This window comes from Ceratotherium simum, chromosome 13 (genome assembly GCF_057802395.1).
Source record: "Ceratotherium simum simum isolate JZ-2026a chromosome 13, ASM5780239v1, whole genome shotgun sequence".
NCBI lineage: Eukaryota > Metazoa > Chordata > Mammalia > Perissodactyla > Rhinocerotidae > Ceratotherium > Ceratotherium simum.
The window spans coordinates 16,179,664-16,251,752 of record NC_141912.1 but is presented as its reverse complement, the minus strand read 5'-3'; the positions used below and the strand labels follow the sequence as shown (position 1 = coordinate 16,251,752).

Sequence of the window (72,089 nt, the reverse complement as noted above, 5' to 3'; positions counted from 1 at the left end):
GAAAGGGTTCATGTATGATAAAATAATGGTATATATTGAATCTTATGTGAATATATTTTAAAACCTATATTTTTGTGTTATGTTTTCTTCTCAAAGAAAAGCTCTTCAAGGTCTATCTTTAAAGGCTGTTTAAACATCGTGTATCTGAATTAGAGGCTTACTTGCACTGAAACGTGACTGTAATATGTTCTTTGTTGTTGAAGGAAGCCTCTGTGGCATATTAATTTCTTTTAGTAACTGATATTTACTTTGAGCAGGGACTGTGGAAGCGCTGTGATAATGATGCAGAAGACAAGCCAGTGAAGCAACAAAATAGAGCAATATAGCAGTTGCTCAGGTTACGCTGAGGCCAGGTGTCTATGAATGGAATTAAGAGAGGAAATGATTTTGGATCAGACTGGGGAAACTTTGGACTTGGAGCCAAATCCATTCTTCAAATTAAATTTAATCCTATGCACAAGACAAATAGCAAGAGACTATGTTTTCACCTATGCCTATGGTTACCCCCAAAACAATGGAATCACACAAGTGACCACTGGCAACTTCTTTACAAGCCACAAGATGAGGAATGGCACTTGAGCCTAGCCTATGCCCTTTGTAAATTTTTATTTACATAATGCCATACTGTCACTGTTCTCACATGATTTCCTAAGCTGCCAAGTGAAAAAGTAGCAGGGTGAGGTAGTATGAGGTAGTGGAAAGTACACTGGCTTTGGAGTCACAGACCTGGTTTAAAGCCTTGAGTGCCATTTAGTAGCTATTTCCTGGCTCTGAGCTTCAGTTAAGATTTCCTTATATGCAAAACAGCAATAAAGATATTAATCTTCCAGGGTTCTTGGGAGGATTAAGTGAGATCATTTATGGAAAGCATTTTGTACACAGTAAACAGCAGTTGATGTTATTATGGTAACCCAACAGTGTTGACATCATATGTTTTGGTATCTAAATCATCCCTCTCAAAATATTCACCAGCAATTTCCGGGAATAGGTACAGGTCTCTCAGGTCTTACCCCCCAGCATCTTGTTACCCAATACTGCTGTAGCTCTTTACACTGTCTGGGAGAATGTTTATCCTCCCAGGCCCAGCTCTCCTCTGCTGCTATTGATACTTTCAGGTCGTTTTGGCCTCAAGGGAGAAGGTGCTGCTTTTCCTTGTTTATCTTGTTCCCAACTTGGGAAAGGTCCTTTCTCTTAATTCCCCACTGCAGGGCCAACATCAGCCTGTGCCTTAATGAGAGTTTTCTGGAAGTTCAGAAATAATGGGTGGGAAGAATAACTCAGAGAGAAATTTACTGACACAGCACAGATCCTGAGCCATCCCCCAGGTGCCTTGCCAGGCTTGTACAAGTAGAGCACCAGATTCCTCCAGATCTCAGAGCTTGGGCCAAAGCTACTCCGGGCCTCAGAGAGAGGAAGAACTTTTCAATCACTCCAATTTAAAGCCTGCCTCTGAGTCCTCTTTTCCTGCCCCATCCTTAACTCTTGTTAGTGTGATTCTTGTAGGAGGAAACCCACTCCACCTGGAGGAACATGCTCTGGCCATAGTAAAATGATAGCACCAACAATAACCGGGTGGGGAGGAGAGCCTCAGCTCAGGCACACCACGGAGACCTAGGATTGTGCCCCCCCCGGCTTCCAGATTTCCTGGGGAGTCCCAGAGACTTGTTGAGCCATCAGGGCTGCCGAGCAGATGAGGCTGGGCAACTGGAACCCATGCCTGAGTCCTGAGATTCAATTCCAAGATCCACCAGTTGGTAGCAATAAGGCTTTGGCTATCCTATCTTCCATTTCACAACTGGGTCAGGGGCTGGGCCAAATAAAGTCTATAGGAGGCGGGGGGGGGGGGCGGGGGAGGCATCAGTGGACAGCTAAAGGAGCTCAAGAGAGGAGAAATAAAGCAAAGTGGGGCCAGAGGAATGGGCATCTCCTTTGACCTCTCATTCTCTTTCTCTCTCTCATTCTCTCTCTCTCTATATATATATATACACACACACACATAAGCATATATATATGTGAATGTATAGTATGTATATACATACTAAATATTGTAGTCAATTGAATATATATTCGAGTATATGTATTGAGTATATACAATTGAATTTATGTATTTGTGTTGGTCAGAGTTCTCCAGAGAACCAGAATCAATAGAATATATATAGATATACATAAGAGGAGATTTTTTTTTATGGGAATTGGCTTATGCCGTTATGGAGGCCAAAATGTCCCACAATCTGCCATCTGTAAGCTGGAGAACCAGGAAAGCCAGTGGCATAATTCAGTCTGAGTCTGAAGAGTTGAGAATTGGAGGGCCAATGATGTAAGTCCCAGTCTAAATCTAAGTGTCTGAGAACCAAGAGCACTGATGTCCAAGAGCAGGAGAAGATGGGTGTCTCAGCTCAAACAGAGAGAGCAAATTTGCCCTTCCTCCACCTTTTGTTCTATTCAGGCCCTCAACAGATTGGATGATGCTCACCTGCATCGATGAGGGTAACCTCACCTTTACTCACTCACTTTAGTTACTTTACCTTCTTTACTCAGTCTACTGATTCAAATGCTAATCTCTTCTGGAGATATCCCCACAGATGCAACCAGAAATAATGTTTTACCAGCTGTTTGGGCATCCCTTTGCCCAGTCAAATTGACACATAAAATGAACCATCACATGTGATGTCACTCCTGTGGTTATGTTACATTATATAAGATTCCATGTTCCTAGCAGGCCTGCTGTAGTGCCTTTCTCTCTCTCTCTCTCTCTCTCTCTCTCTCTGGCTTTGAGGAAGCAAGCTGCCATGAATCCTACAGTTGCAAGGAAATAAATTCTGCCAACAACCTGAGGGAGCTTAGAAGCAGGTCCTTCTCCAGTTAAGCCTCCAGATGGGAATGCAGCCCTAGCCAACACCTTGATTGCCAACTTAGCAGACCCAGCTGAGCTGTTCCTAGACTCCTGACCCAAAGAAACCTTGAAATTCTTTAAGGTGTTTAGTTTGTGGTAATTTGTTATACACCACAGAAAATTAATACATTCGCTATTTCTACAGAATATCTTTTTCAGTCTTTTTTTTTTGTGTGTGTGAGGAAGATCAGCCCTGAGCTAACGTCCATGCTAATCCTTCTCTTTTTGCTGAGGAAGACTGGCTCTGAGCTAACATCTATTGCCAATCCTCCTCCTTTTTTTTTTTCCCCAAAGCCCCAGTAGATAGTTGTATGTCATAGGTGCACATCCTTCTAGTTGTTGTATGTGGGGTGCGGCCTCAGCATGGCCAGAGAAGTGGTGCATTGGTGCGCGCCCAGGATCCAAACCCGGGCTGCCAGTAGCCAGGCGCGTGCACTTAACCGCTAAGCCACGGGGCCGGCCCTCAATCTTTTAATTTCAACCTTTCTGTTTTGAATGTGTTTCTTATAAGCAGCACATAAATAGAAAAAAATTAACCACCACATTATTCCGTTGAATATATGTATATATATATGTATGTATATGCCTATATATGTATTTGCGTGTGTGTGTGTGTGTGTGTGTATATATATATATATATATTCAATTGTTCTCTTTAAATCTTTGGGTTTTACTCCATTCGTCAGTATCTCTCTCTTTTTTTATTTTCAACACTATTTTCTTTCTTCCTTCTACTGGTCTCCTAATGTCTCTTTTAAATACATCGGCAATATGAAACTTAATCATTGTTATTATTTGTTTTCTTCTGATTTGTTTTCCTGTTAACAATTTTTACTATACAAAGTGGCTGAGCCTTATATTTGATATTTATCTGCATTTTACTTATGCAGCCTCCAAGCAAGTTTTTCCCATGGTTAGTGACCTTCTGCAGATAATTGTCCCCACCCTTGTTCTAAGTAAACACTGGAGCATAGCACCAAACAATGCTGCCTGACTACAGAATGCTGAGTAGCAACATTTGCAGCCCAGCCAACCTGGCAAGGAAAACATTCAAGCGGGCTCTTTATGTTGGAGCAAAGCAGCAGGATACGACTAAGGGCAGCAGTGGTAACACAGGCAAAAGCTTGCTAGAATCTGCGGGATTGATTCCTACAGGTTTAACACAGCTCGTGTTAATAGAGTACATGTTGTTGGCAAAGTCAAGCACCACTAGAACTGACTATTAAAATTGGTAAGGGAGAAGTGAAGGCAAAGTGCTTGGAGCCAATGTATGGTTTTTCTCCAAGACAGGCTGGGAAGACATGCCCGGTCAAGCTACTGCAGTTCTGATGTGTGTGTGCCTCAACTATGTGAAGGCAGCTAAGTAGAACAGAATGCTGAGGATTTTGTCATCAGAGTGAGAAAGATTCAGATCCCAGCTGTGTGTCTGCTACCTGAGCTACCCTTGGCAAGGTCATGGGGAGATTTCAGAGATTGGGTCATTGGTGAGAGAGATATAATGGGGCAGATAGAATGTTCAGCACCTCATATAGACATAATCAATTCTAATTTCCAACTATATCTAAACAGCACCAGCCCTATCTGGGGTAATGAGGCAAAACATTTTACCCATGAAGATTCTACTTTGTTCCAGGTTTCTAAGGATTATAGTTAATTAAAATGATTCTAGTACCAATTCCAGTGTGTATGTGTGGGGGCGAGGTGGTTTTCCCATACCACTGAGCAATTCTTGGATATTACCTGTGTGTCCTACAATTCAACTCAATTTTAACACTATCTACCCAGAGATAGCATCAGTTCCCACAGGTTAAGGGCTCTGTCCCACAAGACTGCTGCACCCCCCTACTCCCTACTTCAGAGGCCAATCACAAGTTCAGGCTGTCACCTGGGCTTCTGATCCATAGGCTATAGATCAGAGGTTCAAACAACCCCTACCTTGGATTTAATTAATTTTCTATAGCAGCTCATAGAACTCTTAGAAACATTTTACTTACTAAATTACCAGTTTATTATAAAAGGATATAACTCAGGAACAGCCAGATGTAAGAGATGCATAGGGCAAGGTATGGGAGAAAGGGCAGAACTTCCATGCCCTCTCTGGGCCTGTCACTCTCCCCAAATCTCTTCACTAACCCGGAACCCCATCCTCTTAGGTTTTTATGGAGGCTGTATTACATAGTCATGATTGATTTAATCATTGGCAGCTGGCAATTAATTCAACCTCCAGCCCCTCTCCTCTCCCCGGAGGTGGGGGGCGGGGGACGGTCAGGAAGACAAAGTTCCACCCCTCTAATCTTAAGGATGGTTCCCATGGCAACCCGCCCCCATCCTTACCTAGGGGCTTTCCAAAACGCATCTCATTAACATAACAAAAGACACCTTAAGGGCTCTCCTCACTTAGGAAACTCCAAGGATTTTAGGAGTTCTGTTCCAGAAACAGGACCAAGATCACATTTTTTTTCTAATTATAAATCACAATAATACACTAATTTACAGGGGATTTCTGGCTCCAAAGCTCAAAAATCACAGCAGAGTCCTCCTTACTACTGTGTATGCATGGAGGATATTAGCTCTTGACAGCCTATGGTGAACATAACCAGTTCACCACTACCATCCCTCTCTCCATCAAACAATATATTCAGATTCTTAGGAATCTGAAGCTGAAAATGGTCCTTCATCTCTCCTGGGGGTAGGAGGCAGGATGACATCCTGAATTTTGATATTTAAATTACAGCAAATATTAATTGAGTACTAATATATGTAAGGCAATGTGTTAAGCAGTTTATATGTTTTAAATACTTCTCAAATCCTATAATTCAAGATAACCTTTTTGAAATAAAATAATATTTTGAAACTACATTTTGAAAAGCCGTACTGCGTACCTGAGAATATCAACCTAGAATGACCAGCATTGAGACCTAGTCTAATAAAATTACTGGACCTTAAAGAAAAAGAAAGAAATCCTTTGGATATCTAACCCAAAAGAGCATACAATTTATACAGGACAAAAATTGTATTTTTTATCAGACTTTCTAACAACAGCACATGAAAACAGATAATTTAATATAGTAAAGAGAGGAAAAAATGACCCAAGGATTATATATCCAGCAAAACTGACTTTCAAGTCAACTGGAACAAAACAAAACATGACTTTCAAGGAGACATGCAAGAATGCAGGGAATATTGTTCATATGAACTCCTCCTGAGGAATCTACTAAAGAAGGATCTTCAGTAAACCAAAAAAACTAGAGAGACATTGACATAAGAACAGTTGGTGAATATTAAATGTATTGTTACTTTTAGAACTAGGACTGAGGCTCAAAAACAAGAGAATACAGTATGTAGTGGATATACACTCTGACAGTGTAGATACTGGACAACTGTTAAAAATGAGGAGAGTGTGTGGAAATTTTAAAAAATGTTTGCAGTAATTACACTGATGGTGGTAGTATTAGCTTGCTTTTCTGAGACTGTTGTGTATGCTATGTGGTTTAAACAAATAATTATGGTATACTCTAATTCTATCATCCCCTGTACCCTTTATAACAGGATTCTTAGCGTGGAAGAAAGGGGATACAGATGTAATATAGAAAAATTTAAGTAAAAACTCTGTAATCTTGAATTTAAATAGAAGGTATCAGTATGACCTAATTAGGTGTTTTATCTTATGTACATTTTTTCTATCTCTATCCACTAAAAATACCTTTAAAACAATGACCAACCCAGTAGCAATAAGCACCTCTGGCATCTAGATGATCGTATTGAAACATCTTTTGATTTCCCACTGAAGGATATCAAGATTTCTTGGAGAAATGTCTGATTCTAGGTTTGGAGTAGGAAACATGCAAAATGCTCCTGAAATATCCTGTCATATCAGATAGCAAGGAAGTTATCAAAAACTACTAGAACCATGTCAAAAGGATGCAGTAGCCAACTTGAAGAGGCTCACATTGGTAAAAGGCGAAACAATTTGAGCTCTAATAGACATAATAATTGCAAGGGAAAAGAAGCCTTTGTCCTAACTTGCCTATAAGCACCATACCACTGAGAAACCAAATAAAAGATGGAGGGATGTGTCTCTTTCTAAAAGTGTTTCAATGAATAAATAAAAAAGAAATTATAGAAGTCAACATTGTCATTTTGCACCTACTAATGAATTAATGGATCTAAACGTTTGGCATAATGGCTGCGAAGATTATAGAAAAATAGACAACAAAACATTATTTGCCTCCCATTGAAAGAACACACTATCACCTATAGTGTTGCAAAAGTGATCAAACCTGAGTCTTAATCTGTAAAATCTAGATTATGGGAAATGCACTACACTCAAATGGCCCAGGTCAGTTAACAAATAAATTGTAAGGAAAAGAAGAGGATGGAGAGGAACGTGTAGATTAAAAGAGACTGAATATACACGTCAAATTTTGTTTAAAAGGGAAAGACCAGACTTCTGGTTTCAGTTGATGGAGTAAGTACGCTATACTCTATCTCTTCCACAAATTACAACTAACAACCCTGGACAGAATATCCAGAGCAACTATTTGAGAACTCTGAAATTAAGTAATAGCAGGTGGTTTGGAGAGGGAATTAAAAATTTGAAGAATGATGAATATGGCTACAACTTTCCTGGTTTTTTTTCCTCCTATATTTCCTAGATTAGTCCTATGGCAGCCCAAACCCTGGAACTGTGCAATAGAAATGGGCAGAAAAAGCTCCAGGAGAAAACCCTTCTAGGCAGAGGAGGAGGATGTGGTGTAGGGTTGGGGAAGGGGCACTGCAGGATGGAGAGAGTAGGGGAAATCACCTGTTTTTCCCTCTCCTGGCCATTCCATGAGGCAAGACCTAGTCCTGAAGATGAATTACTGCTGCCCACAATGCTACAGCAGTGCACAGGCACCTGAAACTCTGAGAGAGAAAAAAATCCTTCTATCTGAGGAAAGGAATGGGGTAAAGGAGTCCCAGCTACCTGACAGCGTGTGGGGAATCCTGTCACTGTGGTTTCTTTTTCTCTTACCGCTTCACCCTAGAAGTGGACCTAGCCATAGAAAATGAGCGACAGAATGAGGAGGATAAAATCCTACATTTCTGGCCAAGGATTCAGAAAAAGAGGACTTTGGGAGCTGGAAGCATGGAGGAAATCTTGAGGAGAGAGAGAGTGAGAAAAGAATCCCGTAAAGTTCTGCATGACGTCCCAAGCTGAGCATGCATGCAGCCAATCTGAAACAGAACAGAAGAGGAGAGAACAATTCCCAACTCATTTGAGCACACAAGCATCCCCTTTATCTTAAAATGGGACAATGACAATACAAAAAAGAAAACTACAGAATATTCCTCATAAAAGTAGATTCCAAAATTCTCAACAAAATATTAGCAAATCAAATCCAACAATGTGTAAAAAGAATAAGATCCAGCCCTGATGGTCTAGTGGTTAAAGTTCAGTGCTCTCACTTCTTCGGCAGCCTGGGTTTGTTTCCTGGATGCGGAACCACACCACCCGTCTGTCAGTAGCCATGCTGTGGCAGCTCACATAGAAGAACTAGAAGGACTCGCAACTAGGATATACAACTATGTACTGAGGGACTTTGGGGAGAAGAAAAAAGAGGGGCAGATTGGCAACAGATGTTAGCTCAGAGTGAATCCTTTCCTGCAAAAAAAAATAGTAATCATAATATATCACATCTACATGGATTTTATCTCAGAATGCAAGGCTGGTTCAACATTTGAGAATCAATGTAATCCACCATATTAACAGACTAAAGAACAAAAACGCATGATTATCTCAATAGAAGCAGAAAAAGCATTTGACAAAATCCAAAACATCTTCATGATAAAAACACTCAGCAAACTAGGAGTAGTAAGGAACTTCCCTGACCTGATAAAGGACGGCAATAACCTACAGGTAATTTCAGATTTAATGATGAAAGACTGAATGAGATCAGAAGATAGGCAAGGGTATCCATTTTTTTACACTAATTTTATTCCACATCATGCGAGAAGCATTAACTTGTGCAATTAAGCAAGAAAAGTAAATAAAAGGCATGCATATTAGAGAGGAAGAAAGAAAACTGTCTTCCTTCAGAGACACGATTATCTATGTAGAAAATATGAAGGAATTTATTTAAAAAGTTCCTAGAACTAATAGGTGAATTTAGCACCGTTGCAGGACACAAGGTCACCATACAAAAATCAATCTTGCTTCTGCATACTAGCAATGAACAATGGGAAACTGTGATTTTAAGAAACAGTACCACTCATAATAGCTCCAAAAATTAGATATTTAGGTATAAATATGAGAAAAGATGTATAGGATCCATATACTAAAAAATACAAAACGTGATTTAAAGAAGTCAAAGAATACCCAAGTAAACGGACATGCTTTGTTGATGCATTGGAAGACTCAATATAGTTAAGATATCAGTACTTCTCAAATTGATCTGTAGATTCAATGTGAAGCTAATAAAAAATACCAGAAGATTTTTTTTGTAGAAATAGACAAACTGATTCTAAAATTTGCATGGAACATCAAAGGAAGTACAATAGCCAAAACAATTTTGTAAAAGAACAGCCAGAGAACTCATGTTACCAATTTTATGACTTACAGTTACAAGGTAGTGTGATTTTTGCATAAAGATATACACATAGTTCAGTGGAATAGAAAATACAATCGAGAAATAGACCCACACAAATACGGTCAATTTATTTATTTATTTATTTTTCTTGTGAGGAAGATCAGCCCTGAGCTAACATCCGTGCTAATCATCCTCTTTTTGCTGAGGAAGACTGGCTCTGAGCTAACATCTATTGCCAATCCTCCTCCTTTTTTTTTTTTTTTCCCCAAAGCCCCAGTAGATGCTTGTATGTCATAGTTGCACAATCTTCTAGTTGCTGTATGTGGGATGCGGCCTCAGCATGGCCAGAGAAGCAGTGCATCGGTGCGCGCCAGGGATGCCGGCCACTGGGGCCGGCCCCGGTCAATTTATTTTTGACAAAGGTAAAAAGTAATTCAACAGAGAAAAGAGAGTCTTTTCAACAAATGGTCCTGAAACAATTGGACAGCTATATACCTCACACCTTATACGAAATTTAATTTAGACTTTATATTTAAGTCTAAAATATTTTGGTTCCAAAACTTTGAGAAGAAAATAAGAGAAAAATCTTTATAATCTTAGGTTAGGCAGAGTTCTTTGATATGATACCAAAAACATAATCCATAAAAAAAAATGATAAAGTGGACATCATCAAAATTAAAAATTAAAACATTTTGCTCTCTGAAATATGATAATAAGAGAATGAAGAAATGAGCTACAGACCCCAATAAAATATTTGCAAATCTTATATGCCTCAAAGGACTTATATCCAGGATATATAAAGAACTCTCAAAACTCAACAAATAACCCAATTTAAAAATGGGATCTGGGCCGGCCCCGTGGCTTAGCGATTAAGTGCGTGCACTCCACCGCTGGCGGCCTGGGTTCTGATCCCAGATGCGCACCGACGCACCATTTCTCCGGCCATGCTGAGGCTGCGTTCCACATACAGCAACTAGAAGGATGTGCAGCTGTGACATACAACTATCTACTGGGGCTTTGGTGGAAAAATAAATAAATAAAATTATAAAAAAAAATAAAATAAAATAAAAATGGGATCTGACTAGACACTTCCCTAAGTAAGATATAAGGATGTAAAATAAGTACATGAAAAGATGCTTAACACCATTACTCAATAGAGAAATGTAAATTAAAATCAACAGTGAAATACTACTGCATGTCTATTAGAATGGCTAAAACAAAAATAATAATATAAAACTCGCAATTCCAAGCGATGGCGAGGAAACAAAGAAACTAGAACTTTCAAACCTTACTGGTGGGAATGTGAACCAGTGCAGTCATTCTAGGAAAGAGTTTGACAGTTTCTTATAAAGTAAAACCCACCCTTACAATCTGATCTAGCAATCTCACTCCTAAGTATTTAACCTAGACAGATGAAAACATATGTTCACACACAAACCTGTACATGAACGCTTATGGAAGAATTCTTCATAATTACTCAAACCAGGAAACAACCTAAATGTCCTTCAGTGGGTGAATGGATGAACAAAACTGTGGTGATCCACACAGCAATAAAAAGATACCAGCTACATGGATGAATCTCAAATGCATTATGCTGAGTAAAAGAAGCCAGTCTCAGGGCTACATGCCATATTGTTCCATTTCTATTGTATTCTGGAATAGGCAAACTATAGGGAGAGAGAAGAGACCAGTGATTGACAAGGGTTAGAGGTGGGGGAAGATTTGACTACAAAGGAGTAGCCTGGGGGAATTTTGGGGATGATGGAACTGTTCTGTATCCTGATTGTGGTGGTGGTTACATAAATTTATGCATCTGTTAAAACTCAATAAACAGTACAACCAAAAGTCAATTTTACAGTATATAAAATTTTTAAAAATAGACGACTATACTTAGATTATAAAGAACCTCAAGAAAATGATTACTGTAAAATTTAAGATGGTGGTTGCTTTTGGGGCAGGGGGAAGTTGTGTTTGGGATAAGGAACGTAGAAGGGATTTTAGGATGACTGGCGAAGTTCTGTTTCTTTACCTTATAACTATTCATTAGACTATACACGTGTGTGAGTTTTTTGTATCTATATTATGGTTAACAATAAAAAGGTATGTAGATATTGAGTCAATAAAATTTCAACAAAATTCCATTACGGTTTTACATGGAATTTGTCAAGCAGAGAAGTTCTAAGGTACTGGTAATATTCTATCTCTTAAGCTGGATGATAGGTATTTGAGCATTCATATTATTAGTATAGGTTAAACTCTGCACATATTATTAGCATGGTTTACATGCTACACATATATTTTATACACTCTTTTGTATGTATAATCTATTTCACAGTGAAAAAGAAACCTTAAATTGAACATTACCTGGATCATTTTCAAATATGCTGAATGAATCTATGTATATTATTTATTAAACTTACATTTTCCCAAACACCTGTTTTATGCCCAGTATGTGCAAGATCTTTTGAGGTACAGAAGAAGAGTGCAAAGTATTTTTGAATATTTTACATTTAGAATGTATTCATGTATTATTTGTATAAAAAGATAAGTTGAAATAAAAGGAAGAAAACTGTAGAACTTGTTTCCTGCTTCAGACTTAGAATCACATTCAGGAGATGAGAACACAGATGAAAGGACTTGGAGAATATTAGACTGATCTGGACCTCCTGTATGAGCAGTGAGTGTGTAAATCAGTATGCAGTGTGTCAAGGATGTGCACTTTGGGGAAGAATTGATACATATTATTTATATCCCAAACTGCATATGTATTCACCCCAGTCATACTTAAGTGAAAGTGTATTAGACTTTCAAGTCCATTTGTTCCAGAAGAATATATAAACACTGAACAACATATTTTACATTGAAATTCAACAAGAATAAACTATCAGAAGCAGAAAATTATTTTATTTTACAGGCAGCTTTTCAGCGTTGTACCTAATCTAAGGCAAAGTACACCTACTTGTGTATTTAGCATAAAAGTTGAAGGGAGTAAGATGCCAATTTCTCTATTTTGTTATAGTTATTACATTTTATTATAGGTCATTTGCATTCTGACTTTTTTCCATAACCTTGATACCTTAACATTCTTCTATATCTTTGCCCTCCTTTTAGAAATGGAACAACCAAAGATTATTAGCTTACTATTGATTTAGAAGACCGGGTGGATTGTTCTCGGGCACTCTTTTGGGGAGCACTAGAAATGACCCCCACTGGGATTTCTACATCTTCTTCTGAGTCTCACATTTGAAGCTGAGCATAATTAGGGGACCATATAATTTAATGTTGAAACTGGGACACTTATAAAAAGGGGTGCCACTGGTAATCACTTGAAGATAATGTGGCGAACTGAGGCTGTCCTGGACAAACAGGGACATATGTCATCCTAGTCATAACCAAACTGTAACGTACAGAGACAGCAACCAGGAGGGCACAGGTAACTGAAATGGTGATGAGTGAGGCATGGTGACAGGCGTTTGGCCAGGTAAAGAGATGGACGCAAAGTGCGATGACCACCTGGCAGGGCTTCGTGCATTGGATGAGTAATTGAATTGGACAACCTCTATGAGCCTGAACAGATTCCTGTCACTGATAAAAACGCACAGCACATCAAGGTTGTGAGTGTGCGCTGTATATGAGAGAGTGTCTGTTTTGCAATGCGGGAGTGTGTATATATGTGAGGGTGTGTGGCAGAAACAGCTTTTGTCAAGGCCCCCTCCTTTTTGCTCACTTTCTGGACACTGCTCTATTTTTATGGTGACGCTGATTTTTTATAGAGTCAGCCCACTGCTTGCCTTTCTTGAGTAGGTATAAAATCTGCTATTATTTCTAGAGGGTTCAACGTGACTTTTTCTTCCTGAGTTGTAATAGTTTATGAAGTTACACGCGTGGGTCACAAGCACACAGATGAAGGTGCTAGTTGGACGAGATCTTTGCTTGAGTGCACAGAGATAAAATCAGAGGGGAACACAGGGCTTTGGAAAGCAATGGGAAAATGATGCATCATATACAGTGAACTAGAAACAGAAAGTCCCCAGAAACTATCTTACCTAAATATATGGCAGCTCTGTCCTCACCTCTTTCCCATCACATCTTTGTCAATGGTCTCTAATATACACATACCTAATTTTTTTTTAAATTCATTAACAAAGTGTGTTTATCAGGTCCTTACTCTGTGCCATTCTAGATGCTAAGGGCAGAGTGGTGAACAAGACAGGCAGGCTCCACGCCTTCATTGCAGTGGGGACAACAATAAGCAAATAAACAGTTGCAATATCATCAGAAAGTGAGGTGTGCCACGTAACCGTAAAAGCTTAATCAACATTTATTGAGTGTTGACTCTGTATCAGACACTGATTTACATGCTCTGCATGCATTAATTGGTTTAATCCCCCCAGCACTTTTATGCTGCCAATGACATTATCATCCCCATTTTATAGACGAGGAAACTGAGGCACAATAAGAAAGATTAAGTCACTTTCCAAGGTCACCCTGCCACTAAGTGGTAAAACTAAAATTCAAATACAGACCATCTAATTCTTGAGCCCACATTCATACCCATTATGCCACATGGACTCCTGCACATCAGAGTATAAAGTGCTGGGGCAAGGACGAAGGCTGTGGCTGGCATGAGGACCCTGCGTTAAATAGGGTGTTCAAGGAAGACCTCTCTGAGGAGGGGTCATTTCTTTTGTAACTTAAATAATGAGAAGTAGTCAGATATGTAAAATCTGAGGGTAGAATTTTCCAGGCAGAGAAATCAGCTAGCACAGGGATCCTAAGGCAGAAATAAGCTTGAATTGTTTAAGGGACAGAAAGAGGGCTATGGAGTGGTCATGATCTTCATGAAAAGGGAATCCAAATTCAAAGCCGAAAAATCTGGCTTACTATTAGAGTATCAGTCTCTTCATCTACAAAAAGGAAATGACAGAGCTGACCATACCCACTCGTTATAGAATTAAAGGAAATCATGGTAGCCATTATTATAATCACTGTTACTAATAACATGTCCACAGTAAATATGGCCTCGCTATCTTGTCTTTTTTTATAGCAGTTCTGTGTTACTATTTACTACTTAATTGAGCAGGTACTGTATACCTAGCACAACAAATATGTAATTTAAAGTCATCACATCTGTCTTGTAAGGTACCTATTATCCTCATATTGTAGATGAGAAAATTGAGGCTCTCAGAGGCCAAATAATATTACCGAAGTCAAAAATTTAATGGACGTGATAAGACTGCAATTCTAACCCAGTTTTGTTTTACTTCAAAGCACAAGGTGTTTCTTCTGCACCATACTCCTTTGTAAATTGCCAACTCATCCGTAGCATGTGGGGAGCAATTGTCTTGTCTGTATCATAGTACTGCCTACAGATGCAGACGCTGTGTAATAAATCTTTAGATGGAGGTTATGATGAAGATGATGATAATATTGGAGTGATGGTGATAAAGTAGAACACAGTGAATTGGAGAAACGGATTGCTTCAGCCGTGTTCCTGTCCTCAGATATCCAAACGCTTCTGACAAAAGCACACTCTTTCTCTGCTCTTAAGCTGTGCGGGCTTGGCCTAAGAGAATCAAGAATAAAGCTGATTGCAAACTTGGTGCATAACAGAGAAAATAAAGACATCATTTACTGACTGATTTGGACTAAGAAAAGATGTATTTACTTGCAGTTTATTATGTTGAATGTGACAGGCATACATTTGTGCTTTTTATTGAATGATGACTTACTACATACAGGAATTGGTGCAATTTGTAATGCAGATTATGTTTTTAAACAAAAAAGGGTGCAAATACACTGATGACTGTCACATGACTCGCTCTGCACTTCTCAAAAAGTGGCTTGAGCGTGGGCGGTATGACAAATATACCCTAGATGCACAAATGTAATTTCCAAAGAAGATGATTCTGGGCAGCTTCCAATTCAGTCGGGCAGATTTAGACAGAAGAAATCCGTGGCTAAGAAAAGCTAAGTATCTTAAAATAGCAGGAATTGGAGTAGGATCATTTGAATCACTCCCATTAACTGCTGAAATGTGTCCAGACAGAGCAAGAAGAGCCACAACTAAAATCAGGTTGTGGGATGAAAGAGCATGTGTCACGTCTCTGTAAGATTACAAAAGTTAAACACCTAGGAATCACATTTGACTTCCTATCACGGGAAGTGGGGCAGGAGAAAAGATGAAGATGTGGGGGATCAGAATTTGCCACCTCAAAATATGTCTCTTTACTTTGATTATTTTCTCTGAAGGACATTTCACCTTCCCCCAAACTGCCTAAAAGCGATAGACTGGGAGGGTCCTTGCTAAGCCCATTCTTATCCAAGTTCTGTTTAAGGGAAATCTCCATTTGTAAAGGTATCTCCCTTTCTGTACCAGGAAGAAGAAGGGATGACCTTATCTCTAGAAACTCTTCCCAGTGCAGAAGGCGAGGACTTAAATCTGCATACTCTTGATTACTGTGCTTTCTGTTAATCTCCCATAGCTGACTCCCCCACCCCCAACATCCTCCTTTGTCTACCTGAATATGCTATTTAAGGTGAAAACCTCCACCATTTATCGAGAAACCCAGTTTCTCTGGTTTCTCCCATGTATACATGTTATAAAGCTTTGTTTGATTTTCTCCTGCTATTCAGTCTCATGTCAATTTAATTTGTAGCCCAGCCAGAAAGGACCCAGAGTGGGTAGAGGATAGTCTTCCCCCGCTTCAAAGGGATCTCCAATCTACACTGAAATGCAATAGAATGAGAGCCTGGCCTACCACTTATTTTCTGAGTAATGAGTTTTGTGACCTCATCAGCTTCTAGGCATTGGGCCAAATCTTGTCTTGTGATACATTGGTGCAATTCCCCGAGGTTCCAGACTTGGGTTTCCCACTGGAAGCGCATTGTGAATTCACCCGTGGGCAGGATTCAGTCTATTTTTCCTGATAACCAACCACCATATTCATTTCCCTCAACACACAGTTGCACAAACAATCCAAGTTTCTTTTAGATGAAGGCAAATTCTATTAATTGCTTTTCTTCATCTGACTGCATTTTACAACTGACTTCATCCAGGATCCAGCCATTAAGAAAGAGTGTTCATTCATGCTAATAACTTCCATTTAAGCTGCTTGTGAGTAAGATTAGAGAAAATGTATGACTAAGGGTGCGACTCATGCAAAAATTTGAAAAAAAGTGGAAATATTTTTATTTCAAGTCTTTTATTTGCCTTGGGGGAAGGTAAAGCAGGGCGTGACATAGTTTTCAAATCTTGTTTCACAGGCTTTCTCATCATTTAAAACTGGAGCTCTTTTATTTAACAGAGATGTAGCATGTGCAGCATGACATGTCAAAATGGTTTCTTCTCTCAAAATCTTGGCGGTTCACAGTAAATTCTGCTACGGAGATTTTGACTCCTATCTCCCCTACTTGGTATCTATGATGGGCAATTTTCCCTCCTAATAATGGGCAAACCATGTAGCTCACACTTTCGGGAAAGCCCTGCCTCTGTGTGAGAGCAAATGCTACGCCCCTGTCTACATTTCAAAGAAAAGCTCAACTTGCCAGCTCTTGACAAAAGTTACCACAGACAGTGATTCCATTTAGGGCCTGGGTACAGCGTTGGAGGCAGGAACAATTCAGGTCTACACTGCAAATCCCGGCTCCCCGCAAATGTGTGTGGCACAGGCTCACAGCAGGGGGCTGGCGCCTTGTTTTCCTAAGTGGTGAAGCCTCAGGTCTAATTACAGGCAGCCAATCACGGATTTCCTTGCCTTGCCTTCCACAGACCAGCTTTTCCCTCCTCTGATTACCAAAAGCAGGACTGCATTTGGGTAAATGAAAGTCACCGGATGAGTGAAGGAGTAAGAGGGCGCTTTCGGAGCCCTGTTTGTGGCTCAAAGACGCCAAGCTATGTGAGCACCTATGCTGCACCTAGCTTTAGAAGCTGGTATTTTGATGCAAAGGTAGTTTGATCAAGGGCATTCGGCCTTTTGTTTAGTTTCAAATTCCTGGTGCAACATGGCCGAGGGAAAAGGGAAGAGCGATATCCCCCCCCAACTTACCAGACCAGTCCACAACCTCACCCTATCCCATAGACCCCTCCACGATAAACCTTGGGGGCTGAAGCGGCAGGGGCAATAGTGAGGAGAAAGAGGAGAGGAAGGAGAAGGTACCCTTAAAGAAGTGGTGTCAGGGGCCGGCTCCGTGGCTTAGCGGTTAAGTGCGCGCACTCTGATGCTGGCGGCCCGGGTTCGGATCCCGGGAGCGCCCCGAGGCACCACTTCTCTGTCCAACGCGAGGCCGAGTCCCACGTACAGCAACTAGAAGGATGTGAACCTATGACATACAACTATCTACTGGGGCTTTGGGGGAAAAAACTGAATAAATAAAATCTTTAAAAAAAAAAAAAAAAAAAAAAAAAAAAAAAAAGTGGTGTCAGTGTTACCACACAAAATTGGGGTTCTCTTGCTGGACGCACATAAACAGCCAATTAATCATGGCATCAGCCTTTGGGAAAAGAGATCAGCTTTATTCTGTGAGATCAATCTGCAAGGAGAACAGGGGCATGTGCCCTCAGATCTGTCTCCCAGATTCAGGATTTGGGGAGAAATTTAAGAGGTAAGGGAGAACAGGCTCGCACACGGAAACGCTGGTGGGACAGGTTTTGATAGGTGGGCTTCAAGCATTTATGGTAAGGTTTTAAACATTTATGACAGGATTCTAAACACTTATGATGAGGTTCTAAACTTTTATGATACGGTTCTAAACATTTTTGCTGAGGCAGGGAAGGAATTTTAACACCAGATCTTCCTGAATGAGGGACCCCCTTGCTTCTTTTTTTTTTTTGTGAGGAAGATCAGCCCTGAGCTAACATCTGCCAATCCTCCTCTTTTTGCTGAGGAAGACTGGCCCTGGGCTAACATCCATGCCCATCTTCCTCCACTTTATGTGGGATGCCGCCACAGCATGGCTTGACAAGCAGTGCATCAGTGCGTGCCCGGGATCCAAACTGGCAAACCCTGGGCCACCGCAGTGGAGCGTGTGCACTTAACTGCTTGTGCCACCCGGCTGGCCCCAAGAGTCGGACTTTCAAGTTCTAGTCATGTCCCGGTCCTTGGGTTCCGTGGGAAGGAGGATCTTTGGTTCTGTGGTCATTTCAGGTCAAGATTTCTTCTTTTGCACGTGCTCTGGCTATTTTCAGATAGTTACTTTGCAGATTTTCTGAAAGGCAATTCTTAATCATTCTGTTGATAGGAGATGGGGTCAGTTGAACTGGTCCTGGAAGGCTCGTGGTTACATTAGGACAAGATCCATCCCCGTCCTGCACAAATGCCAGTGAACTCTTGAGTGAACTCGTGTAGAACCTGTATAAGTTTGCTATGGCATCCGTAACAAAGAACCACGATGTGAATGGCTTCAACAGTAGAAATGTGTTGCCTCACAGTTCTGCAGGCTGCAAGTCCACGATGAGGTGTCAGCAGATTGGTTCCTTCTGAGGGCTGTGAGGGCGAATCTGTCCCATGCCTCTCTCCTAGCTTCTGGTGGTGTGTGGCAATCTTTGACATTCCTTGGCTTCACCCCAATCTCTGCCTTCATCTTTGAATGCTGTTCTCCCTGTGTGCATGTGTCTGTGTGCAAATTTCCTCTTTTTATAAAGACATCAGTCATATTGGATTAGGGCCCACCGAAATGACCTCATTTTAACTTATTACCTCTGTAAAGACTCTATTTCCAAATAAGGTCACATTCTGAGATACTGGGGGTTAGGACACCAACATACCTTTTTTGGAGGGTACACAATTCAACCGATAACAGAACTCGTTGTTTAATTTCTTTTCTAATTCTAGTACCTTTGCATGTGCAACCTCTATCACATTGGTCATGCTTTTTCCCAATTTGGTGCCTCTGCTGGTGTTCCTGGAGTGAGATTATGGGTGCTTTTGGCATTCTTTGAAACTGGTATTACACAGAAGAGTAAGAAGTTTTCCTTGCCCTTGGTTTTGACTTTCCCATGCTTTCTATGAAGAGAAGGGCCAGTTCTGTGACTATTTACTTGACACTAGTCTTGAGGGCCAGGACCCATAAGGGAAGGGGAAGGTTATTCAGCAAATGCTTGCTGTGAGGGCCCACAGTAGCTCCGACATAGACAGAAGCAAGTTGTACTGGCAGCCTCCTTCTCTCCTCACACCTGTGTGCCCCCTTTCCACCTGCACATGAGGAGGATGAGGGAGTCCATTAGCCAATCAGTGTCTGTCCCAAGATTAGAACTCACTCCCTGTGTCTCAGGTTTGCAGGTGATACTCTTACCTGTGACCTGCTGGACTCTGGACCTGGCCAGCCTGCTCTCAGGTTGAGTGGATGCTCTGGGCCAGCTCTCACATCTACCTGGATCATCAGGTCTTGCCTGATCCTTTCTACATATTTTTCTTTTCAGGAATTTGATTCCTCACCTGCCATGGTTTTAACCAGGTCCTACCTGGCAAGTGGACTCTGAGTCTTGTCCCCTTCTGTATTCAGAATCCCAATGTCTTCTCCTCCAGAGCCATTCTCAGGGAGCCAATAGGGCAGTGAATGTGGAAAGGAATTGTCTTGCCTTCGTCACAGGATCATTGGCTGGAACAAAGCTTACTGTGACCTGGGAGACGTTTCACAATCGTCAGGTGTTATTATAATTAGATTGAGCTCATGAAATCACAGGCAGTGTAGACAGAATGCTGAATACTCTTGCCGACGTGTTGTCCTCACAATAACCCGCTAAGCTATTGGTCACTCTCATTTTACAAATGAAGGGGCGAAGATGAGTTTTAGTGAAGATGCAGAGTTGTTGAGGGTTAACTTGAGATCCAAAAGTAGGATTGCTGATTCTGAATCCAGTGTTCTTTCCAATATCCTGGGAGCAATGGCCACAAAAACGTGCCACTCAGATCTCCTGTTGCAGGACGCATGATTGACTGATGTTCACAACTGATGGTGCTCCAAATCTACCTCCACGTTCATGCCCAGGCCACTCTTCCTCTGGGCTCCAGGCAATGACCTGGCTCAGCAGAGTCCTGATGCAGCCTATTGCTATGAGATGTGGGACTCTTGCTGGTCACTTTACCTGGAGGACTGCATAGTTGCCAGACCAAGATTTTCTTGTAACAGTGCTGCAGTCTGAGATTCTCTCTAGCCAACCCTCCTTTCTTTCCCTTCTCCTTCATAGGGGTCAGCCCTGCATTGTCCCCACACCCACTGGCTCTCTCTTATTTGTCCCTCACAGACTTTTAGCACAATAAATCTCTTGCATGTCTAATTCTGTCCTGTTATCTACTTCTCAGAGGATCTGAGTGAATGTGTCAGGCTTCCCCACAGTATCTACAAAATGATGAATTCTAATGTCAATTCATTATTTGTGGAGTATCTTTCATATACTCAATATTTTCAAGGGTTGGCTGGGGGGTGGGAGAGGAGGAATAAAAAGGGCAAAGAAGGAAAGAAGTGAGGGAGAGGAATGCAGAACAATTATATGCTGTGGTTCTTGCCTCCAATACATGAAACGTTAGGGAAATGTTAGACAACTGTGTCATTAGGTGCCAATTTACATATGGAAGACTGTGAGTGTTATAGGAATCAAGCGAGATAAATATTAAGAGACCTGCAGCTTTAAAGAAAGACAAGTTGTCAAGGAAAAGGGAGAATGCTAGAAATTGGACTTTGAAGGATGAATAGGATCTTTATAACTACCAGCTAGATGGGGTGGCATTCCAGGTGAGGGAAACATGGCAGATGGAATAAACATGACACTCCTGGGAAATATGTAAGATGAGCTTCATGAATTTGGGTATTCTTTGGGTTAATATACCTCTCTGTGCCTCAGTTTTCTCATATGTAAAATGGGAGGTAATAATATTATCTACTTCACAGGGCTTTTATGTGGGTTAAACATTTAATATTTATAAAGCATTTAGAACAGTTCTTGGGAAGAGTAAGTACAATTTAAGTATTTGTTAAATAAATAGGTGGAGACTAGTCTACATTTTGGAAGCAGAGGGAAGGAGTTTGAGGTGAAGAGGGGAAACAGCCAGAAAATGATTCAAGGAAATGCCTCATAGCAGGAAATGAGAGTCACATGTTCAGTAGGAGAAATAGCGTGATTACAAATTACTTCAGGGAAGATTTTCTTGACAGTGATATGAGGCAGAAATTGGAAATGAGGAACCTAGGACAGAAAAGACCACATCTCAACAAATATTTATTCTGTTCTGTGAGTATATGTACCTGCATATGCAGAATGCAGAAAAGAGGAGAATTAAACATGATTCCAAACTTTGAAATGTGAGTGATTGAAAGGGTGTTGGTGCCATTAATAAAGACAGAAAAGTCAGCAGGTGAAGCTTGTTTGGGGAAAGAAGATACCATTTTTGGACCCCTCATTGGATGGGGAAAGGAAATCTAAAGTGAAAATATCTAGTGAGTCTTTGAAGATGTGGGACTGGATACAAAAGAAGGTTTCGCGATCCAGATTTTGGATTCATTGGCATTAGCTGCTGCAATAAGCCAAGAGGTGAGAACCTCATGACTCAGTCACACAAGGGCGCTGCCATCCTGGCCAGAGGGAAATCCTCAAAGCTGGTCCTAGTTCATGGCCTCATGGAGGCAGAACAACTCAATGGTTCCCAAGCTAGTGAGCCGTGTGATGCCTTTGTTAACATGTAAAGGGGTCTGGCAGGTATGGAAACAACCCACAGCTCATTTAGCTTTAAAAGCTCTCCATCTTTATTCCCCAATTTCCTTTCTCAAGCAGGGCTGCAAGTGGAAAATCTCCGTGAAGGAAGCTGTACTCCTTAATTCATTCATATCTAGCCACACCACAGTCTGGATTGGTTTATTATATTAGCTCACAGTCATTTGACAAAAGCAGAAAATATTTTAAACATAATGTCTAACCTGGCTTCCTACCCTATATCCTCCAGTTTCAAATCAGAAGTTTCCAAACTTCTTTTGACTATAATGTTAAGAAATATATCTTACATCACAACACATGTATACCTAAAACTGAAACCCTCACTGTATGCAATGCACCTCATTATCTTCTTTTCTCTTCTGTTCCATTCTAGTCTATTTTATTTATTTTAAAGAGTGGTCTTTACCACCCACTAAACTGATTTCATGACCACTGATGGGTCATGACCTGCAGTCTGAAAAACAGTAGCTCAGTCTGTATGACCATCAGCTGCAGGAACTTAGAGTCTTAGATGAGTAGTTCAAGGTCAAGGCAAACTTGCTGCTTAGCTGACTTTCACCTTGAGTCCTGTTCTAGCAATCAGGCTCTTGCTTTGTTTCTTGTACTCCAGTTCTAATATCAGATCACTATTTTAGGAGCCCAGCACAATGTCCTCTTTTGTGCTTTATTCCTCCTACACTAAAGTCTTGCTTCTAAACTCCCAGCCATGCGGTTGTGTCTCCACTGCATGCTGTCAGACTTCCCCAACTCTGACTGAATTGTCCAGCACCTACCACAGCACCCTGTGAAGAGTAAGCCTTCATTGGCCATTAAATAAATGCATGTATGGTAATGGCCTGCCGCTTACCACTATATCAGTGTGGTGCTAACTTTCTGCCACCTTGGACTTCATGCTAAGCCCGTGATAGTCCTTTCAGGAGTATCTCGGTTCCCTCTGCAACCCACCTAGAGTTAAACAAACCCCAGCTTTTCTACTCAGGGAAGGAGTAGGATAGGAGTATGAAGCCCATCAGAATGAGGGCTCTGGAATGAGAGACCTTGAATGACATAGGAGAGCACAGAGCATCTGAGATGCAAAGTCAGGGAGCAGTGGAGGAAGAGGCTGGTGCCAAATAGAAGCTTTGTGGGAGGAATGACGGCAGCGTAATGAGTCCCACAGATCTGGCACTTAGTCTCGTCTCTTTCACTTCTAGCTCTATACCTCACTTACTACACCTGTAAATTTGGAATTATGTCACCACCTAATAAACAACGCTGTTGCAGGGATAAAGTGATAGTGCAGTTAATGCAGTTAGCAATTATTATTTTGCAATTTTGCTTGCAGCTATGTTTGGTAACAATTTGAGTGCAGAGTTCTTAGACTGTGGCTATGGCCAGCCTTAGGCAGATTCTCGTATCTTTCCTCCTTTTTGAGTATTCCCCTTCTTGCTCACCACCTACTCCCCTAAAAAGGAATCTACGTTAATTATTCCTGCTAAGGTCACTGGTGACAACCATCTGGAAAGCTTCCGTATCCTATGGCTGTTGGCATCTTAAAAGCAGACTAAGGCTAAAGGTCTTGCTAACATAATTGAACAAATTGCTACTAACTGAATTTCAGGCATTTTGGTGAAGGTGGAGAGTATTATTTTGGCTAGAAGGGTCTTATTGGTAGCTCTCAAAACACTGTAATTGGGGTGGAATTTAGGTTTAGAATTTGGCACCACAACTCATGGCCTCCATGTATACACTTAGCCTTGACCCTAGTGATACATAAAGCAGAAGTAAAATGCTTTATGGCTTTGCTCAAAGATCAGGATTTTTCATATTCTTAGAGAAAGCCCAATAAAGTCGATAGCTGCTCCACCATGAAACACTGGTACGTCTTTGTATTATTTAATTTAACTAATTCTAATTATTAATTCATTTACCTCCCAAGAATTCTATCTCCTCCCTCCCAAACTAATTCTTACAACACTTTATTTTTCAAGTAAAGTACAGTACTATATGTGGAAAATCTGGGTAAGGCGTGTGTAATTTAAAAATGGATTAGGTACTCTTATATCACACTCTTCTGTTTACACCTCTCCCAAGATGGTGTATATGTGTGTATTTGTGTGTGATATGTGTGTGTGTATATATATGTATATATATATAATCTGGATATGTTTATAATATTCAGACATATGCTTATAAATATTCATAAGGCAATTCATACATAAATGAATAATTTAAGTTCCTTAACATCACTGAATCTGTTTATAGAATTCCCTTTCTGTCCTAGTTGAGCATCACCTCATAAAGTTCTCGTCAAACACCTTCTCTCAGTGAGCATTCTGAATATGCCTAATGCAACTGATAAAGTTTATAGAACTGTACTATTTTCCTATCGTTGTGTAATAATTGACCCAAAACTTAGTGGTTTAAAACAACACAAATTTATTATCTTACAATTCTGGAGGTCAGAAGTCTTAAAATCTAAGTGTGAGCATGGCTGTGTTCCTTCTGGAAGTTTTGGGGGAGAATTCATTTCCTTGATTTTTCTAGCTTTTGCATTCCTTCGTCTATGGCTTCTTCCTCCACCTTCAAAATCAGCAATAGAGCATCTCTAAATCTCTCTCGGATTGTGTTTCCCTCATCACATCTTCTCTGACTTTGACTCTCCTGCTTCTCTTTTATAAGGACTTCTGTGATTACATTGGGCCCACTTGGAGAATCCAGGATAATCTCTTCATCTCAAGATCCTGAACTTAATCACATTTGCAATGTCCCTTCTGCCATATAAAGCAACAGGTTCTAAGGATTAGAATATGGATATTTTTGGAGGGCCATTATTCACTTTACCACAAATACAAAAGAAAAAGGTGTTATATAATACTTTTCTGTGTATCAAAATATTCCTTGCAAATGGAAGGAATGGAGTTTGCTCATGATGACATGTATGCATGTTCTAACTCTCTGGGTGTCACACTTTCTATTACTTTCCCATTCAAAATGCCAAATACATACAAGACTCCAAAGGATGAATATAGGAGACTGTAAACAGGCCTCTAAGGTTGGAAAGTCTTAATAACAGAACAGGAAAATTTTAAATTACTTAAATATTATTAATAGTTTGGTTCCTTAACTTAATTTTTAAAAGTGTTAGGTCTTATATGCTTAGGATAAAAAGGTATTACCGAGCCAGCCCCGATGGCCTAGTGTTCAAGTTTGGTGCCCTCTGCTTGGGCAGCCCGGGTTTGGTTCCCAGGCACGGAACCACACCATTCGTTTGTCAGTAGACATGCTGTGGCAGCAGCTCACATAGAAGAGCTAGAAGGACTTACAACTACTATATACAACTATGTACTGGGGCTTTGGGGAGAGGGAAAAAAAAGAGAGGAAGATTGGCAACAGATGTCAGCTCAAGACGAATCTTTCCCAGCAAAAAAAAAGGTATTATCATCTTGATATTTAAAAAAATCAATCACTATTCAAAGAAACCACTAAAATGAATGAATTTAAAATCACTCATTCTTTATTAAATCATTTATTTAACCAATCAATGTTTACCGAGCACCTACAACATACCAGGCACTGCACTGGGCACTGGGGCCTAATGTTGACCAACATTGACATGGTCAGGGCCTTCATAAGCTTACAGTCTAGGGGAGGATAGGAAAAATAAAGAAGTTATTATAATACTGTGTAGTAAGTGTGTGATAGGAATGCTCTTTGCTGTTGTCCAGTTACACCCAAGTCTTAGTGCTGGGCCTGTCCCTTCCCTACCACCATCCCATTTCGGCATGTCAGGGCCCCATCACCCTCTGTTGGAAGAAGAATTTGTGAGTGTCTTAAGCTCTTATTAAGTGAAGGGGAGCAGTGATTACCCATACATTTCAGATGGAAAGAAACAAACAGTTGAACTATTATCATAGAAGATGTCAAGGACAAGATGAACTGCTGACATGAGTTCCCCACTTGGGTAGTGTGTGGTATGCCCTAGAATGGCAACAAATTGTCTGCAGGCATTGGTTCGGCTTCAACCCCAACAGGAACTGTTCACTATGGTTAACAATTCTCCCGGTGCTGACCCTGCTATATTTGTCCTGCTCAATCAGGCCTCTCATTCCCAGTCCCCACTTCCTGTAAGGCCATGCCCACCCTCCACGCCATCACACCCCTGCTGCTCAGCCCAAAAGACCCTCCCTTTATATGTAGTAGTGGGGAGGTGATGCTCCATTTTTCTTTTATGTTCTTTCTACTTCTATTTTTATGGTCTAAACTCTGTTCTCTGATTCCCTCAAAATTTCTCATCAGATATTCAAAAGCATGTTTAGAGGTCAAAACAAAACAAAAAAAAGAAATACCGAACATTGACTGTTTCCGGCTTTTTAAATTCTTGCTTTGACAATTCTACTTTTCCTCCAGGCAGAGTAGATGCCTCTGACAAATAGAAAAGTCACGCAAGCATAAGGACGCTGAGAAAAGAAAAGGACAAAGGCTGATATTTCAAGATATTATCATGTAATTAGTGTTATGATAGGGGAAGTTCAGGATGCTGAGGGGCCCATCACCAATCAGATTATACAGGGCCCAGAGGAATGTTAAGACAGTTGGACTCCATTGTGAGAGCAGTGCAGAGCCATCTAACGGTCTTAAGCAGGAGAATGTCATGATAAGATTTCAGTTTTAAATTCCAGTTTGGCTGTAATGTGGAGAACAGATAGGAGGGAGAAAAGACTGAGAGCAAGAAGAGTTGGAAGGTGAATGTAGAATCAAAGTGAGAATTGATGGTGGGTTGCACCAGAATAATATAGTGGGGTTGGAAGGGATTGGATGGTTTTGTGAGATACTTAGTAGTTCCAGCTGGCAAAACATAGCGGCTGACTCAATGTGAGGGATCCAAGAAGAAGAGGCATCAAGGATGACTCCCAGATTCCAATGAGAACAGCTGAACTTCCCATTCCTGTGAGATAAGGAACACAGGAGGATGAGGTGAGGTAGAGGTGGGGAGCCAATATAATGAGTTCATCTTGAGGCATATTAAGCTTGAACACTCAAGTAGAGAAGTTAATATAGCATTGGAAATAAGATCTGGGGCTCAAGAACAAGTTTGGGCTGGAAATAGAGATTTGGAATTCATCAGGGTGGAGGTAACAATCGAAACTAAGGAAAAGACTGGGAATATCTGGGAGACTTTTTTGAAAATGTGGGAACAAAAGAGATTCAATTTCTTTAATAAATATAGAGTAATTCAGATTTTCCATTTCTTTTAGTTTCAGTTTTAGTAAGTTACATTTATCAAGGAATTTGTCCATTTTATCTAAGTTGTGAAATATTGGTATTCATAATATTCTCTTATTATCCTTTTAATATCTGTAGGATATGCAGTGATCTTCTCTCTTTTATTCCCAATATTTGCCTCTAGCCAAGGCAGTAAGAAGAGTAAAAGAAATAAGGGCATTTATATGGGGAGGAGTAGAGAGGAGGGAGTACATAAGGCACAAGGAAACTTGAGTGTAATGGATATATTCACTGTCTTGATTGTGGCAATGGCTTCATGAGTTTCCATATATGTCAAAATGTTATCAAATTGTATACATTAAAGATGTTTAGCTTCTTGTATGATGATTTTACCTTAAAGCTGTAAGAAAAAATGGCATACAGATTGCAAATGAAGACATAAAATGGTCTTTACTTGCAGGTAACATGATGGTCTATATGAAAAATGCTACATAGTCTACAAAACAACTACTAGAATAAGTAAATTTTGCAAGATCACAGGATACGTGATCCATATGCATAAATCAGTTGCATTTCTATAAACTAAAAGAATACGAGAATAAAAAATTTTTTAATCCTTTTAAAACAATTTAAAAACCATAAAATGCTAAAGAATGAATTTAATGAAAGACACATGAGAACTCCACATTGAGAACTATAAAACATTCCTGAGAGAAAATAAAGAAGACCCAAATAAAAGGAAGGACATACCACGATCATGGAAAAGATGATTCAATATTCCTAATACGTCTATCCTCTTATTTGTCTTTAGATTCATACACTCTTAATCAAAATCACAACAGCCATTTTGTAGAAACTGAAGAGCTCATTCTAAAGTTTATCTGGAAATGCAAAGGACCAAATAAACAACACAATCTTGAAAAAGAAAGAAAGAACGAATGAAGAACCGAACCAAGTTGGAAGGCCTACAATACAAATTAAAGACTCACTATAAATTTCATTAATCAAGACTCTGTGACATTGGTATAAGAATACACAAATAGAGCGGTGGAATACAATAGAGTCTGGTCATAAACCCACATATCTATTGTCGGGGTAAGAGGGAGAATCTCCCTCTGCCCTTTTCCTTAAGGTTCTTCTGGCTGGCCAAATCATTAACAAGACAGGTTAGCAGGAGAAAATAATACCAAGTTTAATAACATGTATACATGGGAGAAAGCAGGGACACTGTGTTTCTCAACACAATAGCAGAAATTCTCGTCTTAAATATCATTTTCAGCCAATGACAAAGGAGGATTTTGGGGGTGGGGGAAGTCAGTTACAGGAGATTACCACTAAAGCACAGTAAACAAGAGTAAGGTTATTATGTAGATTTAAGGCCTCACCTTCCACATTGATAAGTCACTAGAAATGAGCTCATCCCCCTCTCTTCTCAAAACAGAGAGGGAGATACCTTTACAAATGGAGATTTCCCTTATAAATGTAAATGATTGTCTGGCAACTCCTCGCAGGGTCATCCAGAGAATGTGGCCAGAGAGACAGAACTTCTGATAAGAGGGGCTTGTTGGTGCCTTTCCTATTGTAACATTTACCCTACGTTATCTTTATAGCTATCATGATAGATCTGTTCCAGGAAAGAGCTACCATGTCAAATTCTTTAGGCAGTTAGTAAGAGAGGTCAAATGTCCCTAAAAAAAAACAACCAAGGTAAAGAGATAGATTTCAGGGTGGCCAAATCTTGATCTCCCACACTATGGTCAATTGATTTTTAACAAATGTGTCAAAAGAATTCAACAAGGAGAGTGAAGTTTTTATTAATGAAATAGTTCTGGAACAATTGAACAAAGGCATGGGGAAAATAAGCTTTGAACCCTATCTTATGACTCATAAAAATTAATTTGAGATGGATCATAGACGTATACTTAAAAGCTAAAACTATAAAGATTCTAGAAGAAAACATTGAAAACTATCTTTGTGACTGAAGGGGAGGAAGACTATCCTCTACCAACTCTGGGTCCTTCCTGGCTGGGCTACAAATTAAATTGAAATGAGACGTAATAGCAGGAGAAAATCTAACAAAGCTTTATAACATTAATACATGAGAGAAACTGAGTTTCTTAACAAATGGCGGAGGTTTTTCACCTTAAATAGATTTAGATAAAGACAAAGGAGGATGTTGGGGGTGGGGCAGGAGACAGATTACGGGAAAGCATGGCAATCAGGGGTATGCAGATTTAAGTCCTTTCCTTCCGTCCTGATAAGGGTTTCCAGAGATAAGGTCATCCCCCCCTCCTCCCAGTACAGAGAGGGAGATATTTTTACAAATGTAAATGTTTGGTAAACAGAACTTTGATAAGAATGGGCTTAGTAGGGACCCTGCCAGTCTGTCCATACCCAGAGTTAAATTCCTTTAGGCAGTTAGTGGGGGAGGTCCAATGTCCGTTAGAGAAAATAATCAAGGTAAAGAGATATATTTTGGGGTGGCCAAATTTTGATCTCCCACATGACCTTGAGGTAGGCAAATATTTCTTAGAAAGGACATAAATACACTAAAACTAACAGAAAAATATAACAAATTGGACTTCATCAAAAATTTTAAAAGTCATTATTAAGAAAATGAATCTGTAAGCCACAGACTAGGAGAAAATATTCCCAGCACATACATATGACAAATATGGGTATCCAGAATATACAAATCAAAAACAAGAAATTATCAAACCAACAGGTTCTGAGAGAGCCTACTAAATTTAGATGGATATAGGCACTGTTGATAGTCCTATGGTACCTGAAGCCAGCCCTAGGGCCCAGGGGAGTTTCTAAGCAAGAGTATCCTTTCCCAGACAAAGACCTCTCAGAATATGATTCAGTCACTCTCCTAGGTCCATTTATTCTCCAAAATGTGGTTACTAAAATCTTACCAGAGAACTTTTGTAAGCCAGCTTGTAACACTATATTTTCATGCAATATTGAGTTTAGCTAAACTCTCTGAATTTTGCAACTACAGAAAACCCTGGAGGGTTTGGGAAGCTGCTCCAAAAGATTTCTGAAAATCCTATGTGTGAGTGGGTCATCGGGGCTGTGGTTATTTTAATTCAATAAAGGATAAATATAGAAAGTTATCAGAGAGTCTAAGACTCTCAAAAGGAAACATTTACACAGTTTCTTTTCTCAAGGAGCCATACTTTAGAGAATTAGTTGATGAGTCCAGTCAGAAGATTTACATGAATGTTTGAATTTCTGCCTTCAAGTCTACAATTTTCTGAGGATGAAAGTAGAATGCATTATGGTGAACTAAGAGGATTATTTTGATGCTACAAATGAACACTTTAGCTAATCAAGCATTGTGCACTGGTGAGAAGAGTTTAAATTCTAAGGTCTCAATCAAAGTATTGGAAAGCTGTTACCTCTCAGATTACAGCCAAAAGAACGCCATTTTTTCCCTCATCGTTAAAGTAGTATTTGCATATTGTAGAGATTTTGGAAGGTCTTAAAATAACAGAAGGAAAAAAATTACATATAATTCTACATTCAGTTTTTCTTACTCATGTCATAGTTTAGATCGTTTCATATCTTGCTCTTTTTCTCCTAACATTTTATTGTAAGCATTCCTCTATATTTAAAATTCTCTGCAAACTATTTTCCTTAACTGTTTCCTTAGTGGCGGATATTCAAATTGTTTCTAGTTTTTCTTTCTTTATGCAATGATGAATAATGCTGTTATGAAGATCTCTGTGCTTTTTTTTTTTTTTTGAGGAAGACTGGCCCTAAGCTAACGTCTGTTGCCAATCTTCCCCTTTTTGCTTGAGGATGATTGTCCCTGAGCTAACATCTGTGCCAATCTTCCTCTATTTTGTATATAGGATGCCACCACGGCATGGTTTGATGAGCAGCGTGTAGGTCCGCATCCAGGATCCAAATGTGCGAACCCTGGACAGCTGAAGCAGAGCATGTGAACTTAACCACTACGCCATCGGGCCAGACCCTGCATTATTTTTTTAATCTATTTCAGAATGTATTCTTAGAATTCTACCCCAAATTCTATATTACTGTGTCAATGAATATGAAAAATTTAAAGCATCTTGACATTCCATCAGACTGATTTCCAAAACCTTTGCATCCTTTTATGAGTACTCTAAGAGTGCTTTTTCCACCATACCTTTAACAGCACTGGGTATTCTGAGTTTAGAATCTATGCCAATTTAGTATGTGAAAAACGCTCTCTTTGGATCTAGTCTTTAGAAATCAGTAACTTTAGTTAATTTTTATTTATTTTAGTGGCTCATTTCCCAACTTGGAATATATTTATTCCAAGTTTAAAAAGTGCATTTCTACAGTGTTGTTGTTCACTCTGATTATCCTTCCTTCTCTTTCTTACTAACACTCCACTTTCCTCCTCCCAGTTATGAAGGTTGGTTAAGATTCCACTCAGAATGTCCACCAGATGTTGATGTAGTTGCTGGATAGGATTGTGGGGGAGGGATGGCTACAAGAGATTGCTTTTAGTTCTATTCATCAGAAATTTGTAGAAGGCTGATTTGAAATATTTCTATAGCAGGGACTGAATACTATCCATTTTCTAAAATCATCAAAGTAGCCTTAATCTGAATCCTGATGGCATGTGACTCAGGCTTCAGCTCCATATTACTTCTCATGAAGTTATCAAATTCCTGATGATTGCCTGGGCGTGGTTAGAAGGTGGGGCATTCCCTATTCCCAGAGGCGTGCTTCTTCTCTCTATATCTTTTAGCAGACTACCAGACCATTCTTAAGCATCCAAATTTTGAGAACACAAAAACATCAATTTCTTCTTCCCTGGAAAAGCTTTATCATCTCAGGTGTCTCTAGTACAAGAAGAATAACCTAGGAATAGGGTAGGTCACCCTGGCTCATGTGACCAATTACTGGCAGCCATTTGACAATACGATTTTCTTGTTTTAATGAAAAGGATACACTGGGGAAAGAAACATGGGAGAAGTAGATGGATAAAGAGAGACAGAGTCACAGAGAGAGAAAAAGAAAGAAAGAGTGGAAAGTCACAGAAAAAAGACAGACAGACACAGAAAGAGACAATCAGACACAGTAAGAAACTAACACGTTGTATCTATTTGTCTCAATGTGTGTGTTTGTGTGTGTGTGTGTGAGAGAGAGAGAGAAACACTAATATGTAATAGCGGATTTGACTTTAAATATGCAGTGCTGATGTCCCAAAATATACCTTTGCCTGCAAGCCTCCTGCAGGTTGATTTCAGCACTTGGTAGGGCTAGCCTGATTTGCATGGTCTCTCAGAGGCTTCCCGAGGTCCCTGTCTGTGAGGTTGTCCCCTTGTAGATGATTGCCTCCAGGCAGAGAGCTGCATCTGGGCAACAGGAGAGGACATGAAGCATCTGACTATTGAGCCAATGATTCCATTAGATGATTCTAGAATAAGTAAATAACTAGCACAATAGAATTCAAAGTGAGGGAACAAAATCCACAGATAAGATATAAAAGACAGCATTTACATTTTTTTTAGATAACTACAAAGCCTTAGAGAATCCTAGGAAACAATGACTAATTACTAATGAAGAATTAGGATCTTTCAGACAATGAGAGAGACCAGCAGGCTTGAACGTTGTTTCTTGGCAGACTGTGTCCCTAAGGTCCTCTGAGAAGGAAGTCCTACTTGCCAGACTCTTCAGATTTCAAGATGAGACACGTGCTATAAAAGGACCCCAAGGAAGAAAATGACTTCAGATATTGTTGCTGAGCGCGTGGGTTGCTGCTTCCGGGAGAGCAGGTGGGCAGCAAACTCTGTGAAGCGCTGATGGTCCGTTCTCGAGGGAAACACCTGGAAAATGTAGCAGTGGTTTTGGAGAATAGAGAGAAAGCAAGCTTTTCTGGGATGATATCATCAGTTATTTATAGTTGGATATATTTGTCTTGGTTCAATATAGGATTAGGAGCTGAAGGTCCCCGTGTACAGCAGAAGGAAGATAGGCAAGCTTGGGAATTGCCCTAAATTCCTCCAACTTCCTAATTATCCCCAGGGGAGTAGACTATGCAAAGTAACAATACAACCTTTGGTTATTGATGTTTAATGAAGTTAAATGAGCTTGGCTGAAGGTTGACACGCTCGGGGCTCCTGAAAAGGAGCTCTTGTAAGAATAAGTGTGTGATTGTTTCTTTGTCATCACAGGTTTGATCCAATCCTTGAGATTTCCCGACTTCAGGGTGCATTGTCCGTGCCTTCTTCAGCAGGTGGAGCTCTATAACTACGCAGGAAATGATGTGTCTAGGCCTGGAGATTTTTCTTTTTTGATTGGAAAGAGGTCAGACTTTTTGGAGAGTGCTGAACACCGTGGACTATGGTGATAGAATTATTCTTGTGGCATTTTTTTTAGAAGAGAGTATTCCTTGATGTGTTGCTTCTGATAGTGTTCAACCATAGAAAGAGTCCACGGTAAGCATTTTCCCTTTTATTATGACTGGTATTCTTTGCAGTTGTTCCAGGTCGATCAAGTATGGTTTGGGAGATTGGATTTATTAATGTTATTAGCACACTTGGCACTGGTAATGATTACAATATGCCAAGTGAGCACTAGGGAATTTATTGTTTGACTTAGAACCACATGATCATCTCTCTCCCTTTGTTCATTAGACTTTGAGGTTCTAGCTCTATTAAATTCTTAGGACTTTCACCTGTTCACTCATGTTTGACTTCTCAAAGCAACTTAAAAAAATATTTTGCTTTCTTAAAAAGGTAACTTTTCCCAAAACATGGCATATTTTTCATTAACTCTGATAAAAGTGCTTATGATTAGATTAAAATGCCAATAATAAATGTGTTAAGGAGAAATTAGACATCCATACCATCTTCTCTTTTACTCCTACTTTTAATGCAGAAAATTCTATGAGAAATACTGAAATACACAGGACTTCAATTCCTTGACACCATTTTGGTCATAGAGTTTAAGCTTACTTGGTATTAGTTGGTGAATAAATGGGTGGATAGATGGATGGATGGATGGATGGATGGTTGGATGGTTGGATGGATGGATGGATGGATAGACAGAAAGAGGGCTGGACAGGTGGATTTAAGTTTAAATGATCCTTGTTGAAATTTGTTCATAGTACAGGACTGTTATTAATGCTTCAGAGAAGTATACAGTGATTATTTTTATGGAGCTTCCTAAGAAAAGTTAGCCAAAATAAATGTTGTTTCACATCCATCCATAACTTATAACAGGCTATAGCATATTTTGTCTAAAGTTTGGATACTTCTGAAATCAACAGAAATAATAGATAAACAGTACAGTAGCATTTTTATTTTCTTAAGCACAGCAGAAATAAGAAAGGAAATTTTAGAACCGGTATAAACTGAGTTTTTATGAATTTGAGACTTGCTTGCAGAATATTTGCCAAGAGTTGTGTAAGACTAGAATGATGAAATGTGGTATTTATTTAGTCCAACAAACATTAATTGAGGACGTACTATGTGCCAGGAAGTGCACTAGGCACTGGGGGATCAAGAGCGAATACCTCCATTTCTGCCTCTGAGGATCATACAACCTCATGGAGAAGGGGACACATGAACAGATGATGAGATTGGTTCATTATGGTAAAGTGGTACGATTACCGCTAGTGACATGGGAGGATTAGACTATGATATTTTTGAAAGCAGATGACTATCTTATTCATCTTTATTTCTTAGTGTCTAGAGAGTCTCTGGAAGATGATAGTGGTTTAAAAAATATTACTGAGTGAATGAATGAAACCTGGAGGTTGAGCAAAAATTTCTTGAGGGAGGTGATGTCTAGACCATCAATAACAATAAGGATACTAATGATGATGGCTAATATTGATTGAAAGTTTATTATGTTCACTATTTAAAATATTCATGTCATCTTCACAAAATTTTCATGTCATTTCTGAGATAGATGCTATGATTGTTCCTGTTGTGCTGAGGATAAAACTAACACAGAGATGGGTTAAAAATTTGCCCAAGGGGCCGGCTTGGTGGTGTAGTGGTTGAGTTCACACTCTCCACTTCAGCAGCCCAGGATTTGTGGGGTCAGATCCCTGGCACAGACCTATACACTGCTCGTCAAGTCACACCGTGGCGGCATCCCACATACAAAATAGTGGAAGATGGGCACAAATGTTAGCTCAGGGACAATCTTCCTCAAGCAAAATGAGGAAGATTGGCAACAGATGTTAGCTCAGGGACAATCTTCCTCACCAAAAAAAAAATTGCCCAAGATCCTCCACTAATAAATGTTAGAACCAAGATTCAAATCTAGCACCCCCCAAAAATATGGAAGGGCATTCCAGGCAGAGATCTATTAAGGAGCTTGGATTTTATGCTGTAGGAGATCAGGAATCACTGAATTGTTTAATCAAAGAAATGACATGGTGAGATTTGTGTTTTAGCTAGGTCTTTGCAGTTGCTGGATAGAGGCTAGTTATAAGCCTTGGGGGTAAAACTGAAAGGGTGCTGAAGGATAAAGAAGAGTTCACCATGTGAAAGATGTGAGGGAAGAGAAGGGTTTCAGGCTCCAGGCAAAGCATGTGCAAAGGCTGCATGATGAGAGAGAGATGATGTTGCAGAGGTAAATGAGGACCAGATTGAGAAGCTTGAACTTTTTTCTCAAAAAAATATGAGACCACTGGAGAGTTTTTAAGCATGGGGTAAGACGATTAAATGTACGTTTTAGAAAGATCTTTCTGTTAGGTGGAAAACAGATTGGAAACTTACAAGACTGTGAGCAGGGAAATGTGTTTGGAAACCTTCACAATATTCTAAGCAAGATATGATGGCAACGTGAAACAGGGGCAGCAGGGCCTGGGAGATTTAGGAGATGGAATCGACAGGACTTGGCAATTGATTGATCAACACGGAAGCAAGTGATGAGAGAAAGTAAGAAATAGAGTCACCATAGGTCTTGATTTGTCCAGAACAATCCCAATTGTGCCAAAGTAATTACTATTGTCACCTCTGTTCACTCTCAAGAGGGCAACAGTTTGCATGGTAGATTTCATGGTTACTCTAGTTAGAAGTGAACGATGTCTCACAGGGTTTTGGCTTGAGCAACAGAATGGATGCAATTCCTTCAGATAGGGAAGGAAAAGAGAAGGAGCAGGTATCCAGGTGAGGTGGTGAGGACAAATTCCGGACATATGAAGTGCCAGGGGTTAGAGACCAATGAGAGTCTTGAAGATCCTGACGTGTCAGGGCTCAAGATGTAGCTTGAGGAATCCTTTGCATAAAAGTAGTGGTGTTGGAGTCAATGAATACTTTAGAGCTGCTGTCTCAGGCTAGGCAATGCTCTGAGACATTTTGTCTTTAGGATCAGTTGGTTGGTGAAAATTTGGAGAAAATCAATGAATCAAATATTTTTTATGTGCCTGCAATTGAATGGATGGATGTTTCCAGTACAGGGCTGGTTATTGGGAAGCTTCGAAGTAGGGCAATCATGTAATTAATGTGACTGGGACTGCTATGGGATCCTCAGGGCATAGGGTCGTGCTACTTATAGAAGAATATGAGAGTTGATTGTTGTCACGAAGGAGCTTATTGTCTAGTTAGTGAGATACAACTTGCTATACAACTAACTATTGTCTAGTTAGTGACACACAAGAAACAATAAAAATGATGAATTTATTTTTAAATGCTACATTTATATATCCTGAGTTGGCAGGGCAAACTTAGAGTGTTTTAGAATTTCGAAGCAGGGAGAGAACACTGTGGGCTGGAGTAATGGCAGCCATTTGCAAACTCGGCATCACATTTTTGGGAACAGGACTAGAAGGACCCCAATGAGCAATTCTTTTGTATGAATTTATACCAGGCTTTACACTGTTATACACTGTCTTGCCTCATCTCTGGACGTCTCAGATGTATCAGCATTGATATCATTTCTCCAACTAACTACAGTTGGGGAGACCACATGGAGAGCTTCAAGGAGGTGCTGAGCCTTGATATTTAGGAATAGGCATCTCAGCCTTGGCACACACAATGGGTAATGAGCAGAAATAGTGGGCTGAAAATGAGTCTGGCATATATGAGAAACATCAAGGAAATTAGAAGTACTTGAGGGTTCGTATTGTACAATAACAGGAGGCAAGGTTTAGAGAGACCCTCTTCTCTTGGCTGGAGCTCTGTTCTGCCTTACTCAGCAAGCTCCTGCTTATCTTCAAGACCCAGTCCAAATGTCGTCACCTCCATGAAGGTTTCTGTGACTTCTCTGGGCAATCCTGCAGTGTTTTCTGTGTGCTTCCAAGGCATTTGCTTACACTTCTTACCATAGTATTGATCATATTGCTCTGAGCTTGTTTACAAGTCTGATTCCTCCACTAGACTGTGAGTTGTTTGAGGACATAAACATTTTTTTCTACCTCCCTAGGCCCCTAGTACAGTGCTTAGTATATAGAAGGAAATTGATTAACGTTAGCAGATAAAAGATTTCAATGACAGAGATGGTAGGACTTAGCTCTCCTACCAAATTGGTTTACTAACCGTCCTTGAGACATGCTTCCCCCTTTTCTGTCTCTGCCCTCTGCACATCAATGTCCCTTTCAGGACAGCATTCTCCCCCTCTCCCAACCTCTAAATCTTGTGCATTCTTCCAGGTACTGCTCAAAGCCCATAGCTTCTGTGCAGCCTTCTGTGATGTGTGCTATTTCCTCTTGTCAGCAATCTTTGTTTCTTCTGAACCAAAGACTCAAACTCTCCTAGACCTGAATTTCCCTATTTTACAGATGAGGAAATGGAAAACTGCCAGTGGAGGATTGGCTTCACCCTAAAGCTGGGCAACATGCATTCTATAGAATGAGAGCACAGCTCAACGAAGCTCCTTTCCATTGTCCAGGCAAAGACGGAGACAGTTGAACAATCCAAGGGAGCCAACACAGAGGTCTTCTCTGTGCGATGGCAGCCCCCTTCTTCCTAGGTTCCAGTTGTGTTTCAAGGTGATTGTGCATCAAAAGTCTTCCAGCTTAGCCCTACAGCTGCCTTTGTTTTCTGTGTGCTGCTTTGTGATTGCAGTGGTAAACCTCTTTCCAAGGGAGATATACTGACATCTTCTTTCTAGATCTTGCTGACCTTCTCACCTAGACTTCTAAGCACAGCCAAATGTTAATAACACCACTTTTTCATTAGCAAGTTCTTAGCAGAGCACTATATCAGGTAAAGCAAAATAAAAGTGCCACGACAAATAGTTCAAACACTCCAGTGTCTCCGAGTGGCTGTCCTACCTGTAGTTAAACTAAAAGGAATGATCATTGCTTTTCCCCTCTGGAGAGTTTTCACCAGTTTCAAAGTGGGCCAGTAACTCCCTGAACAGAAGAGGAAGCAAACTATATTTAAAGCAGTGCCTGCCTGTTTCTGTTTTAGCCATTTTGGCAAACCACTTGAAAAATGAAATCTTTTGGCCTAAATTCAAATCTCGGATGCAGTTACTGTGCCAAGATAATTCCAATTTAACATCACCTTACATTATTTAAAGCTGTGACTGAAGAAGTATCCATGGGGGCCATGGAACAGAACTGGCTTGAAATTTTGGACCTTGTTTGTTTTTTTGTTTGTTTGCAAATGGGGTTGGGGAGTTGGATATCAAAATATATGGCAAATGGGGGTGGGAGACACAAGTAATTCATTGGCTTATCCATTCAATGGATATCTTATTGAGCACTCTGTGCCAGATACTATAGTAGGTGCTAGAAATAAAGAGATAAATAAGATACAATCTCTGGTCTTGAGAGGCTCATGGGAGTTCAAATATTTATAAGTGAAATGAGAAGTCCTGAGTATAAAGTGCTAAGTGCTGTATGTGGGGGCACTGTTAATGGAGTGCCTACACTTACAGAGGAAGATTCATTTGAGTCGGAGCTTCAAAAACAAGTGAAGCTTGCCTGGGGAGAAGAGCAGTCTAGACAGAGGGAAGAGCTTGTGAGAAGACAGAGAGGCATGAAAAGGCAGGGAATGTTCTGGAAGCAAGACGTAATTGTAGGAAATAGAATGTTGGAGAGGTGTAAGGGACATAAATTGAGGCAGATTCAAAAGGGTCTGATAAACCATAGGAAGGACTTGAGATTTATTCTGTAAGCACACGGAGTTGTCAGTGATATTTAACAGGAAAGAAAGTCAGCAATATCTGGAAAGGAAATATCAGTATACTTCCTCTCAAACAGAGATTTACCCACAGCGATCATGTCCCCTTTATTAGAAAGAGAACACTGACTGCAGTATGGAAGATACTTTTCACGCGGAACCCTTGGGCAAATTTAGCAGACTATTACAAATATCAGACAAGAGATGATGAAGTCTGAACTAATGCAGTTGGCAGTGGTGAGGAGAGAAAAGACCCTATTAAGAGATATTTTGATGATAAAATGAATAGGACCCAGTGTGTTAAATTTAGTTGTGAAGGTGAAGAAGGAGTCAAGGATGACTCTGATTTCCAACTTAGTTGCCCGTGCACTGCCAATTTCAGCAATAGGATACAAAAGGAGCCATTCGGGTGAGATGCAGGGAAATGAGATGGATTGACTCCATAAAGGAAGCCATAGGCATGAGTCTATAGAAGCTGAGTAGAGCTATTGAGGACAGGACATTGTGGACACCACTCATTCATAGGGTCGCCAGGAGTCAGAGTTGACTTGACAGCACATAACCACAGGGGAAATGAAAGGTGAGTGAGGGGAAGAAGATGAGTTTGGTTTTGAACATGTCAAGTTGGACGTGTTTATGTGTCTGACGAGCATCTTGGTCAATGGTTTACCAAATGTGGCCTGGCCTGCCCAGAATGTCTGGCAAGCAAGCGTGTTTTAAAAATAGCTCTTCAGGTGATTTTGATAAGATCCTCCCATCACTCTGATTGAAAACCACTTATGTAGGTGACTTCCAATTGCCCTTAGAATAAAATCCATGTGGCTTGCCATAGCCTACAAAGCCCTGTGGTTCCTGACCCCTACTTACATCTTTGACCTCCTCTTGATCCCTTCTTTATTCATTCCACTCGAGCCCACTGGCCTTGTTTCTGTTCCTGAAACTCCCAAGAGCCCTTCTTTGTCTTAGAACCTTTTCATATACTGTTGCCACTGACCTTCCAGATCTCTCTATTTACAGCTTTTTGTATCATCAGAGTCTCAGCTTAAAATTACCTCATCAGAGAGGCCTTCACTGTCTACTCAATCTAAAGTAAATAACCCTCCTCGGGTCACTACATAGGATCCTTTTGGTTGTCATCACAGACCTTTTATTATCAAAAATTATATTGTTTATAATTTGGGGTGTTTTTTGGGAGGAGGGGCTGTGTTTTCTTTCTCACCACCACCCCTCCCCATGTACACTCCATGAAAACAGTGGTGCTGCTATTGCAGCTCTAGTGCTTAGAACAGTCATTGGTACACTGTAGGTGCTCAGTAAATACTTGCTGAAGTATCTAATAAGGGAGGTAAGGAGGGAGGGAGGGAGGCAGAGAGAAGGAAGAGGGCCCTATGGGAGCCCAGATCGTTGGATCTGACTCAAAACACAGGAACCAGGGAAGTCTTCTGAAAGAAGTGAGGTTGGACTGAGTCTTGAAAAACAGAGGTACCAACTAGGCTGAGAGAATGGACTATTTGAGCTGGAGTGGTCAGACATGAGGCTGAAAGATAGCCAAGGGCCAGAGGCTGGACCCTTCTATAGGAGACCACAGAGCATCCCTTTTTGGCTGAAATGTGATGTCGCAGGCCTTTATTCTGGTGGATCTGGCTACTGGCTCCTACTTCAGCAATCTTTGCAGAAATGACATGACATGTCTCTGTGTCACCTCTTCTCTTACATTTCTCAGTCTGGTTTCTTCTGTTAAATTACTATCAATGACAGGCATGCAATTAGAAGAGGTAATTTGAAAAAAGAAAAAAAAAGGAACTTGAAAAAAATCCTTTATATTTTTTTAGTTGACACCACCAGGAGCCTTGCCTCTACTGAGAGAGCTCGGCTCTGAGTGCTCAGTGTTGTTAGATTGAGCCGCTGCTGTGTGCTGTTTGTGAGAGATGTTGGCAAGGAGGATGCCGAGTGACTGCTGTTTCTCTGGGCCCCTCCAGAAAGTGAGATGCCTGTCTCCCCAGGGCACTCGAGAGAGCCAAATTCTAAATAAAATAGAGCAACATCTTCACGAAGACCGTTTTGTACACTGTATTCAAAGGACTTATTTCTGCTAGTTTTCTTGAGCTGGTTTTTAGAACTTGCATGTAAGGCTTTCGCTATTTGCTTCCTTTTTCCTCACATCCTCCTCCTTTTCTATCCTTTTTCCTTTAACTCCTCAACAGAAATAAAAATTTTACAAATTTATAATCATTTAGTTACAGACATGCAGAATAAACAGGCACACATTTAAAACAATAACAGTGAGCATTGCTCTTGCTCAGCATTTCCCAAAACTTCAGTTGTTCATGTAACACCATTGGCACATGATGTGAGTATTATTGCTATTTTTCTTTGAATAGACTTATCTTTTAATTTTTTAACTCGTTTTAAGCATTGTAAAATCACAAGATGCTGTATTTATAAGTTGTCCAAAGGCACATTAAAATAATCGACTATTAAAATTAAAAATTTCTGTCTTTCTCAATAAAGCTAGAAAAAAAAGTCCATCCTTTACCAACTAAATTCATCTCATGAAGGTTCCAGAACTTGCAAAACACTGGCCCAAGCCTGAGACTTGACCAATTTACATCTGCAATGGCTGACCTCATTGCTACTGAGGATTCCAGCCCAACCACAGGATTTTACGTGGTTTCTCCAGGTGTGTTTTCTCCTCTTTAATTGGGATCCAGTATTACTGAATTCTAAAGAGTGTTTTGCAGGTTGATCAACTAGTTAATATTCACAATCACGTTTTGCAAATCAAGAGAGTCAAAGGCATGCTAAATACCATGATTTTGAAAGCACTGTATAAGCAGCAGTCTCCTTTTATGTCTAAAAGAAGAAAGTTCCCTTTCAGGCCTCTAGAACTCTGTCCCTCCCACAGCACCATATCTCCCTTCCTTTCTCCTGCTGAATGTTTTATAGTCTCCCCAGTTTTGTAGCTTTTATCCACCGTCTTTCTAGTTTTTCCTTTGGGGCTCAACGGTACGGATCACACCAATGGAGTTTGTCATCTTGCATTGGCTCTGAAGGTGTTGCTGCATGTTTTGTAATCTTTGTATATATCCATTTATCTAGCTTTGTAAGGCAATGAGGTGTTCCATACCAATGAGTCTTCAGATAATTAACGCTTATCTTTTGTAAGCTCCCAAATATTTTTTAAAATCTGAACCGTTTTGATAGAAATCTTTCTAAATACATTACACACTTGATTGCCTTCTTATATAAACATGATATAATTTCACCCAGGGAGACAGCAATAGTGTAGAGTAGAAAGACCATTTCATATCAGTCTGTATTTGTTTGTACTTGTGGTTTTCTCTTTGACCCAAGAGTGACACCATCACATGCTAATTAGGTTGATTTTTTTGTTCTGACTCCCAGGCCCTGTCTTCAAGAAGCTCAATTTGATTGGGGAAATGGACATGTAAATATGTCAAAGAGATAATTAATGGCAAACATTGTGAGAGTCTAAGAACATGGAGGATCAAGGACAAGTCATGGCCCTATTTGGTCAGAAAGGATGAATGGGAGAAATAAAAAGAAGATGCCTAAACTGAATCTTAAAAGATGAGTAGAAGTCCATCTTGAGGACCAGCAAGGTCAATGTATTTCAGAGGACAAATCTGTCCAGTCAAAGACATGGAAGCTTGAGAGAGTGATATGCCTGCTGATAAAACCTGCAGAGACTGGCATGTAAAGGGTTTTGTTTGCCAAGTCAATTTTCTATTTTACTTAGATTCCAGTGAGGAGACCTGAAGATTTGTAAAGAGTAAAGTGGCATGATCAGATCTTTAGGAATATCACTCTGGAACATTCTTGCTTTCAACAGCTATTTATTAAGCATCCACTATGTGCAGAAATCTGATTATGCATGATTGAAAAGTGAACAAGGTAGACAAAATCCTTGCTCTCATGGAGGTAGAATTCAGGATAAAATGGGAGTTAAGCCAATTGGGAGATAAATTGAACTGTCCAAGAGATAAGTTTTGAGAGATTTTTGCATAAAAACCAATAGGAATTTATTAGATGTGGAAGATGACTCTAGGAAAACTCCCAGGATTCAGGCTTGAGTGGTGGATTGGTGGTGGTGGGCATTAACTGAGACACACCAGTGGCTCTTTGAGAGAAGAGACTATCTCCTCTATCTCTGGGAGCGTTCCCTGGCACTGCTGACCTAATCTCACTCCTACTCTGATCCAGATAACTGTCTTCTCTTCCAGGCTACCTCTACATCTTGTACATACTTCTAATTTTGCTTCTATTCAACTATAACATATATTTGTCTGTCTCTCCTTCTGTCCTCTGAGATCTCATTTATGTCTGCAAACTCAGGACCAAGCACCTAGTATTTTGCTTTTTGTTTTTAAATTAGGAGCATTTTTTTTTAATTTATTTATTTTTTCCCCCAAAGCCCCAATAGACAGCTGTATGTCACAGCTGCACATCCTTCTAGTTGCTGTATGTGGGACGCGGCCTCAGCATGGCTGGATAAGCGGTGCGTCGGTGCGCACCTGGGATCCGAACCCGGGCCGCCAGCAACGGAGCTCGGGCCCTTAACTGCTAAGCCACGGGCCGGCCCGCACCTAGTATTTTGCACTTCAAGAAACCTTAGGTGAATTATCAGTAGTGAATGAAAGAAGCTATGGAGAAGAGGGTTTTTGATTGGCAGAGGAAGAAGGAGTAATAGAGCAAGACGATTAGTTTAACTTTGAACGTGTTGAATTGGGAAGGCCTGTGGGATATGAATTTAAAGAGAAAGAACAGAGCTTTAGATCTATATTTGGAATTCATCAGCATGTATTAAGATATGGATGTGGATGATATCCTTTGAGCAGAATGTTCCCAAGCATTCTCCTCTCAGAATAAAAAAGAAAGGGCTCAGAATACGAAAAGGGGGGCCGGCCTGGTGGCACAAGCTGTTAAGTGCGTGCGCTCTGCTGCGGCGGCCTAGGGTTCGCAGGTTCGGATCCCCGGCGTGCACCGACGTATTGCTTGTTAAGCCATGCTGTGGCGGCGTCCCATATAAAGTGGAGGAAGATGGCCACGGTTGTTAGCTCAGGACCCATCTTCCTCAAGAAAAAAGGGGAGGATTGGCATCAGGTGTTAGCTCAGGGTTAGTCCTCCTCACAAAAAAAAAAAAAAAAAGAATACGAAAAGGGAAGCTATTGGAAGATGCTGGGAGTAATCCCAAAACAAAAGGAGATCCAGGGAAGGGGATAAAAAACGAGTTTCCAGAGAAGTAGGAGAAAAACAAGAAAAGAGTAATGTTATTTAAGTCAAAGAGGAATAGAATTTCAAGGAGGGCAATGCCAAGTACCATGGAGATATCAACTAAGGTAACACTAGAAAGTGTCCACTAATGCTAGGATGGTTTCGGTGTAATGGTAGGGCCAAAAGGCAGACTTGCAGCAGGATAGTGCAAAAATGCGCCTGTTGAATGCAGTCTATTCTTCCTAGAAGCTTCAAGAAGGGAAGGAGTAGGAGAAGGTAATTACTGAGGGTGACGGGAGCTATCACAGAAGCCAGGGAGAGGTTTCTTAAATTGAGAAGAATTGAATATATTTTAACCTGAAGGGAACAGAAGAGGCTGGGGACATGAAGGAGGAGAGAGCTGAAGGAGCAAGCTCTCTGAGAAGAGGAGAAGATGCAGAGAGCGGGGGGTGGGGGGGTGGGGGGGAGTTGACGTTGAACATGAGGGAGATGCCTGTTCTTCCAGGACAGGAAGGAAAGACGTATAATGGACACTTGTAGGAAAGGGGACGGGAGGTTGAAGGAATGCATGGTGGATGGCCTGAACTTCCTCTGTGCAGTGAAATGCAAAGATGTATAAAACCAGGAAAGAAAAGAACAGAAGGAGGAGATTGGGAGCCTCGGGGAAAGTCTTGAAGGCTTGGAAATACACGCTGAGGAATGCAAGAAGAAACTGGCCAATGGCGTATAGAAGAATACCTGTGAAGTCATCGCCCCACACATCTTCCCAGCCTGACCTCCATGGTTTCTTCTAGGTGCCTGAATCTCCTCCTGTACTGATTCCAACAAACCTCTAGTCCCTCCTCGCAACCTGCCTAGGAGGAGCAATTTATCATCCTCCCCTGTGCTTATGGGGGTGGGGGGAAGGAATAGCTCCAGCAGAGTGCTGCTAGGAACACTGACCTCTGGAAACAAAAGATGCTTTCTTTTCTGCCCCTGCTCACTGTTCCCTTTGTAGTGTCTGGACAATGGGGATTTAAGTGTTACTTTCATGCACATCAAAATTGTCCTGAGACTCAATTTTAAAAATGTCCTCTGACTTTTCCCTCCACCCCCAACTGCGTGTGGGGGCTACACTGGGTTGTTTACTCTATGACAAAACGTCCTGAGAGGCTGTGCTTTTATCATCCTTGGGTCAGCTTTGTGTAGTTATTCTGTTTCCTCCCTCCTTTGTCACTTATTGTCAGAATATCTGCCTGTGATGGCCATTGTACTAGTTTCCTAGGGCTGTCATAACAAATTGGGTGGCTTAAAACAACGGAAATTTATTCTTTCACATTCTGGAGGCTAGAAGTTCAAAATCAAGGTGTCAGCAGGGCCGTACTCCCCCTGAAGGTACTAGGGGAGAATGCTTTCTTGCCTCTTCCTAGCTTCTGGTGGTTGCCGGCCATCCTTGGCGTTCCTTGGCTTGTCGCTGCCTCACTCCAATCTCTGCTCTGTCTTCATATGGCCATCTTCCCTGTGTGTGTGTGTGTCTATCTCTGTGTCTTAGAAGGACACCAGTCATTGGATTTAGAGCCCGCCCTACTCCAATATAACCTTATCTTAATTACATCTGCAACAATCCTATTTCCAAATAAGGTCACATTCTGAGGTTTGGGATGGATATACATTTTGGGGGAACATTATTCAACCCAGTACAGCCTTCTGCTAATTTCCTGTTGTTATTGTACTATGAGCTAGGACATTAGGCTAGCCAAACATAGGCTCCTCTTTTCCAGCCTTCTCCAGAATCTACGAGTCAGCCTGCTGTCCTCAGTCTTCAAGCTGGCTCCAACCCCAATTCCATTTTCTGGGACTCTTACTCACCAGATTTCTTAGTGAGGAAATGTTAGTATCTCTACTGTAAAAGGTATATGTGGAAAGTCCAGCCGTGCCTACTCTCCTGCAAGTGTAGCTCACGCAAAGATGATGGAGCTGACTGGAAATTCCTGACCTGCGGCCGTTCCCAGCAGGGCCTCTAGATGGGGCTCATCTGTCAGAAGTAACTACTAGTGTTTAGAAAACTTGTCCAGAGTCTTTGTACCAAATGAAAGCTACTCACCAAACTGAGACCCCAAAACTCTGTTAAAGTGAAATGTTAAAACACGTGCTATTTTGGACGCAGAGGACGTGTGTTTGCTGATAAGCATGTTTGATTTCCACAGAACAGAGGATTTTCCCCCCTTTTTGCCATGCTGAGTTCGAGTCATTTGCTGGTAATTTAGCCATGAGGTATAATTTTTGCCCCTTCTTCATTTCCATTTTTAATTTGCAGACTTCCACTTGACCTACTTATTAGGAAGTTAAGGCTTAAAAGCTGTAGGTCTCTCATGCCTTCTTGACCCTTGTGCTAAGCAACACAGATAGACGTGTGCCTTCTTCCCACTGAGTTCAGAGGAGTGTCCCTAAGGGAACAGTGGCGCAGAAATACTCTTTCGTGCCTTCATCAACAACTCTGTGTTCTCCACGATGAGGTGCTGATCTAAATATCTACTGCCAACATCCTGACTTATTCATCATGTACCTCAGAAGCTTTTCTCTTACCTCTTGGTCTGATATTGAGGGAAGCATGCTTAACAATCAGGGTAGCCATTGCCTAAGTCCTTAGTGTTTTCCATGAGGCGGATATCCCCCCAACTTCAGATCAACTGTCTCCCTACCTTCAATCAAGAACATATGAGAGTAAACATGAGATGAATCAAGAAGTGGCTTCCAGAGAGAAAAGTACAAATAGGAGTGTTTATAGGATGACAGAAAGGGAACTGGGAGGAAAATGTATAGAGGAGAAAACAGAGGTGTTTGTCCAACAAAGAATTACCTCTCCACATTTTACTTTCATCTAGTAATTGCCTTTTAGCCAATCCTTGATTTCTTATACTTCCACAAATTCTTATTATACAGCATTTCTTTTTCTCTTACCATTGATTCCCACTTTTAATCCACCTTGGCTTTTTTTTTTCACCCTATTGGAATATTTATGACTGGGTAGCTGGTAGTGATTTTGGTCATGCATTAATTTATCTTTGAACACTTTCTATTTCCTTCGTGGTTTTCTCTTCAACAGCTTTATCCTGTTTCATTTCCCTCAGCACTTTCCCCTTTCTTCCAAAATTAGCTCTACTAAAATTTAATGTCTTTAGTTTCCCCTTCTGCTGTGGCTTCAATTCTCCCTGGTATAAACACAACTATTATTAGCCAATCTCTATGCTCATGGGCAAGTCTGTCGCTGTATCCTCCCACTCCTTCACTATGCCCTTGGTCCTAAATCCAGACACATGACTGATCTTGCTTCGCCTTGTGCCCGTGGTTGGCATGAGGAGCTGGCCTGTGTGAGGGACACACCTATTGTATAAGTTTTCTCTGCTCTCAGAGTGTCCTAGTTTGTCACAGAGCACAGAGTGTCCAGCTAACTGCTCCCCCCTTCTCATACTATCAACTCTGCCTAAATTGCTATGACAGTACATCGTATGGTTAAAACATGAATTCCCCTTGGACTGTTAAAAGGGAATGCGCTGAAGAAAACCACAGACTGATTTTTTTAACGTGCTGCATTTTCTGACACTGCTGAAACATTCACGTGGAATATGCACGCTCTCTCTTTCAGCTTACCACTTTCAAGATGTTCAGTCTGGGCTTGCTCTCCACTGTGTTTAGGGTATTTTATTCAGCATTAAACTTGAAAGTCTAATTTGATGGACACGACTGAAAGATTGATGCAAAAATTGTTGCTGTTTATGCTTTCAGCCTTCTGGAATAGTGGAAAAATACTCACCTCTCCTGAACATTTGCTTCGCTGCAGTTGCCAAATTATCTAACAGCCAGTCACTATCCAATTTGACAGCATGGTATTTATTTTTAAAAAATTATGCATTGTGGTGTCTGTTTCCATCTATGACAGTTTCCTTGTAATAATAATGATAATACTTTGCCCTTACATAGTGCCTTTTGATTCAAGAATCTTCCAGTGTTTTGGACTCTCATCATCTCTGTGGAATTTCACAGAGGAGGAGACAAGGACAGAGATTAAGTTATAAGAAGAGCAGAGCTGTGCGGTGGGTTCTCAGGAGCCCTGGTCTCAACTAATAGGATGGTCTTTTATCACCAATTTAGCAACTCATTTTCCTTCTCTCTTCCCATCCCCACACTCACCACCCCCTCCCTGCTTTCTTGTTTCTGGTAAGGCGTTCCCAAATCCCTCTGTTTCTCTCTGCATTTCCCCCACCATTCAGAGACTCTCCAAGATGGTGCTGGGACAAGCAAAGGTCCCTTCACTCCAAGGGTACCATGATATCAGAAGTCCCATTTTTCTCTGTTGCTATTTCTTGACCTCACTGGGATGTTTATGGTATGGGTTAGTAACAGGTTAGTATGAAAGCTAGATGGAAAGATATTCTTTCTTTTCTAAAGGGAATAGAGACAACGAGTTCTCTGTGGACCCTTCTTATCTAATAGTTCACTTCCATAGCCCCATTTAGTGCCTAACACTCCTTTGCTTGTTTATAAATAAATGGAAAACATATTGACTCAGTTCCTGCCCACAAATATCCATTCTGAGCAAGGCACTGTGCTATAGGGGTTGGGCTGTGGCACAAAGATGAGATTATGGTACAATGCCTACCCTTGAGGAGCTCTCAGTCAAACTGGAGGATGGGGAGGGACATAAGTACACACACTTCTAGGAGGAATATGGACCTAGTTAAGAGAAATACAAGGCTTAGCAGCTATTGAAAGAGGAAGGACCACATATAATTGGAGGACCCAGGAAAAAGTTTCATTAAAGAAATGAGATTTGAGATGGATTTTAGGGGACAAGAAAGATGTTAAAAGATTGAGACTGAGGAAAGAACAGTGTAAAGACATACAGAGAACAGAAAGCAGTCCACTTTGGCCCAAGTGCAGAATATAAGCAGGACCATCAGGGGAAAATGGCTGAACTATTGGCTGGAATTTTATACCAGCAGGTCTTGGTTGTGGATGAAAACTTCTACATCAGTCCAAGGGTAAAGAGCAGCCTCTGAACAGGGGAGGGCTGAGAGCAGAGCTATCATGAGGAAAATCGATCTGGCAATGGTGTGTACAAGAAACGAGAGTAAGAGACTTATAAATGGAGTAAGTGGGAAATAATTTTATAGATGAAAGAATTGTCACCCAAAACTTGCATCCTTGGGCTCAATGGGCCCAATAATTTATTTCCAAGGCCCTAAAGTCACTTATTTCCTGTTCTCTGTGCAACCAGATCAGAAGCATCCATTAGCAACTGTGAAAAACTCAGCAGTGACATCCTTGACTTACAACAATGCATTTGTATTGTTGTGGGAGAGATACGAAGGAGTTCTTGGAGAGAGCTTGTTGTAAGATGTTGCTAAATTCACATTAACCTCCTTTTCCCTTGTATGGACTTAGTTCCATGTGTTCTACATCGATTTCCAAGAAAAGCTTTCTTACTAAGATATTGAAGCTTGCTTTTTAAAAAGTGAGAAGAGAAAAGAGAAAATAAGAATTGCTCTAATATGTACACCTAGACAATACATCCAAATATATATCTATATACACAGAGAAACAAGGCCTTTTGGGCTGAGAATGTGTATTTCGTTGCCCTATTGGCAATGATCCTGTTCTGTTAGAATGGCCACCTGAAATTGTGGGAGCATTGCCTATCAAAGGAGTGGAGTTTGCCCACTGGTTAGAGTTGCAGAGCAGACCAGAGTCACGCTACTTCTTTACAACTTTCTACGTCCAGCAAGGGTGCTGGAGAATGGAAGTTCCCTGCAAAGGAACCCAGACCTTGAGGATGCATTTCCCTTTTGGGTACTCTGTCATTTACTAAAATTTCTACTCCTGATTGTTATTGTTGAGTTAATCATGGACGCTGAATGGCTAACAAATGCCCCAGTTGATGCCTGAATGCCGTTTGGATTCTGATAACAGATACTAAGACATGTAGCTTTATTCATTTTCACTTTGTAAGCAAATCTATGTCTCTTCTTTTAGGTTCAGTGATTCTAATCTTGTATGTGTGCATAGCAAGTGTGTGTGTGTGTGTGTGTGTGTGTGTGTGTACTGAGCTTTCACAGCACTTTGCCAACCTACCAACCACACTGCTTACCAAATCGACAGCTGCAACCGAAGCAGGGTGACTGGCCGGAAGTGACTGTTTCCCAGGTTAGCTCATCCTGCTGAATGGAACCTTCTCCATTCAGGGGTTGTTAAAAGTCTTTTCTTCAATTGGATCTATATCAAAAGCCCCTAGATACGTAAAGTTCTTATAACTCAGCCTTCTTAAAAAATCAAAAGCTGTATACTGCCCCTCATTTATTCCAACCACCACGTAGTCACATGGCCAGAAAAATATGGCCAAATACATATTATTCAACGAAATTCATCTTGAAATGTCATTTTTAAAAACTACATATTTTTCAACATCTGATGTGACACAGGTAGCAAAAAGCAGTTACCCTGTTGGTGAAGATGAACTGAGAAATCTTGCTATGCTTTAATAGCCACTTAGCTCCTACTAGTGGTTTGGCCTATTGATATCAGATTAAGATCTGTTTGTTAGCTTCTTCACAATGACTCTAATTAGAAATAAAGTTCAATGGTCTCATATTAGTGGACAAACACATAGCGATTTATCATTTGAGCATTTAATAGAGCAATGAGGCTTTAGACCTTAACATTAACTGTATGATTCACTACTTCAAAAAACAGAATTATTTGGAGTATGCCAGAAGCTGACCCTGCCTTTTTGTGTGTGTGTGGAAAATGGAATTTTATTGCATATGTATTTACATATATACCTAGACACACTCACACACACACCCCTATATATACATATATACGTATCAAATGTCCTCATAAAAATGTATATTAGAAAACAAGTGAACTTTGTATGAATATATTTTTTAAATTATGAATTAATTGAGAAAATTAAAACAACAATAAGTCATACAAGTGGTATCCAGAAATTTGTATTCATGTATTTTAAAGCTAAATTTGCCTTTTAAGCTAGATCGCTTTTTTACTCTTTTTTTTTTTTATTGAGGTATAAACATATCTCAATGACCTATAACATTATATTAGTTTCAGATTGTCTTTTCTCAAAGTTATCTAAATGAATTAGTAACTAGTCACTTTGCTTTCATGATAGTTTGAGTTTGCTCCAGAATATGCAATTAAAATGGGTTTTTTCAAAAAATCTATAATAGCCACTTTTGTAAATGACCATTAAAAACTCTACAGCTCCAACCAGTTGCTTTTTTTTTAAATGCTTATTTTATATTTTTGACTATAGATACAAACCTAAGAAAGAGACTGAGGACTTACCCCTCCCACTCCCCAAATGGACATTTGGGCCTACAGTATAGATGCAGTCAAAGAATCCTTATATTAGAGTTATTAAAACTGAAATGCCCATCTATTTGCAAGCAAGTTAATTTTTTTCCCCTCTCTTGAAGTGTACATTTTTCCTCTAAATACTATTATTTCTGCAGAGATAATATTGTTTAATCTTTCAAAGTGAAAGTGATTTATAGTTTAGTGACCATATTATGTTGAATAGTACCTATATATATTAAAGCAATTTGGGAGTCACTATGTTAATTTTGTATAAACAAAGTTCTTTTGACCTTGTCTCTCAAATCTTCCATTTTCTTACGTAAAAATTTATTAGAAGTTGTTTTCTCACATGATGAAGCTAGATACCACCTGACTCACACGCTCGTATGTCTCAGACTTCACCTTCCTCTTCCGTGGCTGTTCTTTTCTCATCTACCCCACTCCACCCCAGGGATGCTTCCTTAGCTCTTTTTTCATTCTACATGCTTTTTGTGGGTGATCCAGCTCACCCTCTCTTTGACATCAGGCATCCCTATGAGTCTCACATCTTTATGGTCACAGGTACTATAAGCACAATATTTGCAAAACTAAACTTCCGTCTTCCTACACAAGAGCACCAGCTAGAAAGCTGGGGGTCATCCCAGGCCAAATCTAACTGGTCATTACATTCTACCTTTTCTCCTTCCAAAATATCTCTCTAGTCTACTTCTTTTTCTCCATTCTCATAGCCACTCCTTGTGATGAGAGCTAGGTCACCTTTCACATGAATTATGAGCAAAACCATCAATTATCCAGATTCAGGAATGGGCTTCCACTGACTGGGACCTGCTGGAAGTCATATTGCCTTGGACTCTTTGCCCTCCGTCTTAGTCAGACGTAGAAGTTATTGCTTTTTAGGGAGCACACACCAAGGGAACAGTAGTGAAGCACAAGGAGAGAGACATGGAAGGAGGGAGAGTCGGCACGAGGATGCATGACTGCACTGGCCGTTGATTGCTTGATTCTGGAAAACCGTCTTCTGAAAGGCCACATAAGGTTCATCTCAGGGGAACCTTCTAGGGGAAAAAGGGAGAACTTGTCTCCATGGGATGCTAAGTTCCTGAATGTACAGGGTGAGCATTTTCAGTAGGACCCTGTTAAGTCCTCCACCTTGATACCAGCAAGGAGACCCCATGGTGGGAGGCAAGAGGCACGTGGCCCTGGGAAGAAGCAAGCAACCATCAGGATGTATCGTCATTGGCTCAGCCAGAGCCCATATAGAGTTGTTTGCCATGGCTGCAGCTGGAACAAGAGAAAGGAGAGACAGAAAAAAATCTGAAGTGGTACAAGAGAACTGTATGATACCCCCTCCAATAAAACTCAGACAGCTGCAAGGGTGATCTTCCTAAAGCATAGATGTCATCATGCCCTAATCTTCTTTAAAGGACTCTTTATTGCTGAAAGCAGTGGTTTTCGCTCTATGGTTGTTACAGTCCTGGGGTCTAAGATGGTGCCTGAAAGCAAGGAGGAAGCCAAGGGCAGAGTTTTGATCCTCCACTCCTGCTTCACTAGGAAACAAGATGACAGCTGCTAACAACAGTTTTGAAACCCTTGGCACGAAAATAGTATATCCAAATAACTTAGCAGCACATTCATCCATTGAATACTTAATTGTGGAACTGAGATTTGAAGGGCAAATAGGAGTTAACCAGGCAAGAGCAGAGAAAGATCATTCAAGGCAGAGGAGGCAGCATGTGCAAAGTCCCTGTGGTGGGCAGGAGCACGGTGGGTAGCACAGACCGAAGGACCGTCAGTGGGGTTGGAGCAGGGGTCAGGGGTCTGAGAGAACATAGAGCCTAATGAAGGTGGGGACAGGGCAAGAACAACTTGTGCAGAGCTCCATTGGCCTTGTTAAAAAACTTTGTCTTAAAAGCATTGATGAGCCTTTGAATACTTTGGGGGAAAGGGTGATGAAAAAGAATCTGAGTTTTTAAAAGATCCCTCTGACCATGAATTGGAATAAAAGCTGAACTGACTGGCATTGCTCTACAACCAACATAGTGTGGAGGAGTACAAGAGCAACAGCTCAGGGGATGGCAGCCGAGCCTTAAGGCCTCCTCAGGAGCTCTAGGTATTCTCAGAGATTTGGTTGCTGAAAGAAGGCTGGGGTCAGGGTGAGGAGGCCACAGAGGATAGGGAGTTCAACTCCAGAGGCAATGGCCAGATCCAGAGCCATAAGCACTGGTGCCAGCTAGATACCCAAAAGAACAGGTTTAGCAACACCACCACAGATTCTGGGAAGACCCAGAAAATGGCCCCACCAACCAAACAGGGGGAGAAATCCTGAAAGACTAGGTAATTACCCCAAGGAGATGTCTCTAAGCTAGAAAGGATGACAAGCTCTCATGTTTTGTGCCATCAGCATAAATGCAGGCTAAAGAGCAAGATGAAACTAGTAACGGAAAGTAAAATGTGTGGTATGTAAATTCAAAACCAATACATAACCAATTGAGTCAACCCTGTGAAATGACTCAATTGAGGTGCCTTCAAAATTAACTAATCTTACACAATTTGATTTCATTGTAGATGCCAGCTTCCAATGATTTGGGGAGCTGCACATTTGGAAATAACTGCTGATCTTGATAATGAATACTACCTATATCTCTGAAGGAAGTGAGCTTTGTAAGATATCATTTTTGACTCAGGAGAATCGCAATTAGAATGTTAAAATAAATACATAACATGTAAGTGTATTAACTGACGACAGGACATGTAACTCTGGATAGCTCAGAAATTTGCACTGGCCTGAACAATGTCCTCTCTTCCTTTTAGGCAAGCTCTCTGGGAAGCCAGATCATTATACGGGGATTGGTGAGCATGGCATCAGAATTGCATTGGAATGCTTAATGGCACAGAGTCTGATCATTGGGCACATCCCTCACTAAGATGGGGATATAGCTCCCATCAGCTTGAGGGCATCTTCTCCCCTAAGAGGTACTTAGATAGGCATTACCAAAGCTTATCTCTACAACTTTTGCTCCATGGTTTTTTCTCTTTCGGCTGTTGATTTCTCAGATATTTGCCCACACGGATGAAGACCTGCTGCTCAGGATTTGCTATTTCTTTGTATTAAGAGCTTCCTGGGCTGGCGCCGTGGCTTGGCGGTTAAGTGCTCGAGCTCCACTGCTGGTGGCCCGGGTTCGGATCCCACGCACGCACCGAAGCACCGCTTCTCCAGCCATACTGAGGCCACGTCCCACATACAGCAACTAGAAGGATGTGCAGCTATGACATACAACTATCTACTGGGGCTTTGGGGGAAAATAAATAAATAAATAGAAATTATAAAAAAAAAAAGAGCTTCCTATCAAGTTTTTAAAAAGTGCAAATTTTGGTGCTTTTTATAGTGTAAGAACCAAACTCAAGTACCCTTCAACCTTCGTTATAGCAAATCTTGTTATTTAGACGTTAACCAGTTGGAAATTCATTGCATAACAGCCTCTGATGAATGAACACAGTCATTCTATTTATCCTATCACAAATGTGTCCTTCTCCAAAGGTGAGTAATTCCAATTTTCATGCCTTGGCTGCTGAACCTGCAGTACCTGCTCTTGTAATCACACACTATGCAGGGTAAACATAAAGGCAAAGTCAAGAAAGTGTAGAATCAAGGGAATCGTTAGCAGTCCTTCCCTTCTCTCCTTGGTTTCTTTCTTCTTCCTGTATTTCTCTTCCTGCCACTCCAAACCCAGCTTCCACTCCTCTCTACCCCAGTACCTATGCACAAAGTCCCACTGAGAGAGAAAAACAAAACCCGAGGGCTGGGGTGAGACCACAGACTGGGCAGGTAAAATAGCTTCGACGTGATTTCACGTCATCCATGAGTAATCCATGAGTCCTGAGTCATCCATGCTTCACCCATGACTGCACTTCTCACAGTCATCATTCCTAAGCTTCTCGTTGCTGCCCCGTCTGCCTCCCTTGCTAGCCACCTAGTTCCCTCGTGGCCTAACTTATGGCTTCCACTCTCACCTCAGTTACTCTTCTGTTTCTTCTCTGTCAACTAAAAACAGAAAGGAGAAAGAAAACTCCTACTTTTAAATCATGACAGGTTGGCAGGTTGAATGGTGGGGAGACAGGAACGAGAAGAATTATCTGTTTCAAGGATATTCATTCCACTATCGTATTCGCATTAACACTACCGGCATGACTGAGATGGAGTTTCCATTAACACGCCCATTCTGGTTCTCTCTGTTTCCTCTGTTCTCCAATACTGATCAGTTCCTTTAAAAAGCGTCCTTAGGCTGAAATTTCCCCTGTTTGACATCAATCCAAAGGTAAATTGCCTGCAAAGTTTGAGGCAAATTGTAATTGTGTTCATGTCTGCTTCACAAAGTGTACAAGCCTACTCTTCCAGTCAATTTTCATTTTTAAGAGTCCTCTCTACAGCCGGCTACGAGTCATTGACAATGATTTGATCACAGACTTTCGCTTGCTGCATTGCTTAAGGATGAGCTACTTGTAATTTTTCTCATTTAAAAAAGGCAGAGTAAACATCATGGCATTATTGTGCCAAGTTAAGTCGTGTAAATAAAGTATAATAAATATGAATAAAACATTAATTGGAACTCTATTTATATCATGATAGAGAGATAGCTAGATAGACAGACAGGCAGACATAGTCCTGTTGGTTTATGGTTATTGATGTCTAGAGAGATCCATTCATCTCTTCATCAGTGACTAATCTAATTTTAAATTTGACAGAGACCAGAATTTTGTCAATGGGCCTTTATGTATTCTTTCTTGCCCTTGTAGATTAAATGACTTGTATTCTCCTTTGGAGGAACATGGACTCTACTTTTAGACTGCAGGAATTGCCCATTGATTCATGTCCAGTCTTCCTGGTTGGAGAATTTTCCAAGCCACATTGCTTGGGCTGTAACCAAGGACGTCTGTAACCTGGCAGGCTTGTTACCTGAAAGATGTCTTTTAAGGTCATCCCAACATCAAATCCATCTTGTCTCAGGGTGGCAGAATCCTAGTGGGTTGGAATGCCAGTATGTGAAGCCAGACTGAAGATGATAGCAAAGCTGATGGGAATATAGGAGCTAGCAAACGAGTCAGAGCATCTGAGTTTTTGTTGTGGAGTTTCATCGAGGTTCTCATTGCCAAAGATGCTTCTTTGAATGATGCCAGACCATGGCACTCTCCATAGCTGCACTAACCATACATGGGGTCACCTTGCCAGGATGGAAATGTTATCATATTGATATTACTTCTTCATTTTCCTTTCCTAAAGAATAAAAAGGCACTTTTGACTAGATCTTGTAGGCAGAGAGCCCTTTTCCTTCCTTTCAAGGCAACGTGTAACTAAACTTTATAAGAAAGAAATAAATAAGCCACTTAGCCTTCACCAGTTGCCCAATTCTAGCTTATTCATTCTACTCTTCATTTTCTCGGACATAGAAAGAGAAGGAATGAAAGAAAACTGGATTTTTAAAAGATACGTCTGTTTTCATCTAATTTGATGAATGTTATTATACCAGACATTAGAAATGTGGTAAGAGGAAATATTGGTTTACACCTTAAGCTGCATAAAATGCAATATTGCTTCAGTCTTGTTAAATCAGTTACTCTCTGGGCTTTCAGGAGTTGGCAAGCAATTCTGCATGCCCTCAAAAAGAGCTGAAGTTGTAGAATTATTATGTAAAACCTATGTGATTTACTACCCTCCAAAAAAACAAATATAATCCCTTCTGAAATCCAGATTGGAATATTTCAAGAGCAAACACATTCATTTATTATTTGTGGCATCTCCTCAGTGTTAGGGATTCCTTTGGCCATTCAGTCAGGCCCAGCTTTCATAATGAAATCTACCCTTTAGATAAAGGAAAACAAACAGACTTGCTACCTCAGGCTAACGTGATTTTCTGAGTTTTGGAGGGCAGCAGCTTGTCTATTTTTTTCAACCTGATAAGTTTCCAAGGCAAAATGATTTATCTCTGTCCAGTTCTTCTTGGAATATTCACTGGGCAGAAAGTGGATTAAGGAAGAAGTAGAGAATGGGCTGAAATAGAAAGGGAAGGAACTTTAAGGGCAATACTGAAACAACGATGGCCTAACCCGATTACTGTGTATCCTCTAAAGAGAGCAAAAATCAAATCAAATTGGAGAAAAAGAAAGTGAAAAGAGAAGGAAATTGCAATATTTTGGTCTAAGGGAGATTGCATTGTAGGGTTAATAGAATTTAGATGGCAACATCATTTTTAAAACTAGATTGGCTTATGCCTATAATTCCTGAATGTACTATTCGTAGGCAAGGTTTGTGTGTGTCTTTCTCTGACATGACACAAGAAAAAAAATGTTCACAAATGATAATTGTCTAGTGCCAGCAGTCACATAATTCCCTTTCTACAGAGAACAGGGAAAAGAGCTGTTGCTAAGGCAAGCTTGGAGGCTGCGAGGCCCCAGAGCTCTCCAGTATCTGAGGTCCCACCCACAGACTGTCATTTCTCTCCAAGTCATCCATTTGGCACCTGGGAAGCCTCCCTATCTGAGCCTGACTTGGAGGAACTGCCCAGCTAGGATTCACCTCCTCCAACACATTCCCTATTCACCTTGACCGTGTGGACTTGAGATGTTCATCAGTCTCTGGAGGAGGTGCCCAGAAGTGTCACCAATGGTTCTTATCCTTCGGAGACAGACACACATAGACACGTGAGCAACCCAGTAAGAGTCCAAGATGAATGTAAATAAATGCCGAATTAGTGTCCACACCAGCTGTTCTCAACTTTGGTGTCACATCACGGTAGGTTGTTATGATCAATAGGGAGAAAGGAGTGGAGTTAGGGCTACCATTGCTGTAATAGCACCTGATCCCACAACCTGCCTTATAATAATAACAGGTAGCATTTATATGGTGCTGAGAGTGCACTAGGCATGGGGTGAAGCACTCCACATGCCTCACAGCAATCCTATGAGTGGTCAAGTGAAGAGAATGAAGAGTGTCTACCCCTTAGGAGAGAGTATCCATCTGATGCACTTAGTTAGTGCCTGGTGCAAACATGAGGTGTCATTTGCCTCACGCTCCCCAACTGACAGATGAGAAAACCAAAGCTAAGTGATGGTCATCGGTAACTACCTATTGGCAGGACGTGAGTTCTAACTTTAGTCTGACTCCGAAGGCCATTCTCTTAGCTTTTATGTCTTACTGCTCTGTGGCGAGTGGGCAGGTGTGCAGATCCCAGCGATGTCGAAGCAGACCTGCCTTGAGTGTGCAGGGGAGAACCGCAGGATGAAGTTTTAAGAGAAGGTTCTGTGGAGAAAGGGAGGTGATGGGAAACGGTGAGGCTGAGTAGGCAGAGGAAGGCAGTTTAGATGGTGGAGAGGCACTGGGAGGCAGCGTGAAGAGCCGTGCAGCCGGAGCTGATGGTCAACTGGAAAGCAGGACATTAGGGAAATTGGGTTCACACCACAGTCTCGCTCCCTATATGCTGCCAGGCTGTGCCGCAAAGCCTCCTCCTCAGATGCCCAATTCCCATTGAAGTCTTCTTCTCATCCTTTGATAAGGCACTTGTGTGTTTAGTCAGTCACAAAACCCCAGTGCATCATGGGGTTTCTCTCTACAGGAGAAACATTTCCAGGCACAGGGAACTCACTGCTTCTCAAGGGAGCCCTGCTCTTTGACGGACAGCCTTTATTCATAGAAAGCACTTCCTTATGTAATCTCTGCCTCTTGAGCCCCTCAGGTATTTAAAGACACTATCCTGTGCTGAATTTCTTCTTCTCCAGGCCAAACGACCGCACCCACATCCCCCATTGTATAACCCGTTCTCATGCCTTTGCTTTGATGCAACTACCTCATTTATAGCTTCCTAGAGATAGCATGGTTTTGGGGAGCAGGGAGTGAGTTTACATTAGCTGCTCTCCACGTACATAGAGCACCAGTTAAACAGGAGCAGAAAGGCTTTCAGAGGAAATGGAAAGTATATCACCCACACATGTGCATGAGTAGCTAAAGTGAAACTAACATCAAATGCTTCAAAGAACATTACCTGTCACATGAGGTGTTCCAGAAGTCTTAGAGCAGCTTTCAGCTTTAATAACTTCAGAAGTATAGTTGCTAAGATTTTACAAAACACACCATTGGACAGTTAAATTATTTAAATTTCTATTTTACTTATTGCATTTTATAAACTTTTGATAATATATTTTTTATTATAATATTTGTTTCAGGCAACATTGGCCATCTTCAGAGGGGACGGAGCCTGATGAGAGTCAGGGGTCCCTTTAGAGATATGTGACTCCTTCTGCTCACCTGCACAGAGTGGGAATTTTCCACTGCCATTTTGTGGCTGAATGTAGACACTTGGTATTAGTTGTAGGTGGCTATGTCAGGAGCCAGGAGGCCAAGTTTCAGACACCTAAATCTATGCTCAAGGTCTCTCTTTCCTAGCACCAGTACCACCCTATTTCCATCCTCGAAGTTACCTTGTGGCCCAAGATGGCTACTGGAGTGCCTGCCATCACAGCTATGTTCTATTAAAACAGTGAGAAGAAGCAGAAGAGCAAAAATAGACACCCTTCTCCTTTCTTTTAAGGAACCTTCCCAGAATTCCTACACAACGCTTTCACTTATATCTCATCAGCCAAAACCAGTCACAGCTAGAACCTAGGAACATCTAGCTGTGAAGAAGGCTTAAAAATCTTGTCTCTATTCCAAGCAACAATATAGTCGGCTTAAAAAGTAATGGATTCTATTACCAAGGAAAATGGGGAGAATGAACATGGGAAGATAACTAGAGTTTCTCTTCTCCTCCTCAACCAGTGTTGTATGAGAATACCTGCTCCCCCGCATCCTCACCATCACTGAGTATTACCGTTTTTTTCCATCTTTGCCAACTGACTTGCTCTAAATGGTATCAGCTTGTTTTTTTGTGTTTGTTTGTTTTTTATTGATGTTTTAATAGTTTTTAACATTGTGAATTTTGGGTGGTACATTTTTGTTTGTCCATCACCATATACATGTCTCCCTTCACCCCTTGTGCCCACCCCCCACCCCCATTGCCCCTGGTAACCACAATACAGTTTTCTCTGTCCATGTGTTGGTTTATATTCCACATATGAGTGAGATCATACAGTGTTTGTCTTTCTCTTTCTGGCTTATTTCACTTAACATAATACCCTCCAGGCCCACCCGTGTTGCTGCAAATGGGACGATTTTGTCTCTTTTTATGGCTGAGTAGTATTCCATTGTATATATACACCACATCTTCTTGATTCAATTGTCAGTCGAGGGACACTTGGGTTTCTTCCACTTCTTGGCTATGGTGAATAATCTGCAGTGAACATAGGGGTGCATAAGCCTCTTTGGATTGTTGATTTCAGGTTCGTTGGATAGATTCCCAGTAATGGGATAGCTGGATCATAGGGTATTTCTATTTTTAATTCTTTGAGGAATCTCCATACCATTTTCCATAGAGGCTGCACCAGTTTGCATTCCCACCAGCTGTGTATGAGGGTTCATGTTTCTCCACATCCTCTCCAACATTTGTTGTTTTTTGTCTTGGTGATTATAGCCATTCTAACAGGCGTGAGGTGATATCTTAGTGTTGTTTTGATTTGCATTTCCCTGATGATTAACGACGTTGAACATCTTTTCATGTGCCTATTGGCCATCTGTATATCGTCTTTGGAGAAGTGTCTGTTCATCTCCTCTGTCCATTTTTTGATCGGGTTGTTTGTTTTTTTGTTGTTCAGTTGTGTGAGTTCTTTGTATATTATGGAGATTAACCCCTTGTCAGATATATGTTTTGCAAATATTTTCTCCCAGCTGGTGGGTTGTCTGTTCATCTTGATTCTGGTTTCGTTTGTCTTGTAGAAGCTCTTTATTCGGTATCAGGTTGTTTTTATTTATATTGCTCTAATTACTGAAAAGGATGAACACCTATGCATGTTTATTAACTACTTGTAGTCTTCTCTAATAAGTTGCTGTTTATGCCCATGGTCTATTTTTAATTCCTATTCATCTTTTTCTTATTGATTGTTGAGTCTTTTATTTATTAGAAATATAAACCATATCTTGCAAACATTTCCCCCAGCTTTTTGTATGTTTTTAAAATTTCATATATTTTTCTTAAAAAATATTTTATGTTCCTCATACCCATCAGGATGGCTACTAAAAAAAAAAAACAGACAATAACAACTGTTGGTAAGGATGTGGAGAAGTTGGAACCCTTGCGCACTGTTGGTGAGAATGTAAAATGGTACAGCACTATGGAAAATAATATGGCAGTTCCTCAAAAAATTAAAAATAGAATTACAATATGAATCAGCAATTCCACTTCTGGATATATACCCAAAGGAATTGAAAGCAGGATCTTGAGGAGGTATTTGTACATTCATGTTCATAGCAGCATTATGCACAATAGACAAAACATGGATCTAACCCAAGTGTCCATCAATGGATGAATGGATAAACAAAATGTAGTATGTACATACAATGGAACATTATTGAGCCTTAAAAAGGAAGGAAATTCTAACACTTGCTACAACATGGATGAACCTTGAGGACATGATGGTGCGTGAAATAAGCCAGTCACAAAAGGACAAATGCTGTACAATTCCACTTATCTGAGATACCTAGAGTAAACAAATTCATAGAGACAGAAAGGAGAATGGTGGTTGCCAGGGGCTGAGAGGAGGAGGGAATGAGAAGTTGTCATTTAATGGGTACAGAGTTTTAGTTTTGTAAGATGAAAAGAGTTCAGGAGATTGGTTGCACAACAATGATGAATGTCCTTAACATTACTGAACTGTACACTTAAAAATGGTGAAGAGGGTAAATTTTATGTTATGTATATTTTACTACAATTTAAAAATATTTTATGTCACTGGCTTTATCATCCTATTCCTTTGTAGTTTTTGTCCTTAGCATCATGTTTAGAAAATCTTTTCTTATCCCAACATGATAAAAATGTTTACTTGTATTCTCCCCTTCTGTATCTGAGTGTAGGACACTCAGGTTCCATTGATTCAGTTAGTTATATTCCTCATTTCATAAGACGTTATCAGTGGTTGATCCTTCCTAGGCTCCTCTATTATTTATTTATTCCCTTTAATCCCCATTTCCTGTTTCAACCCCTCCCCCCACACAACCATTCTAATGTGCTAAATATGTATCTTTTTCATTTGCATATGTTTTTGCTAAATATGTATTGTATAATGTTCACACATTTAATTGACAAATGATATTATTTTATATATCTCATTCTGTTTCTTACTTGTTTCACTCGGCACTGTATTTTTAAGGTCCATTCTTGATGTTCTGTGTGCATTTGGTTCATTGTTTCTAATTTCTGCTCAGTCCCCCTTGGCGTGGGTCCAACATTTCGCCAACCACTCTCCCAGCAATGGGCACTCTGACTGCCTCCAGCTTCCCGTCACAAACAACACTGCATCCACTTAGGGATCTGTGTGAGATGGATTCCATTCCATCAAAATGAAGGACTTCTGTTCAATAAAGGCTAACTTAAATGAAGTTCATAGATGACAAAGAGGAAAATGGTATTTGCAGTGTTTAAATTAACAAGAGATTAACATCTATAATACACAAGGAACCTTCTCAAATCAAGAAGAAAAATACAGAAATCCCAAAAGAAATTGAGCAAAGGATATAAGCAGACATTTTATGAAAATAAAAACCCAAAAAACTAACAAGTATTTGAAGAGATGTTCAAATTCATTAGTAAACTGAGAAATGCATTTTAAAACAAACTTATGCCTTATTAGAATGGCAAAAACCAGAAACCAGGTAATATCAGGTATTGGTGTGGGTTTGCAGACCCGGAACCTTTCCTGCACTGTCGGTGGGAGAGTCAACTGTGGTCAAATTAAGTATACACACTCCTGACCCTGAAATTCCACTCTTCTACCAGCACTTTTATAGTTTGGGTTTTTGTTTATTTTTAGCACATAAATATTTAATCCATTTGGGATTTATTTTGTTGTAGAGTATAAGTATTGAGCAATATTTATTTCCCCCAAATGTTTGGCCAGTTGACTTAACACTTTTAAATAATACCACCTTTTTCCCCACTGTCATTCTGTCATTTACTAACTTCTCATAGATTCCTGGGTCTGTTTTGAGGTGTTAGGTTTCTAAACAGTGTACCTTGGGGCTGCGAAGCAGTGACCCATTTGGAGAGTGCTTAATCCCTCCTGTGCTTTGTGCTTTGATGTCAGAGCCATGAATTAACTACAGATCCAAAGAAAAAAGTCACAGAAACCAAGGGCTGTCTTTTCCCAGTACTTATAAATTCCTGATTGAATGCACCTTCGCTTTTTGGCTGTTGTTCTTTAAATGAGCCCCTTTGCACATTCCTTCTCTCCTTCCTGGTCTTCCAAACTTCTGGTAGCATCTTCTTCCATTTCTTTGACTCAAGAAGTTAGTTTGTTATTTTTTTTTGCTGAGGAAGATCCACCCTGAGCTTAGAAGTTAGATTTTTATCTTCTGTCTCTCCCATTGAGTGCCCAATTAATCCTGTTTCAAAAAGAAAGTTTAAAGTCTTGAACAAGTTTGGAAATCAGAAAACCTCTCTGGAGATTAGCAATTTAGCAGTTTGGAGGTTTCACTCAGCCCAAATGCCAAAAAAAAAAAATCGTTCAGAATTGAAGTGCCTCTTTGTTTCATAATAGCAAGCCTCGTGGCACTCATGCGAGTTCTCCTCGTCTTTACTCCGTGTGCAGGCTCAGTCTGATCACCAGAAACAAGATGTCTGACCACAGAGGGCTAAAAGCTTGAGGAGCAGCCCAGACACCTGAAAACCATCTTTACATCAAAGAGATCAAGTCACATTTCAAGGCTGCAGAAAAGTGTCTTCTGTCTGAAGAGTGTCAGTCACATTAGTTTTAAAAGACACAGACAGCACTTACACGCTGTCAATCATTTCCCATGAAAGGAGACAAGAAACTTTTAACATATGAATTGCCCATATTTTCCACAGTAAATTAAATAGAATTTTTTTTTTTTTTTGGTGAGGAAGATTGGCCCTGAGCTAATATCTGTGGCCAATCTTCCCCTTTGCTTGAGGAAGACTGGCCTTGAGCTAACATCTGTGCCAATCCTCCTCTATTTTGTATGTGGGAAGCCACCACAGCATGGCTTAATGAGCGGTGTGCAGGTCTGTGCCCAGGATCTGAACCCACCGAACCCCGGGCCGCCAAAGCAGAATGCACAAACTTAACAACTATGCTACTGGGTGGCCCTTAGAATTTTTTTTAATGTAAAAAATGATCATTTCCCAGATTAGGCCAGGTCTTTGCAATGAGAATGTTTGGCATAGCATTACCTGTCAGATTAAAAAAGAAAAAAGATTAAAAAGATCTGTTAAAGCATAAAGAAAATCATCTAGTCCGACTTCTCTTGACTGTGATGTTCTGTGGTCAACTTGGAGACTGACAATTTGCTAGAGTAAGAAGCTGTCCTGCTGGGGAAGTTAACAACCAAATTGCAAAATTGCTCTGTCCAATGTGGTAGCCACTAGACACGTGGGGCTATTTACATTTAACTAAAATTCAATAAAACTTGAGGTTTGGTCACACTAGCCACATTCCAAGTGCTCAATAACCCCATGTGGCTAAGTGACTACTGTTTTGAAGAGCATACATATAGAACATTTCCATTATCACAATAAGTTCCATTGGACACTGCCGACTAGACCCTCGCTACTCAAAGTGTGGTTGTGAGCCAGCAGCATAGGTATCACCTGGGAGTGGAGTGGGCTTCATAGGCCTGCGGCCTGGGGAGTGGCACAGGCCCCCTGCTTAGAAGGGCTCTGCACTTGGTTTAAGGCTTTGTCATCGCCATCTTGAAATTGTTAATTTTTGAACAAGAGGTCCCGCATTTTCATTGGCACTGAACCCCACAAATTATGTAGCCAGTCCTGCTTGGGAGCTTGTTACAAATGCAGAAGCTCAGGCCCCACCCCACACTTGCTGAATCAGAGTCTGAATTTTCACAAGTCTCCCAGATGAATTTTATTTTGAGAAACACGATCCAGAGAGGAGTCCTCAAACATTTTAAATCTATGAAACTCTTTCTTTAAATTGATTAAATTAAAATTTGCGAGGGGCCCAATATGTAAAATAGATTAAAATAATTATGCCCATCAGGCAATTTATATAGTCATTGTTTGGTTATAAATACTATCTGGTTATTTCTGGATCCCTAGGGTTCTAAGGAAGAGTTTGAACACCTCTAGTCTAGAACCCCCTGGTTGGAGACAGTTTATAATGTTGAGACAACCCCAATCCTACACCCAAGGAGAACTGGCCAACTTTCTTGGAATAAGGAGACAAATTAGAACCATAGTAGCCATAGTATTATGCAATCTTTCTACATAATATTGGCGAACCCATATTAGCGCATCTTAGAGAACTCCCACTCTGTGCTACATTACCTCATTAAAATTCACAGTGCTGTAAAGGAGGTGCTGGCATTAACCATATCTTACACATGAGTAAGTGAAGCTTAGATTGGTTAAGCAACTTACCCAAGCAGAGGCAAGATTTGAACCCAGGTTCAGAACCAGGACTAGGGTGGGATGAGTGAAGCTCTCTGGTAGAATTTAAGAGAATGGCAAAAAACTCAGTAATCAAGATAAATACTATTTGAATTCTAAATATATATATATATATATATATATATATATATATATATATATTTTGTTTTGTTTTGTTTTGTTTTGTTTTGCTGAGGAAGATTCACCCTGAGCTAATATCAGCTGCTAATCTTCCTCTTTTTTTTGTATGTGAGCTGCCACCACAGCACAGCCACTGACAGATGAATGGTATAGGTCTGTGCCCGGGAACCAAACCTGGGCCACTGAAGCAGAGCATGTCAAACTTAACCACTAAGCCATCGGGGCTGGCCCTGAATTTAATATTTTTTAAAAGTGCCAATTTTACTGATGAGAAAACAGAGGCTGAAACAACATCTGATCTCACTTATATGTGGAATCTAAAAGCAAAAAACAAACAAAACAAAACAAAACTGAATTCATATAGACAGAGAACAGATTGGCAGTTGCCAGAGGCAACGGGTGGGGGGGGTGGGCAAAATGGGTGAAAGTGGTCAAAAGGCACCAACTTCCAGTTATAAAATAAATAAATCCTGGGGATGCAATGTACAACATGGTGATTATAGTTGATAATACTGTATTGCACATTTGAAAGTTTCTGAGAGAGTAGATCTTAAAAGTTCTCATTACAAGAAAAAAAAATTTGTTAAGTATGTGTGGTGATGGATGTTAACCAGACTTATTGTGTTGATCATTTTGCAACGTATACAAATAACAAATCATTATGTTGTAACCTGAAACTAATATGTTATACGTCATTTCTATCTCAATAAAAAAAAAGAAAACAGAGGCTTAGAAAGGTGACCCCGACTTGCTCATGAGGGGCAGAGAGACAGGAGCAAAGGGCTCCTGGAACTCAGTGCAAGCTCCTTTCAAGGCACCCATCAGTGAAAAAACACTTCTCTCCCTCAGCAAAAAGAGAGTAAAGCCGTCCCCACAGTCAACAGCTTTCCTCCAAACTATAAGAATTATAGTAAAACTTGTCTATTTAATTCAGTGCCTTAAAATATTTTTTCAGAATAAACTTGATTAATCTGAACCCCAACTCATAAAGTGACAACCCGCAGGCCAAATGTTTTGTTTGATCCGTACAATGTTTTAAAAAGTTGACCCAACATTTAAACATTGAGAGATTCCACATACGACTTTGGATAATGTACTTCTTTTGCAGGCGTGGAATATTTGGCAAGCAGACCCGAATTCCTGACACTAACAACTGGCAGAGCTGAGTCACTGCTGCCCATTGTAAGAAGGTCCAAACCCTCCCTTTTTTTGTCTCGGCCTCCATTGCTTCCAGTTGCATTCATGACTCTAGGCTGCCTGAATGTCACTGCAAAATTTAAAACTAAAGTTGACGTCTCTGAAATGCCAGAATCCTCCACCCAGTCTGTTTCATACATTTACATTAACTATCCGGCCAGGGTAGCGTTTGAGTTTGCAACCACTGATCATGTCATAAGCTGATCGTCCGCCATACATTGGGGCAGAAAGAGCAGTTCCTCTGCTCCAGGCGAGGTGGTGAGGCGGCTTCTTCAGCGGAGACCAGAGGAGGATCCTTTACTAAAGAGCTCATGAGGGCTGGATGGTCTATTCTTGGGCTTCTGACCGCACGACTTAGTTTTCAGTCAACGCAACCCAACACAGACCGTCAGATATTTTCATTAGAAATTTCTGCTCTCTCGGGCCGCCCCGTGGCTCAGCAGTTAAGTGCGCGCGCTCCGCTGCTGGCGGCCTGGGTTCGGATCCCAGCTGCACACAGATGCGCCCCTTGTCAGGCCATGCTGTGGTGGCGTCCCATATAAAGTGGAGGAAGATGGGCACAGATGTTAGCCCAGGGCCAGTCTTCCCTGGCAAAAGAGAGGAGGATTGGTGTGGATGTTAGCTCAGGGCTGATCTTCCTCACAAAAAGAACAGAAAAGAAATTTCTGCTCTCTGCATCAAGGTTTTTATTCCTGCCTGCCTGGTTCGTGCTGTTCTCCCACCTCGAAATGCCCTTCCTCTTTTCATCTCAAGTCCAATTGTCCTTCCAGGTTCAGCTTCCTGGATTACTCTGATCCATGTAGTTCTCTCTCTCCTTGAAACTCCCATGGCATCAAGTCAATAGAGAAACCATATGCTCTTTTGATTTCTTCAGGCCGGAGGATAAGCTCCTTTAGTTTGCCTGCTTGTAATTCCTTTGAATCCTCCCTAACGCCCAGGACGGTGTTGGACAAACAGGATCTTTTCAACAGACCCTGTGCTTTGACTCAGGATCCCCTGTGCCTTCCTCCGCCTGTCAGAGCAGGCGATGCAGCTCCCATTTTCAGCCACTAGAGGCCGCTCGTCTACACACCTTGCCCTGCCCGGGTTCCGTGCCGCACACAGATTACTAGAGCCTCTGCAAGTAGGGCAGGCTCATTTATTTCCTCTTCAACACAGCCTCGGGCCACCAGAGCTTCTGATGTCGGGGTCCCTGCCGTGCAAGCTGCAGAATGAAAAACACTGCAAATAAGAAAGGTCACTGCATCCGCTCTGCACATTTACTTCTCACCTGAAATCTCTGCTTCACTAGCAACGTCCCAGCTCAGGCTCTGCATATTTTCCCCCACTCAATATTCCAGCAGGAGGGAGAAGAAATCTGTGACTACTGCGCATATGCATGTGTGTTTACAGGTTATTGCATCAGGCCGTGGCTCCACGCTGTGTCAAGGAAGGTTTCCATCCACCCTCCTCTCCCCTAACCCCCCCGGGGAAGTTTCTGACCACGGCACTGATGCTTTGACTCTGTTCTGCTTTGGCTACTCTTGCTCTCCATGAGGAACAAAATTGACCTTTTAAAACAGGCCCTATCAAATTGGCCAGCCTTAAAGTAGAGGGAAAGGTCAAGTTTTATTTGAGAGATTTGATAAACCCAAAGCAACAATATGAAGGGAGCACAAAGGGTCTAAAAACGGGGCAGATGCCACAGGGGGTGGGAGGGGCAGAAGTGTAGGTACCTCAGGTAACACCAAGCAGGCATGCCCCAGTGCCCAGCATGGTGTCATGTTGGCATTGAAGACCATGACTGACACTGTTGAGTTAGAGTGATTCTAAGTGATTGGCGAGTGAATATGTTCATCACAGAGGTTCAAACGGATGTCCAGACACTGGGAAGAAGGCTAGCATAGAGCCTAGCTTAGAATAGTGAAGACCTGGACTCAAAAGCCCTAAGCCCAAGCTTTCTGGGCTGTGCTAACATGCTTCGAAGCCATCTCATTGGCAACTTCGAAGTAACATTCAGACGTACTGGCAAACTTTAAACGAAAGACCATTTTGCACGTCTATTTCATCCATCCTCAACAGCACCATCAAAAGGATGCATTTGTTAGTAGAGGCAGCATTGCATCTCTGAAGCCAGGCTCCCTGAGTGGGAATCACAGTTCTGACATTTACTAGCCATGACTTAGACTCTCTGCCTCAGTTTACTCATCTGTAATTTGGGACTAACAATAGTACCTACCTCACTGGGTTACTATGAGGAGTAAATGAGTTAATATATGTAAACTGCTTAGAACAGTGCCTGGCACATAGTAAGCACATATGTAAATAGAAGTGTTTATTATTATTTTAAAAATTATCTATTTTGCACAAAGCACACAATAAAGTCCTTCTCTTCCAGGCTTGACTGTGTCTGGAATGAAGAATGCCAAAAACCTTTTCCAGAAATAGTGCCAATTTCATACCTAAGCAGTGACAATGTCACTTTCAGTTCAACAAGTCTCTCCTTTCCTACACAACCAAGTTTATAATTATCTTAAAAGTATTTATTTTCTTTTCACTCCCCCTTCCCTTTAAACAACAGGTCTAAAAAATATGGATAAGAACGAAACCAAGAATTGGTTCTTCAAAAAGATCAACAAAATTGACAAACCTTTAGCTAGATTGACCAAGAAAAACAAGAGAGAAGACTCAAATAACTAAAATCAGAAATGAAAGAGGCATCATGACTTTGAGTTTACAGAAATAAAATGGATTAGAAGGGGGTACTGTGAGCAACTGTACACCAAGAAATTGAATAACCTAGATGAAATGGACAAATTCCTAGAAACACACAATCTATAAAGACTCTATCATGAAGAAATAGAAAATTTGAACAGACCTATAACTAGTAAGGAGATTTAATCAAAAGATTTAATCAAAAACTTCCCAATAAAGAAAAGCCCAGGACCAGATGGCCTCATTGGCGAATTCTACCAAACATTTAAAGAAGAATTACACTAATCTTCCTCAAACTCTTCCAAAAACTAAAGAGGAGGGAACACTCCCAAAATCATTTTAGGAGGCCAGCATACCCTATTACTAAAGCCAGACAAGGATACTACACGAAAGGAAAACTACAGACCAATATCCCTAATGAATATTGATGAAAGAATTCTTAACAAAATACTGTGATACAGAATTCAACAGCAGACTTAATATTGTTAAGATATCGATACTACCCAAAGTGGTATACAGCTTCAGTGCAATCCTTACCAAAATCCCAATGACTTTTTTTTTTTGGCAGAAATAGAAAAATCCATTCTAAAATTCATATGGAATCTCCAGGGACCCTAAATAGCCAAAAGGATCCTGAAAGAAAAGAAAGCTGGAGATCCCACACTTCCTGATTCCAAAACTTACTATGAAGCCATGGTAATCAAAACCATGTTGTACTGGCAGAAAGACAGATAGATAGACCAATTAAATAGAATAGAGAGCCCAGAATAAACTCTCACATATATGGTCAAATGCTTTTTGACAAGATGTCAAGACCATTCAATAGGGAAAGGACAGTCTTTTCAACAAATGGTGCTGGGAAAACAGGATATCCACATGCTAAAGAATGAAATTAGATCCTTATTTTATACCATATACCAAAACTAATTCAAAATAGATCAAAGATATAAGCATAAGAGCTAAACCTATAAAGCTCTTAGAAGAAAACGTAGGGGGAAAGCTTCATGATATTGGATTTAACAATAATTTCTTGGATATGACACCAAAAGCTCAGACAATGAAAGAAAAAAATAAGTTGGACTACATCAAAATTAAAAACTCTGTGCATCAAAAGATACAATCTGCAGAATGAGAAGGCAAGCCATAGAATTGGAGAAAATATTTGCAAGTCATATATCTGACAAGGGTCTAGTAACCAGAATATCTAAAGAACTCCTACAACTCAACAACACCCATGATGACAAATCTAATTTAAAAATGGGCAAAGGACTTGAATAGTCATTTCTCTGAAGAAGATACACAAATGGCCAACAAGCACATGAGAAGATTCCCTAATCATTAGGGAAATGTAAATCAAAACCACAAAGAGATATCACCTCACACCCATTAGGATGGCTATTATTAAAAAAAAACTGAAAATAACAAGCGTTGGTGAGGATGTGGAGAAATTGGAACCGTTGT

General features: G+C 40.6%; 1 long non-coding RNA gene across 4 annotated transcripts; it reads left to right on the top strand.

Moving 5' to 3' along the window:
• The first annotated feature begins 32,909 nt into the window (after window positions 1-32,909).
• On the top strand, window positions 32,910-55,393 carry LOC147915379 (uncharacterized). 4 transcript variants are annotated; one of them, XR_015553967.1, is made up of 5 exons: window positions 32,910-33,153; window positions 33,553-33,816; window positions 54,622-54,779; window positions 54,868-55,029; window positions 55,111-55,393. It is a non-coding gene; the product is annotated as an uncharacterized LOC147915379 (long non-coding RNA). The 4 variants fall into 4 exon arrangements; XR_015553969.1 differs by having other exon boundaries at window positions 32,912-33,153; window positions 55,170-55,393; XR_015553970.1 differs by having other exon boundaries at window positions 32,918-33,153; window positions 54,868-54,906.
• Window positions 55,394-72,089: the final 16,696 nt, after the last annotated feature.